Source organism: Pelobates fuscus, chromosome 10 (assembly GCF_036172605.1).
Source record: "Pelobates fuscus isolate aPelFus1 chromosome 10, aPelFus1.pri, whole genome shotgun sequence".
Taxonomy (NCBI): Eukaryota; Metazoa; Chordata; class Amphibia; order Anura; family Pelobatidae; genus Pelobates; species Pelobates fuscus.
This window is the reverse complement of record NC_086326.1, coordinates 10,227,728-10,293,515: the sequence shown is the minus strand read 5'-3', so window position 1 is coordinate 10,293,515 and position 65,788 is coordinate 10,227,728. Positions and strand designations below refer to the sequence as shown.

At 38.3% G+C, this 65,788-nt stretch overlaps 1 protein-coding gene across 4 annotated transcripts; it reads right to left on the bottom strand.

Moving 5' to 3' along the window:
- Positions 1-5,047: 5,047 nt before the first annotated feature.
- FAM131B (family with sequence similarity 131 member B) lies at positions 5,048-62,336 on the bottom strand. Of its 4 annotated transcripts, XM_063434114.1 has the most exons (7): positions 61,984-62,336; positions 34,313-34,419; positions 26,808-26,840; positions 20,989-21,082; positions 20,700-20,885; positions 10,294-10,425; positions 5,048-7,135 (listed from the first exon to the last, which is right to left on the bottom strand). In XM_063434114.1, exons 1-7 carry the CDS (start codon positions 62,009-62,011, stop codon positions 6,756-6,758), a joined length of 960 nt encoding a protein of 319 aa, XP_063290184.1. In that variant the 5' UTR covers positions 62,012-62,336; the 3' UTR covers positions 5,048-6,755. The 4 variants fall into 4 exon arrangements, with proteins under 4 accessions (XP_063290184.1, XP_063290185.1, XP_063290187.1 ...); XM_063434115.1 differs by lacking the exon at positions 26,808-26,840 and having other exon boundaries at positions 61,984-62,335; XM_063434117.1 differs by lacking the exons at positions 20,989-21,082; positions 61,984-62,336 and having other exon boundaries at positions 34,313-34,363.
- Between the last annotated feature and the right edge of the window lie 3,452 nt (positions 62,337-65,788).

Below are 65,788 nucleotides of genomic sequence, written 5' to 3'. Positions count from 1 at the left end.
ATTACACGTTATCTACCAAACAGGCTCTATTTATTGCCTCTTATCCAGGGCCCTCACTAAATCGAGCAATTATTCATGAATTGGGTTACAGACAGATTGAAATATAATTACACATACTGAATTATAATGCATTAGAGAGCCCTGCAGACTGACAATATATTACTAAAAGAACACAGCATGGTTATTATACAGCAATGTGATATTACACAACACTTAGTACTTTATTCACTACTTTGGGATACACCGAGAAAAGACTGAAAATCTCTGGAAAATTGGCCAACAAGGAGCTTTATGATGGACAATTGTCAGTTTAGTGAATATAATTTAGTTCTAATTATAAATCATTAATGTAATACACAGATTAATTTATATATCACAGAAGTATGAAAAATTGATGATATAATACAGGGATCTTATTGCATAGCATTATTCAATATTACTGCTCATACACAGCTCTACAATACTGTATTGTCTTGTAGCAAAGTGAAGCATACCATACTTGTATTATGTAGACAGTGTATGCAGCAAGGTAATTATAATATAACATTATACAGTGATATATACATATAGCATTGATATGAAATCATATCAATACAATAATGATATTAATTCATGATATCATACCCACTTCATACACAATCCATTACAATATTATGTCACAAGTAAATTACAGAATATTCTATTTAACGAAGTATGATATGAAACTGTTTGATTAACCTCTGATGTGAGATGGTTCAGATAGAATATAACGTCCACACACAATACATCACTGATCAATACAGAGCACTATTACACAGTACACAATATTACACAGCATGGTATGATATATCCCATAAGGTGTAATGTTTATGTCTGATGTACACTTATTAATTTAATTCAATTATGACATTATATTTACATTGCATTACAAAATGTAGAAATAAAACACAGTACAGATAGGTGTAGCCTTCATGCATAGCAAACTGTTCAAATTAAATGGAATTTTATAAAGCAACGAGATAATGCAAGTTCAATGTAGCAATTATATACAGAACCTCATATAAATAACTGTTATTACATAGTGCGGATATTCATTCTGTATATCCTACGTCCTCTGCTCATAGCACACACACAGATAGAATAATTCCCTGTTACTATACAGTATGTATAGCATTTAGAACATTACACTCTATTGATAACATGATATTTATATTATCACACAATGCAAATTTAATACAGCTTACACGTACTGATTATATAACCCATTGAAAGCTGCTATATAGACAGCACAGACACACGTATTATATACAGCCATTATAGGATAGATTGTACATGATCAGTGCTGCTATACACAGCTCACATATTACATCCCATGAATTAAATATACACCACTCCTATCATCTTATTATGCACATAGTACTGACGTCATACACAGAACAAATCGAATTTATACAAGTCATATGACACAGCTGATATAAAACCATAACATTTATCCCATTAAACACTAATAAATAAATGTATACACATCCTGCATCTCATGAACAATTCATTCCATACAATGCTGACACATTAATTATATTAGCTGATTTGTGTTAACACACAGCTGATACACACCGCCCTGGTCAATCAGACTACAAATATCCAATATCATATATATCATAAGACCCTCAGTTAACATTGTATATGATAGATATCTAGCCAGTAAGGCATGGATATTTACTGCCCATTATGGAACAACACACAGTATTTAAACTTCGAGATTTCCGTGCTTCCTTATGTCATACAGCCTCTATATGCAGTACTGATAGAGGTATCTATATAGTACTGATATACCATACAACCCATTTATACAGCACTGATATAAACACCCATGCCATAACACTTACTCAAGTAAAACTCTTAGCAATAAACATCCAGGATTAAGAATTATATAAATCTTTTTTAAACCACAATCCCTTTTTTAGTTGATTGAAGTCCATATTTAACATACACAAGCAGACTAAACCTGGAGGTTACGGAGAGGGAAGGAACGACACAGGATTTACTGCCAAATGAAAAGACTTGGTACATTCAATATGTAGGTATAAATAAATCACTTATATTCAGTGTAGATTGATATGTTAAAATAGAGCATCTGTGATATAAAAAAATTTACTATGCACCAAGCAAAGAAGTATCAATATGCCCAAAATAATGTGTCAATAACCCCATAATAACAATGTATCATTATGCCCAAAACAAGGTATCAATAAACCCATAATAACAATGTATCAATAAACCCCAAACAATGTATCGATAAACCCCAAACAATGTATCGATAAACCCCAAACAATGTATCAATATGCCCAAAACAATGTATCAATAAACCCATAATAACAATATTTCAATAAACCCATAATAACAATGTATCAATAAACCCAAAACAATGTATCAATAAACCCAAAACAATATATCAGTAAACCCATAATAACAATATAGCAATGAACCCAAAACAATGTATCAATAAACCCAAAACAATGTATCAATATGACCAAAACAATGTATCAATAAACCCATAATAACAATGTATCAATGTATCAATATGCCAAAACCAATGTATCAAAAACCCAAAACAATATATTAATAAACCCAAAACAAAGTATCAATAAACCCATAATAAGTTATCAATATGACTATCACAATGTATTACTATATACAAATAATATATCAATGCCCCCACAACAATATAAGAACATGCCTGAAACAATGTATCAACACCACATTAATATGCCCATAACAATGTATCAATGTTACCATAGTAACGTACCCATAACAATGTATCAACGTTACCATAGTAACGTGCCCATAACAATGTAACAATATAACAAAACAAGGTATCAACACCACATTAATATGCCCATAACAATGTATCAACGTGCCCATAGTAACGTGCCCATGTATCGACATAACAAAACAATGTATCAACACCACATTAATGTGACATAACAATATATCGATATAACCGAAACAATGTATAAACATGACCATAATAATGTCCCAGCACAATATATCGATATAACAGAAACAATGTATAAACATGACCATAATAATGTCCCAGAACAATATATCGATATAACCGAAACAATGTATAAACATGACCATAATAATGTCCCAGAACAATGTATCGATATAACCGAACCAATGTATAAACATGACCATAGACCATAATAATGTCCCATAATGATGTATTGATAGAACCGAACCAATGTATAAACATGACCATAATAATGTCCCAGAACAATGTATCGATATAACAGAAACAATGTATAAACATGACCATAATAATGTCCCAGAACAATGTATCGATATAACCGAACCAATGTATAAACATGACCATAGACCATAATAATGTCCCATAATGATGTATTGATAGAACCGAACCAATGTATAAACATGACCATAATAATGTCCCAGAACAATGTATCGATATAACAGAAACAATGTATAAACATGACCATAATAATGTCCCAGAACAATGTATCGATATATAAATTGAAAATCCCTTGTAATTTGTGTTATTTTTTCATGTACTGTTCTGTTTTTTTACATTTATGTTAAAGATTTAGCAGATGTTTTCTATATGCCAGGGGTAAAGGGTGTTGCTATTGGCAATGATTGACAGGGAGCTCCAAGTTGCACAGAATAGAGAGATGTGGCTTTCTACACGTCATTTTATTTCTCACATTCCAAAATACACGCTAGTTAAATAGAGGGATCCCAACAGTCACTTCCCTGGATTTGGAAACACATTAAGTCCTCCAATCCCAACCTGATGTCTATATGGATATATTGTGTGTATATTGGGCAAACTGTGCTCTGCATTGACAATCAAACCTCCATTCCTGCAAATGGCATCAGACTACTCACCGACGTCATAGCAGGATTAGACAGATCCATTGTTTGTCTCACTTACTGGTCCTTTTTTTGTTGTTGAAGGAATGTAATGAATAAATAAAAGATAACTCAAACTTATGTTCAGTTATATAACCAACACTTAAACATCCCTGAATAGAAATCGAGACAATTTAATGGAAAACAACTTGGTAGTGAAGGGGTTCAATGGAGAGACGTCCACATTTAGACATGTTTGAATATACTTTGGTTTTGCTTTTTGTTTTGTTACAGCAGGATAGAAGCTGCCATTAATTCATTTTCGCATTTTCTGATTGTTTTTTATAATTCCAGCAGCATTCTGATTGGCTGATTATTATTGAGCCCAACCAGAATAAAGTTTGGATTTATGTTTCTGTCTCGTCCCACAGCTGCCATCATTGTGTGCCTCCTTTCTCACTGAAATGTATTGGAGGACCCACCAATTACACATGCTCGTACGGAAGCTGAGAATGCTTCCTTCTTTATTGTGTGCGAATATCAAAGCTTGGCGAATGGGCAGCAACTGAGCTAAAGCCAGTCTGCTTCAATCATTATTATTATTATTGCCATTTATATAGCGCCAACATATTCTGTAGCGCTTTACAATATTAAAAGAGGGGGGGATTTAACTATAAGTAGGACAATTACAAAAAACTTACAGGAACGATAGGTCGAAGAGGACGCTGCTCAAACAAGCTTCCATTTTATAGGATGAGCTCACAGTCTATAGGACGAGATTACAGTCTATAGGACGAGATTACAGTCTATAGGAGGAGCTCACAGTCTATGGGACGAGCTCACAGTCTATAGGACGAGCTCACAGTCTATAGGACGAGATTACAGTCTATAGGACGAGCTCACAGTCTATAGGACGAGATTACAGTCTATAGGACGAGATTACAGTCTATAGGAGGAGCTCACAGTCTATGGGACGAGCTCACAGTCTATAGGACGAGCTCACAGTCTATAGGACGAGATTACAGTCTATAGGACGAGCTCACAGTCTATAGGACGAGATTACAGTCTATAGGACGAGCTCACAGTCTATAGGACGAGATTACAGTCTATAGGATGAGCTCACAGTCTATAGGACGAGATTCCAGTCTATAGGACGAGCTCACAGTCTATAGGACGAGATTACAGTCTATAGGAGGAGCTCACAGTCTATTGGACAAGCTCACAGTCTATTGGATGAGCTCACAATCTATAGGACGAGCTCACAGTCTATGGGACGAGCTTACAGTCTATGGGGTTTTAAACTGTTATGGAGAACTGTCTTGACATTTATGCTTTTGATTTTTTTTGTAACATGCAGACAGGACCTTCTCAATAAACTCAATAAGCAGGAAATAACATTATCCTCAATATTTCTAGTGGTGAAGAATAAATGCTCTGAATTTGGATGAAGGGGGGGATTAATGTTGCAATGCTCTGCAGCCGATCACCACGATAAATGAATAGAAAAATAAACAATATTATCGCTAATCAATGCTCTGTGGGCCGTTAAAAGGGGCCGTGGCGCAATGCTTTTCAGGCAGAAGTATAAATTGATGCATGTATACATTAGACAGAGAACGCATGCTTGGAGCAATGCTCTGCATCCACCTGGGGAGTACATCTTTGGCAGGGAGGGGGTTAATAAAGTGATGCTCTGTGGGTCTTTGGCAGGAATGTAGTTTCTGGGGTATTGGCAATGGTTTAGGCAGTTTTGGGGTGGTCACTTTAAGGCATGCGAGAACCCCCCAAATATCAGTCTTCTCTTTTATTCTGTGTGGCTGATGAAACAGCTCACTCTGTACAGGTAGAGACAGGCGTGAGAGTGGAAGCTTGACATGCCAAGAGACAGCAAGAGAAGACAGCAAGAGAGACAACCTGCATGTGTGAAGGAACTGACATTCACGGTCTCACAAAATGGGTATCATTTATCAAACTGTCAATACAGCGGTGTAAAGAGCCCCTCAGGGGGTTTGTCAATGCTTCCAAAGGTCTTTAGCCCAAGGCCTGTGTACATGTAGAGCCACAGTCAGTGTGCTTGGCACTGTACTGCATATCGGGTTGCATGGCACAGCCACTAGACAGCAGAAACCATGGAAACCGTGCTGTGAATACCTGTAAGGGTTTGCTTTATCCTTTGAGACCTTGTGAAATATATCTCACAGTGTATTACATGGACTTTCTCATGTCATCAAATTAAAGTCCTACAAACCGGAATGAAGAACGGCCAGATTATGCAGACAGACTCATACCAAAAGCAAAACAACAGCGCCCTTTGTCGAGAAGGAATCCCGTTGAAAGCAAATGGAGTTTTTCCTTCGTTGTGTTTTGAGGTCGTGTTGCTTTGCTTGGGATTATGGCCTAGTTTTGAAACTAAGGGTCTTCTCTTAACACACCCCTATGGGTAGAGAAGACTAATGTCCCACAGGGGACTAGGTAGGCCAATGGTTTGGGCCACCTACCTTCATTGTCCTCACATTAAAAAAGTTTCACATATTGCAGTGCACTCTCTAGCCAACAGTACCAAAACGGCAGTGTGTTGTGTAGCCCTATTATGTGCAGTGCTCTGCCTAACACCAGTACTGACACTGCAGTGTGTTAGGTAAATTCTGGAATGGACACTGCAGTGCATTGGTACCGATATCACAGTGCCATGAAGAAATGCTGGAGCTAACTTCGCAGTGTGACAGCTGTGCTGACACTGCAGAGCACTCTGCTAGCCCCACACCGACATAACCTACTGTATGTTTTTATAATTCTGCCGCCATTCATTCTGCTGAGACAGTTTGAGAAATGATGCCCAGAGCTCACACTTGTCTTCTCTTTCTTTCCCTTCCTCCTGGTCCTCTCTCTCTTTCTCACACAGTGAGTCAGTTCTCCATTTCTCTCTCCTCTTCCTCCTCTCCAGACTGCACTCCGGATGTGGCAACATCGGAAACTTTTCGGCTTTGTGGGGGGCTGTCGCACTCACGTGTTGGAGAAAGAGACTGCAGATCATGGCAGAGAGCATCGTCATCTTCAGATGGGGAGATCTTAGACTGTATCAACTTGTGGGAAATTTCACAGATATCCTCCAGCTGCTTTTCCTCACCCTCAGGCCCAGGGTTTGTTATTACCCCACCTGTCGGTGCCGGAGACACGGTCAGAGACTGCTCACTGCTGGCCCAAGCTTCAGAGGAGCCGAGACAGTAGAGTCCTTGGGACACATAGGAGTGAGGCCAGCAGTCAGAGTGTGTCTGTGCAAGATTATCTGGGAGAGAGCAGGAGAGATCAATGAGAGGGGATAGAACAGTAAGAAAGACTGGAGAGACTAATGAGAGAGGAGGAGAGTTCCATAAAAAAGATGGGAGAGACTAATGAGAGAGCACAGAATAGTAAGAAGGACTGGAGAAATCAATGAGAGAGGATGAGCGTACAGCAAGAAGGACTGGAGAAACCAATGAGAGAGGATGATAGGACAGTAAGAGGGACTGGAGAAACCAATGAGAGAGGATGATAGTACAGTAAGAGGGACTGGAGAAATCAATGAGAGAGGATGATAGTACAGTAAGAGGGACTGGAGAAACCAATGAGAGAGGATGATAGTACAGTAAGAGGGACTGGAGAAACCAATGAGAGAGGATGATAGTACAGTAAGAGGGACTGGAGAAACCAATGAGAGAGGATGATAGTACAGTAAGAGGGACTGGAGAAACCAATGAGACAGGATGATAGTACAGTAAGAAGGACTGGAGAAACCAATGAGATAGGATGATAGTACAGTAAGAGGGACTGGAGAAACCAATGAGACAGGATGATAGTACAGTAAGAGGGACTGGAGAAATCAATGAGAGAGAGGATGATAGTACAGTAAGATGGACTGGAGAAACCAATGAGAGAGGATGATAGTACAGTAAGAGGGACTGGAGAAACCAATGAGAGAGGATGATAGTACAGTAAGAGGGACTGGAGAAACCAATGAGACAGGATGATGTTACAGTAAGAGGGACTGGAGAAATCAATGAGAGAGAGGATGATAGTACAGTAAGATGGACTGGAGAAACCAATGAGGGAGGATGATAGTACAGTAAGAAGGACTGGAGAAATCAATGAGAGAGGTTGATAGTACAGTAAGAGGGACTGGAGAAACCAATGAGAGAGGATGATAGTACAGTAAGAGGGACCGGAGAAACCAATGAGAGAGGATGATAGTACAGTAAGAGGGACTGGAGAAACCAATGAGAGAGGGTGATAGTACAGTAAGAGGGACCGGAGAAACCAATGAGAGAGGATGATAGTACAGTAAGAGGGACTGGAGAAACCAATGAGAGAGGATGATAGTACAGTAAGAGGGACCGGAGAAACCAATGAGAGAGGATGATAGTACAGTAAGAGGGACTGGAGAAACCAATGAGAGAGGGTGATAGTACAGTAAGAGGGACCGGAGAAACCAATGAGAGAGGGTGATAGTACAGTAAGAGGGACTGGGAAACCAATGAGAGAGGATGATAGTACAGTAAGAAGGACTGGAGAAACCAATGAGAGAGGATGATAGTACAGCAAGAGGGACTGGAGAAACCAATGAGAGAGGATGATAGTACAGTAAGAGGGACTGGAGAAATCAATGAGAGGGGATGATAGTAAAGTAAGAGGGACTGGAGAATCCAATGAGAGAGGATGATAGTACAGTAAGAAGGACTGGATAAACCAATGAGAGAGGATAATAGTACAGTAAGAGGGACTGGAGAAACAAATGAGAGGGGATGATAGTACAGTAAGAGGGACTGGAGAAACAAATGAGAGAGAATGATAGTACAGCAAGAGGGACTGGAGAAACCAATGAGAGTGGATGATAGTACAGTAAGAAGGACTGGAGAAACCAATGAGAGAGGATGATAGTACAGCAAGAGGGACTGGAGAAACCAATGAGAGAGGATGATAGTACAGTAAGAGGGACTGGAGAAATCAATGAGAGGGGATGATAGTACAGTAAGAGGGACTGGAGAATCCAATGAGAGAGGATGATAGTACAGTAAGAAGGACTGGATAAACCAATGAGAGAGGATAATAGTACAGTAAGAGGGACTGGAGAAACCAATGAGAGAGGATGATAGTACAGTAAGAGGGACTGGAGAAACCAATGAGAGAGGATGATAGTACAGTAAGAGGGACTGGAGAAATCAATGAGAGAGGATGATAGTACAGTAAGAGGGACTGGAGAAACCAATGAGAGAGGATGATAGTACAGTAAGAGGGACTGGAGAAACCAATGAGAGAGGGTGATAGTACAGTAAGAGGGACTGGAGAAACCAATGAGAGAGGGTGATAGTACAGTAAGAGGGACTGGAGAAACCAATGAGAGAGGAAGATAGTACAGTAAGAAGGACTGGAGAAACCAATGAGAGAGGATGATAGTACAGCAAGAGGGACTGGAAAACCAATGAGAGAGGATGATAGTACAGTAAGAGGGACTGGAGAAATCAATGAGAGAGGATGATAGTACAGTAAGAGGGACTGGAGAAACCAATGAGAGAGGATGATAGTACAGTAAGAGGGACTGGAGAAACCAATGAGAGAGGGTGATAGTACAGTAAGAGGGACTGGAGAAACCAATGAGAGAGGGTGATAGTACAGTAAGAGGGACTGGAGAAACCAATGAGAGAGGAAGATAGTACAGTAAGAAGGACTGGAGAAACCAATGAGAGAGGATGATAGTACAGCAAGAGGGACTGGAAAACCAATGAGAGAGGATGATAGTACAGTAAGAGGGACTGGAGAAATCAATGAGAGAGGATGATAGTACAGTAAGAGGGACTGGAGAAACCAATGAGAGAGGGTGATAGTACAGTAAGAGGGACTGGAGAAACCAATGAGAGAGGGTGATAGTACAGTAAGAGGGACTGGAGAAACCAATGAGAGAGGAAGATAGTACAGTAAGAAGGACTGGAGAAACCAATGAGAGAGGGTGATAGCACAGTAAGAAGGACTGGAGAAACCAATGAGAGAGGATGATAGTACAGTAAGAGGGACTGGAGAAACCAATGAGAGAGGGTGATAGCACAGTAAGAAGGACTGGAGAAACCAATGAGAGAGGATGATAGCACAGTAAGAAGGACTGGAGAAACCAATGAGAGGGGAGAATAAGAATGCTCTAGATCTCTCCAGGGTATACTGGTGTCAAATCACAACTGTAGATTTATTTATGGTATGTTAGTGTCTGATCATGAATCCAGATCTACATCAAATTATCTTTTTGGTGTAAAATATGTCTGTGTTTTCAGTGCTCTATCCACCTGTTTGTGTCTGTTCAAGTCTGTAGTTCATGACATATTTTACACCATATTTTGGGTTGGTTTTTTGTGTGTGTGTGTAATATTAGATAATGTCCTTGTTTTTCATCGCATGTTTAGTTTTGTGATGTTCCCTTACCCTGGTTTTCTAGAAGTTCCTGGTAAGTTTCACTTTGTCTTTCTTGGTTTGAGTTAACACTTTCCTCTTCCCCATCCATCGATGACCAAGCCATGAGCGTTGCCTCTGAAATAGCAAACTGTTGCATTACACCTGTAGAGATAAATGAGGGAAAATGTAAGATTAAAAATGGCTGGAACGTGGTAAATCCAAGCTCTTATCTCTCCTTAATCCACAAATAATATGTAACTGCAGAGAACTCAAAGAATGGACAATGTTCAACATGTTTCCCTAAGGAACCTCCCAGGGGGTATTTCTAGATTTCTAACCCTTATCCTAATGAAGTAATACTTGCCCATCACATTGGCTCTAATGCTAAAATACCTTCCGCTACCTGAAACCCAATGCTCTAAAAGTAGATAGCAGCCAGCACCCTACCCCTTGTGCTATAATCACAGCTTGTACCATAAAAACATTACATGTAACCTGACAAACAACAGAAACACATGATGCTAGCACAGTATAGTGAACAGTATATAGCGGAGCACTAGTTATTCAAAGACTATGCAGTGCGAGTTCATTGGTGCTCGATTAACCTCCCTGGCGGTCTGATTATGTCAGTATTTTTTAATGTTAAAGCAATACATTGTTTTTACTCAGGATTACCGCCAGGGAGGTTAATACATTATAACAATGTCAGATTATAATAAACTGCAAAAAGAGGTTTTAGAATTACCCCAAAGCTTAGGGTATTCATCTGAATGCACTGGCTGCAAGATCACGCCATGACATGACCTGCAATCCAAGCTGAATTTGATTTGGGTACAACATTGCTGATAATTCAAAATATGTAAGAACGAAGAGTCAAAACTATTATGAGATGAGAAATGTCTTAACTTTACCAAATCATCAGGTACGTTTAAATTCACACACATCAAATCATCAGCTGAGGTTTGAATACGCCACAAAGTATATCACCCTATCAGAAGCCTCTGAATATGGTCTATGGAAGCTGAACAGTTAGACACATGTAAGACAACACTTCAAGGTGGAAAGGTGGTTTTATCAGAGTCTATACAGAAGTTTAAACAGCAACTGGATACATACTTGCAAAAACATAATATTCAAGGATAGAATTTTTAATTTGTGGGGTAATAGCTTCTTGACCCAAGGCAGGGGCGGACTGAGCACCCGGGCAAATTGGTCATGGACCGAGGGCCCGAGGCTCTGGGGCGCCCGTCCCTGCTGCAGTAAGTAATGGCTGAGCTGGGAAGTGAAACAATCTCCCCAGCCAGCCGGCACTCAGTAAGGGGCCCGCACAGCCTTTCGCGGCCTCTGCTGCCATACATCTGCTCCCCCAAGCAGGGCACACTGAGGGACAGCTAAGGGGCTTCTCCAAAGACCCCACTAGGCTGCCCCTCAGAGTGGCTGAAAGAAATCGGCAGAGCCTCTGCTAGCAGATCAGCACAGCCACACGGAGTATGCTGCCTGTAACACTGATCAGGGCAGCTCCGTCTGGCTGGTTCTGCAGGAAGTAATATGCTGCAGAGCTGCCATGATCTGTGTTACAGGCAGCACGTCCAGCATCCATCCCAAGGATAAGAAGTCCCCCCTCCGTGGCCAAAGGTAAGACTCGGGGGGGGGTTGCAATTACAAATATTTAGTGTCTAATCCCCCCCCACTGCCCCTTCACAGCTTCCATCTCTCCAACCCATTAACAACAAAAGCCCCTATGAGCCCCTACACTCCCTATATCCCTGCTCTTGATACTACTCCTATTACCCCCAGGCATCAACTACAAGCCCTACCCCCAGGCATCCACTAAAGCACCGAACTACCTGCACCTACTAAAGCCACTATCCCTACTGCACCCACTAAAGCACCTTCCCCACTGCACTCACTAAAGCCAGTATCCCCACGGCACCCACTACAGCCCCTGCCCATTAGCACCCACTAAAGCCCCTAACTACCTGTACCCACTACAGCCCCTGCAGTCCCTACCCCCCGCACCCACAACATCCTCTACCCCTAAGCACCTGCTAAAGCTCTTACGCCCCTGGCACCTATTAAAGGCCCTACCCCCTAGCACCCTGCACCCTCCTACACCCACTACAGTTCCTACCCCCCTGAACCCACAACATCTTCTCCCCCACGGCATTCACCACAGCCACCACAGCTCCTACACACAGTAAAGCCCCTACCCCATAGCAACCGCTAAAGCCTTTAACCCCTGCACCCACAAAACAGACCCTATCCCCCCTGCTCCCACTACAGCCCCTACCCTGCTGCACCCACTAAAGCCACTACCCCCCTGCACCCACTACAGCACCTACCCCTCTTGCACCCACAACTACCCCTTCTGCACCCACTACAGCCCCTCCTCCTCCTGGACCCATTAAAACCCCACTAAAACCCACTAAAATAATAATTTAAGAGTTTAATGAAGCAGGTTCCTGCTGCCCTTGCAATGATTGCTGTGTCTTTTAGAAGTGTTATTTGGGATACAGCCCCTACACACAGGTACCCTGTAGAGCCCCTATAACACCTGGACCCGCTACAGCCTCTACCCCCCTGCAACCACTACAACCCTTATTACCCCGTGCAACCACTCCATTCCCTACCCCCACTACTTGAATTAAAAATAATAAAAACACTACTGCCATAAGCACACACCTCAACAACTGGAAAACAAATGATCATACACCATGGCCTGCTCTGTTGCTGTAACATATCTGCTGAGTGCTGGTGAAGGGTGATAAAAAAAGAGCCTTCCTACCCCAACTCACAAAATTATAAAGTCTCCCAATCACTATACTGCCAAACAAAAATGAAGTCCAAATTCCTATTCCTTATGTTACTTGCCCTCGCAAATGATGTGGAGTCTAACCCTGGTCCCCCAGCTAATTCTAGTCCTAATCTCCCCACTATAAAAGGCCTCTCTTTTGTGCACTGCAACATCTGTAGCTTTCTCCCTAAGCTGGATGCACTGCAAGCCTGGTGTTCCCATTACAAACCAAAAATCATTGTGCTCTCAGAATCATGGTTAACGACTAAAATACCAGACACCGCCATTGCAATACAGGGGTATTCATGTTTTAGAAATGACAGATAAAAGAGAGGAGGAAGCGTTGTTATTTATGTTGAAAATTCCATAAAGTTCGCCCCTTTAAAAAAACTATAACTCCCCTGCTTTGATGTCCTTTCTGGTACAATCGAGATCCAGCTCAGTAAAACTATCATTGTTGCTGGAATCTACCGCCCACCAAGTTCTCCGGTGTACTCCCTTTCTGAAATAGCCCAACTACTAAGTGAAACTGTAGCTCAAAACAGGTTTTTGGGGATTTTAATATTGATTGGCTGAATCCTAGAAATAATAAATCATGTTCGCTGTTTAAGACTTTGCAGCTAACACAATTAGTTTCCTCCCCAACTCGCATTAATATTAAAAGCCATAACCATACTGTAGCGAAAGCCACTTCGCCACTGTGGTTTGGAGGGGGCTGCTTGCCCGCCTCTTACCCTGTGACTACGGTCCCTGGGCGATTTGGCCCTTTATGCACGGTATTTGGGCATACTGTGGGTTATTGGGCTGCCCCAGGATTATGGGCCCTCTCATCAGCCCATACGAAACTTAAACCCCATGGCGTTTGAACTGTGTTTGTGGCATCTAAACGCTGTTTGGATATGTTGAGCGCTCAGATCCAAGCCATCTGGGGATGGGTTGAATGTGGGGGTTCTGTTTAGTATAACAGGAGTTATGTATTTTTATGTCTTTTGGTGGTGGCTGGTAAAATGTGCTTAATGGAGGCTGTGTTTGTCCCTGGATATAATTAAATCAGCTTCTCCATTGTCTCCAGGATAGAGGATTCTGGGGAACTAGTTTGAGCTTCTAAAAACCATGCTTCCAGAAGGTCAAATGCACATTTGTACTAACTTTTGAACCCCTGGTCCAATTCGTATGATTTTTGAGTATGTTGTTCCCCCGAATGGATTGTGGATATGTATTTTTATGCGAATGTGATGTATATTTTGGGAGTTATGAATGTTGTGTAAAAACTGTATTTTCCCTACCTAGGATAATTGTATTTTCCTGTGTGTACAGATAATTAGTTTACAGGTAGAGGGGAGGGCTATGTGTGGGATGTAACTATTGTGTGATTGGTTAATGTACGTTACTGTGTGTGTCCCTCCCCTTCATGGGAGCACCTAATAAAAAGGGCTGCAAGCTAGCAGCCAGAGAGTTCTATTTTTACCCTCAACTTGAGTCCTGTCTCTTATTGGGGGAATCTGCTACAAGGGATTGCTATGCTAGGCATATTCCCTTGCTATAATCACTGAGCTCTTGTAAGAGCTTGTTCCTGCTTCGTTCTGAAGGGAGATAGCTGCAGCCTGCGGTGCTTATGGTGTCTGGTGGAGTGCTTGGAGTCCTCTGGAAGCGCTAGGAGCATCTTTCAACGGAGGTACCCAGTCGGGGTGCCAGGTGATCCGTTACACATACCTTGCTCGATTGGATTCTCTCCACTTCTCCTGATAGAATCCAGGAGGCGGGCGTTCTCCCTAACAGTTGCAGTGACCACTGTCTAGTGTACTGCATACGCAAAATAAAGGCAAAATAAAGGACACTAAATCCCCTCCCGAGATTATAATCAGCAGGTCTTTCAAGAAAGGTAATCTTGAATCCTTTTTAAATGATCTCATATCACAGATTATGTCTGATCCGAGATCTAGACACAGCAATTGAATTTTTTCAGTCCGAGCTCTTGCAAGTATGGAATTTGCATGCCCCTCTGCGTAGAGTGTGAATAAAAGGGACACACCTGCCCTGGATTACAGCTGACCTCATTTAAAGATTTAGAGATTCAGTTTATAGATTCACTGTGGTCAAAGTTCAAGCATACTGGCTCCATGAACGATCACCGTGCCTACAGATACTGGCGAAATGCATGCACAAAACAAACAAAAATGGCAAAAGCCCAATATTTCAGTGAACGTTTGAACAATAACTTATCAAACCCAAGAAACTTTTGGAAAGTCATACGGAATATACAAACCTTCACAATCCACTCCCAACCTTCCACTATCAAAATGGACAACCAAACCCTGCAACACTCCCTAGATGTAGCAAATGTTTTTAATAATTATTTTGCTGGATGTGCCACCACCCTGATTGCTAAGATAACGAATGACACTCGTTCTCAGAATACAAATGCAGATCAGACCATGTTAAATTTGCTAAATCCTCATTTAGAGAAATTCAAATTTTAAACCTGTGCCTATGTCATTAATAAACATCTTACTAATTTAAAAATAAAAAATCAGTGTGGACCAGATCAAATTTTAGAAATCTTGCTGAAGCTCAGTACACAGCTAAACCGGTCACTTTCTAATCAATGAATCCCTGGTCTCTGGATAGATACATGTTGGGAGAACCTAGCCATAAAAGTGGTGGCACTCAGACCATCATCCGATATCATTGGTCCCCGTTTTGTCAAAAATCTTAAATCATGATATTCTTTTGCAAAAACTTAACTCAGCGATCGTGCGATAACATGGTTATGATAATATGCATTGGATCGATCGCAATATATGACCATTTCTGAGAGCACCTCCCTCCCTGTAACATTATAACCCAACACGCAGAATGCAAATCCACCAGAAGAAATAGAGACAGTTTAAAAGGTCAATAAACCGGTCCTTAGAATGGATAGATAGAATACAATACAATACAAGGAACATCAAAACAAGCCAAGGTCAAGGAAAGCCAGAAATCCACAAATACGAGAGACAAAGCCAGGTCATGGAAGCCAGAAAACCGAGTAGCCAAGAGCAAGCCGGGTCAATACTAAAATATACAAAACAGATAAAGAACACGATATTTGGGACACTAGTGACACTAGGAACCACAGCAGGACACTGTGCCTTGGACAGACTGAGATCTTCTATGGTTTTATATTGTATGCTCTAGGGCTCTTCAAGTACCCCCTAACAGTCCAGGATTTAGGGATTACCCCCTACCAGCCCAGGATTTAGGGATTACCAAATCTTGTCTAAGATATTTTTAGAAGAAGAAGAAAAAAAAACCAACACTTTAGACACAGCTGGGTTATCCCTCAATCCTGGGAAACCCCTGCTCTATGGTGTAACCTGGTTTGAGTAGGGCCCTCAACACCCTCTGTTCCTGTGTGTCCAGCTCATCTTGTTGCAAATACATGTCTGTTAGTCCACCTATTGTACAGCGCTATTATAAATAATAATAATAATAATTTAAGAGTTTAATGAAGCAGGTTCCTGCTGTCCTTGCAATGATTGTTGTGTCTTTAAGAAGTGTTATTTGAGGACCTGGCTTTCTAAGAATGAGCTCAGCACACGGAGAGCCAAGCAGGGCCGGGTATTGAATTACTGTGAGCTCCACAGAAAATACAGTAACGTGTGCAAAGTACATCCAAGATAGTCCTGCGTTATAATCAGCCTGGGGTACTAAATAGATTGTTATAGGGAGGGTGTTATATGCAGACTGGGGTATTAAATAGATTGTTATAGGGAGGGTGTTATAATCAGCCTGGGGTATTAAATAGATTGTTATAGGGAGGGTGTTATACACAGACTGGGGTATTAAATAGATTGTTATAGGGAGGGTGTTATACACAGACTGGGGTATTAAATAGATTGTTATAGGGAGGGTGTTATAATCAGCCTGGGGTATTAAATAGATTGTTATAGGGAGGGTGTTATACACAGACTGGGGTATTAAATAGATTGTTATAGGGAGGGTGTTATACACAGACTGGGGTATTAAATAGATTGTTATAGGGAGGGTGTTATATGCAGACTGGGGTATTAAATAGATTGTTATAGGGTGGGTGTTATACACAGACTGGGGTATTAAATAGATTGTTATAGGGAGGGTGTTATACACAGACTGGGGTATTAAATAGATTGTTATAGGGAGGGTGTTATACACAGACAGGGGTATTAAATAGATTGTTATAGGGAGGGTGTTATACACAGACTGGAGTATTAAATAGATTGTTATAGGGAGGGTGTCATACACAGACTGGGGTATTAAATAGATTGTTATAGGGAGGGTGTTATACACAGACTGGGGTATTAAATAGATTGTTATTGGGAGGGTGTTATACGCAGACTGGGGTATTAAATAGATTGTTATTGGGAGGGTGTTATACACAGACTGGGGTAGTAAATAGATTGTTATAGGGAGGGTGTTATACGCAGACAGGGGTATTAAATAGATTGTTATAGGGAGGGTGTTATATGCAGACTGGGGTATTAAATAGATTGTTATAGGGAGGGTGTTATACACAGACTGGGGTATTAAATAGATTGTTATAGGGAGGGTGTTATACACAGACTGGGGTATTAAATAGATTGTTATTGGGAGGGTGTTATACACAGACTGGGGTATTAAATAGATTGTTATAGGGAGGGTGTTATACACAGACTGGGGTATTAAATAGATTGTTATAGGGAGGGTGTTCTACACAGACTGGGGGTACTAAATAGATTGTTATAGGGAGGGTGTTATACACAGACTGGGGTATTAAATAGATTGTTATTGGGAGGGTGTTATACACAGACTGGGGTAGTAAATAGATTGTTATAGGGAGGGTGTTATACGCAGACAGGGGTATTAAATAGATTGTTATAGGGAGGGTGTTATACACAGACTGGGGTATTAAATAGATTGTTATAGGGAGGGTGTTATATGCAGACTGGGGTATTAAATAGATTGTTATAGGGAGGGTGTTATCCGCAGACAGGGGTATTAAATAGATTGTTATAGGGAGGTTGTTATACACAGACTGGGGTATTAAATAGATTGTTATAGGGAGGGTGTTATATGCAGACTGGGGTATTAAATAGATTGTTATAGGGAGGGTGTTATACACAGACTGGGGTATTAAATAGATTGTTATTGGGAGGGTGTTATACACAGACTGGGGTATTAAATAGATTGTTATAGGGAGGGTGTTATACGCAGACAGGGGTATTAAATAGATTGTTATAGGGAGGTTGTTATACACAGACTGGGGGTATTAAATAGATTGTTATAGGGAGGGTGTTATACACATACTGGAGTATTAAATAGATTGTTATAGGGTGGGTGTTATACGCAGACTGGGGTATTAAATAGATTGTTATAGGGAAGGTGTTATACACAGACTGGAGTATTAAATAGATTGTTATAGGGAGGGTGTTATACGCAGACTGGGGTATTAAATAGATTGTTATAGGGAGGGTGCTATACGCAGACTGGGGTATTAAATAGATTGTTATTGGGAGGGTGTTATACACAGACTGGGGTATTAAATAGATTGGTATAGGGAGGGTGTTATACACAGACTGGGGTAGTAAATAGATTGTTATAGGGAGGGTGTTATACACAGACTGGGGGTATTAAATAGATTGTTATAGGGTGGGTGTCATACACAGACTGGGGTATTAAATAGATTGTTATAGGGTGGGTGTCATACACAGACTGGAGTATTAAATAGATTGTTATAGGGAGGGTGTTATACGCAGACTGGGGTATTAAATAGATTGTTATAGGGAGGGTGTTATACGCAGACTGGGGTATTAAATAGATTGTTATAGGGAGGGTGTTATACGCAGACTGGGGTATTAAATAGATTGTTATAGGGTGGGTGTCATACACAGACTGGGGTATTAAATAGATTGTTATAGGGAGGGTGTTATACACAGACTGGGGTATTAAATAGATTGTTATAGGGTGGGTGTCATACACAGACTGGGGTATTAAATAGATTGTTATAGGGAGGGTGTTATATGCAGACTGGAGTATTAAATAGATTGTTATAGGGAGGGTGTTATACACAGACTGGGGTATTAAATAGATTGTTATAGGGAGGGTGTTATACACAGACTGGGGTATTAAATAGATTGTTATAGGGTGGGTGTCATACACAGACTGGGGTATTAAATAGATTGTTATAGGGAGGGTGTTATATGCAGACTGGAGTATTAAATAGATTGTTATAGGGTGGGTGTCATACACAGACTGGAGTATTAAATAGATTGTTATAGGGAGGGTGTTATACGCAGACTGGGGTATTAAATAGATTGTTATAGGGAGGGTGTTATACGCAGACTGGGGTATTAAATAGATTGTTATAGGGAGGGTGTTATACGCAGACTGGGGTATTAAATAGATTGTTATAGGGTGGGTGTCATACACAGACTGGGGTATTAAATAGATTGTTATAGGGAGGGTGTTATACACAGACTGGGGTATTAAATAGATTGTTATAGGGTGGGTGTCATACACAGACTGGGGTATTAAATAGATTGTTATAGGGAGGGTGTTATATGCAGACTGGGGTATTAAATAGATTGTTATAGGGAGGGTGTTATACACAGACTGGGGTATTAAATAGATTGTTATAGGGAGGGTGTTATACGCAGACTGGGGTATTAAATAGATTGTTATATGCAATTTGTAACAAATGCAATGAATGCTATTGGACAGTCATAGAAAGTCTGGGGGATAGAAGGGAAGAGATCTGCAGTGTTTAGATATGTATGCTTAAAGGTATGCATTTTTTCACTTAGTTTTTTACTTTTTTTAATATGTGTGTTTGGGCAATAAAGTGTCTTTTTAACCTAGAGACAGAACAAGCATTTTTCCTAGCTAAATGTTTGTCTTCTGCCACTGGTTTTAAGAGATTACTAAGTTTTGATCTATCTAGCTTTTTAATAACATTAAACAACTAGTAAACTTTCTGACAACTCATAACCTCACATCAAATGCAACCAACAAGAGTACGGATACAATGTCCCTGTAACTGTCCCAGGATACCAAACTGCAAGGAACTAGACCGAGTTCCACCCTTTTGTCCACATACTTTGTCTCTTCAAACATGGGAATCTCAGTCTAGATATATCATTTTTCAGAAGAGAGATTGGATGTTCTACCTTAAACCAGTTCTGCTCTTATGTCACCTCTAGGTTTTATCGTGGTAGATTATAGCCATATATTTTTCTAAAATTGTGATTAATGTGGTATTGATAAAGCTTGCTTATATTAATGGCCATTTACCCCTCCATTTCCTGCCTTCTACCGCCTAATTCGAACCTTGCCCAATATGTGCAATGTTCATGCAAAGTTAAAATAGGTGAATTGGTGACATTTAAACTAATGCTAGATATATTTCCAACCTAGTGACCAGTGTCATAGACAATATTCCAGGAGGAGAAAGCCATAGTCCTGTTTCTTAAAGCCACCATTTGAATTAAAGCAAGGACAATTTCAAGTTTGGGGTGCTTGTCCTGTTACCCTGTGCTGCAAACAGTTATGGATAACATTTTAAGGGAAACCTAACCATCAAACCTGGTCTTTATACCCAACATCTTTTGGGTGGAAGAGGAAATTAAATGAGTTGTGTGCTCACCAGCCAGAAACCGTGCTTCTTTCTCGCCATCACTCAGATCTGAGTATGCATCACTGTCCATCCTGGTGCTTTCGTTAGTTGGTGGTGGTGGTTGGCCCCAGCTTTGCCACTCTATCATGTGAGCTACTCGGCCAGAACCTAAAGCTGTTGGTTTAGTGACGTGATCCTTCATCGTGCGAGAGACACCTTCAAGGGACAGAAAGAGAGAAGAATGGCTTCCTATAAAAAAACTGTATGAAGTGCAGACAGAAGGTAGACTCAACCAATGGGCGAAGTTAGTTCCAAGTACCTTTGACAGAAGATTTGGCGAGAGCACCAATTCCATAGGCATTGGAATGTCTCTTCAGTCGAGGAAGGATCGAGGTGGTATCTTCCATGGACAGCTGACAGACAGATCAAAGAAAGAAAGAGAGGAAAAATAGCTCAGAAAGTGAGATTAGGAGAAATAGAAAGGAAAGACTACCAGCATGATGGCGAGTTCAGGAATGTAGCCAGAGAGTGAATAAATGACTGGGAGGAAGACTGCATTATAGAGTGGGTGGGGAGGAGAGGGGGTATCTAGGAATAAAAGAACCACCATGTTCACTTCCTTCACTGCATGAAGAGTGTTGCCCCGCAGTACATAGTATTCATATGCTGTAGGAGAGACCCCAGCTAATTAATCAAGGTAAGCCCAGTGAGATCAAGAAATTGATTTCTTTTCCACCATATGAATTTGGTATACTGCATGGAAGTACTTTTCATGCCCTGCCCATCAGCATGCAGTGTGTTTTAGATATTCAGAGTGGATCAGGCAGCAGTAATAAAAATACAGGAAGGAGTCACTGGATAGAAAGTTGGGAAGAGAGAGGCAGAACAGCTGATAAGAACAGGAGCGAAAGCAAAACACGTGCAAACAAATAAAATGCTGGTTTCTGAGGCCGTCTATCTACCTGGGGCATCTTATAAAAAATACATAATACAGGACTAAATTAAAAGCACAGCTGCCTTTCATAATGCCTCCTTTAGACACATGGAAACAATGAGTTTTTCACAAACATGTTAAAACCTCCCCTAAATATAGTAAAATATTACCTTTATTCCAGTCTGCTGCTGCTGGCTCTGCCCCTCATCTGCCCACTTGACTGACATTATCAGAAGTGACGATCTGAGCCAATCACAATGCTTTTCAATAGGAAAGAATTGGATGGGCTGAGACTGTCAAGGAGGCAGATTAGGGGCAGAGCCAGCACAAGCCAAACACAGCCCTGGCCAATCAGCATCTCCTCATGGGGATGAATTGAATCAATGCATCTCTATGAGAAAAGTTCAGTGTCTCCATGCAGAGGGTGGAGACACTGAATGTCAGTCATACTATGCAGCCCTGCCCCAGGAAGCACCTCTAGCAGACATCTGAGGAGTGGCCAAATAGAGGTATCCCTACTGGATACACATTGTTTACTGCAAAAAGCCTGAAGGGAATGATTATACTCATCAGAACATCTACAATCAGCTGTAGTTGTTCGGTTGATTGTAGTGTCTGTTTAAAGCCCCAAACCGGTCACTAAAGACTCATGTAAGGAGATTTCGTGTATTAGCCTAAGCCTAATCAATATTGACATTTTTTTTTCAGTAAACTCCAAATTGTAAGAAATTAAAATCTCAATAGTAACAGTGTCATTCATTACATATCCAAAAATAGCTTACATGGAAAAAATATCCTACTGAGCCACAGTCAGAAATTGGCTATTTTTGCCATTCTCATTTAATTAGCATATATTCAGAGTTGGCTGGTAATAGTCATAGCTTGGCTAGTTATAGTCATAGCTTGGCTAGTTATAGTCATAGCTTGGCTAGTTACAGTCACAGCCTGGCTAGTTATAGGCCAGTTTATCCACAATGTGCCTTGCAGATTTCAGTTAGCTATGTTCAGAGTTTATTGAATAACCTTATTATTTGCAAATCTTTCTTTATAGACATATCTTCAAACATTTGCTCATTGGATTTGTAGGGCGTTTCATGTAATTGGGAATGTTTCAGAAATTAAACTTGCAGTAGAAAAGGCCTTTTATTGGGCCACATTCAATGTAAGGGTTTCACTGTTCAATAATTAAAGGACTATGACCTGGCTGTAATGAGATTTAACGACAAGTCACCATTAAAGTCTATTAGAATCTTTGTAGATAAATCATTATCATTAAAAACTAACAGTGTTTAGAATATTTCAATGAGTCCAATGTCTGGGGATGTCACCGTATAACGTTATATACATTGTAAATAAGATATGGTTAATACAAGGTTACTGTATCCATGTGTGGAAAACAATCGAATGACAAGATTGCATGAAGGAGCCAAAATCAGTTCAAAAAGCATTGCTCTTATATATCCCAAATCACATATATTGGCCTTAATTTGGAAATGATTCAATACAGCTACAACATGTTCTAAATAACTTATCTACAGAAGTCATTATGAAAATATCTATAGGAATTTCCGTAGATAAATCATTTGGAACGTTTTTCTTGCAGCATTGAATCATTAGGAAAGTTGACTCAATTAAGGCCATTAGTAGGTACTGCATATCTTGTGAGAGTTTAAATGTGTATTAATAAACAGAAACATACAGTTACATCTCTACCAAATGTTAGTTAGACCTTAAAGATTCATAAAGCTTGTGTTAACACAGAACATACTGTAATATAATAAAGAGATAATGTTTATGATAATGTGCGAGAAATTTATAGTGAATAGAATGATAATGTTTACACCCAGTGGGTGAGTGTGCGAGAAATTTATAGTGAATAGAATGATAATATTTACACCCAGTAGGTGAGCGTGCAAGAGTGTTATAGTGAATCAAAGGATAATGTTTACACCCAGTGGGTGAGTGTGCGAGAAATTTATAGTGAATAGAATGATAATGTTTACACCCAATAGGTGAGTGTGTCGAGAGCATTATAGTGAATCAAAGGATAATGTTTACACCCAGTAGGTGAGTGTGGGAGAGAGTCATAGAGAGTAGAAGGATAATGTTTACACCCAGTGGGTGAGTGTGCAAGAGAGTGTCATAGAGAGTAGAAAGATAATGATTACACCCAGTAGGTGAGTGTGTGAGAGAGTCATAGGGAATAGAATGATAATGTTTACACCCAGTAGGTGAGTGTGCAAGAGCATTATAGTGAATCAAAGGATAATATTTACACCTAGTAGGTGATTGTGTGAGAGAGTTACAGAGAATAGAAGGATAATGTTTACACCCAGTAGGTTAGTGTGCGAGAGAGTCAGGGAGAATAGAAGGATAATGTTTACACCCAGTAGGTGAGTGTGTGAGACAGTTATAGAGAGTAGAAGGATAATGATTACACCCATTGGGTGAGTGTGTGTGAGAGAGTTATAGAGAATAGAAGGATAATGTTTACGCCCTGTGGGTGAGTGTGTGAGAGAGAGTCATAGAGAATGGAAGGATAATGTTTACACCCTGTGGGTGAGTGTGGGAGAGTTATAGTGAATAGAAGATAATGTTTACACCCATTGGGTGAGTGTGCGAGAGAGTCAGGGAAAATGGAAGGATAATGTTTACACCCAGTGGGTGAGTGTGTGAGAGAGTCATAGAGAATAGAAGGATAATGTTTACACCCTGTGGGTGAGTGTGTGAGAGAGAGTCATAGATAATGGAAGGATACTGTTTACACCCTGTGGGTGAGTGTGGGAGAGTTATAGTGAATAGAAGATAATGTTTACACCCATTGGGTGAGTGTGCGAGAGAGTCAGGGAAAATGGAAGGATAATTTTTACACCCAGTGGGTGAGTGTGTGAGAGAGTCATAGAGAATAGAAGGATAATGTTTACACCCTGTGGGTGAGTGTGTGAGAGAGAGTCATAGATAATGGAAGGATAATGTTTACACCCTGTGGGTGAGTGTGGGAGAGTTATAGTGAATAGAAGATAATGTTTACACCCATTGGGTGAGTGTGCGAGAGAGAGTCAGGGAGAATAGAAGACTAATGTTTACACCCAGTGGATGTGTGTGTGAGAGAGTTAGGGAGAATGGAAGGATAATGTTTACACCCAGTAGGTGAGTGTGTGAGACAGTTATAGAGAGTAGAAGGATAATGTTTACACCCATTGGGTGAGTGTGCGAGAGAGAGTCAGGGAGAATGGAAGGATAATGTTTACACCCTGTGGGTGAGTGTGTGAGAGAGAGTCATACAGAATGGAAGGATAATGTTTACACCCTGTGGGTGAGTGTGGGAGAGTTATAGTGAATAGAAGATAATGTTTACACCCATTGGGTGAGTGTGCGAGAGAGTCAGGGAGAATGGAAGGATACTGTTTACACCCAGTGGGTGAGTGTGTGAGAGAGTCATAGAGAATAGAAGGATAATGTTTACACCATGTGGGTGAGTGTGGGAGAGTTATAGTGAATAGAAGATAATGTTTACACCCATTGGGTGAGTGTGCGAGAGAGAGTCACGGAGAATAGAAGACTAATGTTTACACCCAGTGGATGTGTGTGTGAGAGAGTCAGGGAGAATGGAAGGATAATGTTTACACCCTGTGGGTGAGTGTGGGAGAGTTATAGTGAATAGAAGATAATGTTTACACCCATTGGGTGAGTGTGCGAGAGAGAGTCACGGAGAATAGAAGACTAATGTTTACACCCAGTGGATGTGTGTGTGAGAGAGTCAGGGAGAATGGAAGGATAATGTTTACACCCTGTGGGTGAGAGAGAGTCATAGAGAATGGAAGGATAATGTTTACACCCTGTGGGTGAGTGTGGGAGAGTTATAGTGAATAGAAGATAATGTTTACACCCATTGGGTGAGTGTGCGAGAGAGTCAGGGAGAATGGAAGGATAATGTTTACACCCAGTGGGTGAGTGTGTGAGAGAGTCATAGAGAATAGAAGGATAATGTTTACACCCTGTGGGTGAGTGTGTGAGAGAGAGTCATAGAGAATGGAAGGATAATGTTTACACCCTGTGGGTGAGTGTGGGAGAGTTATAGTGAATAGAAGATAATGTTTACACCCATTGGGTGAGTGTGCGAGAGAGAGTCACGGAGAATAGAAGACTAATGTTTACACCCAGTGGATGTGTGTGTGAGAGAGTTAGGGAGAATGGAAGGATAATGTTTACACCCAGTAGGTGAGTGTGTGAGACAGTTATAGAGAGTAGAAGGATAATGATTACACCCATTGGGTGAGTGTGTGAGAGAGTTATAGAGAATAGAAGGATAATGTTTACACCCTGTGGGTGAGTGTGTGAGAGAGAGTCATAGAGAATGGAAGGATAATGTTTACACCCTGTGGGTGAGTGTGGGAGAGTTATAGTGAATAGAAGATAATGTTTACACCCATTGGGTGAGTGTGCGAGAGAGAGTCAGGGAGAATGGAAGGATAATGTTTACACCCTGTGGGTGAGTGTGTGAGAGAGAGTCATAGAGAATGGAAGGATAATGATTACACCATGTGGGTGAGTGTGGGAGAGTTATAGTGAATAGAAGATAATGTTTACACCCATTGGGTGAGTGTGCGAGAGAGAGTAAGGGAGAATAGAAGGATAATGTTTAAACCCTGTGGGTGAGTGTGTGAGAGAGTTAGGGAGAATGGAAGGATAATGTTTACACCCAGTAGGTTAGTGTGCGAGAGAGTCAGGGAGAATAGAAGGATAATGTTTACACCCAGTAGGTGAGTGTGTGAGACAGTTATAGAGAGTAGAAGGATAATGATTACACTCATTGGGTGTGTGTGTGAGAGAGTTATAGAGAATAGAAGATAATGTTTACACCCATTGGGTGAGCGTGCGAGAGAGAGTCAGGGAGAATAGAAGACTAATGTTTACACCCAGTGGATGTGTGTGTGTGAGAGTTAGGGAGAATGGAAGGATAATGTTTACACCCAGTAGGTGAGTGTGCGAGAGAGAGAGTCAGGGAGAATAGAAGAATAATGTTTACACCCTGTGGGTGATTGTGGGAGAGAGTTATAGAGAAAAGAAGGATAATGTTTACACCCAGTAGGTGAGTGTGCGAGAGAGAGTCAGGAAGAATGGAATAGTTTTTACCCTACATGAAACTGTGAGAGAGTTTGGAGAAGAGGAAAAAGAGACATTCAAAGAGACTGTACACTCACATTAATCCCGTCCCAGGAGAAGTCTGTTCGGGTCTGAGAGAGAGGGAGAACGGCAACAAATGAGACATACAGAAGCACAAATAGACACCAATAAGGAAATGTACAGCAATACAGAGGGATCACACTAAGCCAATACAAAAGGCAATCTGTGACACTACAGTGTTAGTGGTCAGTGCTTCATGTTTATTACTGGCAGTTCCAGACACCAAAAGGGGACATATCCTATGAAAATATGGGAGCCTTTGTTTTTTAAAATAAAAACTCTATGGTTTTAAAGAACATCACAATTCTGAACTTGTTCTAAGACAGCAGTTCTAAAGAAGTTCGTTTTCTACATTAGATGTGTTTCTAACCTATATAGAGTACCCCCAGCCCCAGTGCCTTTTCTCTGACACAGCAATGTTTCATCCATTAACATTAAGTGGTTTTGGTGCACAGACTCCATGAACCATGTTGGAGACATACATACCATTACCATATTATTGCTATATTCAGTTTGTCTATACGCTTGGTCCCTACACAATCGCCCATATTTTACTGTACCAGGACAATGCATAACTCTCTGACACTGAGTCTACTCAGTGAGATATTATACATTGTATCTATTATTTATAATATTATCTATTATTACAAATGAAGAATAGGCCATGTAGATAGTTTGGATCCATATACAATAAATAAAAAAATTCATAATTAATGTCCGGGAAAATTACCACAATTCAAGGGATCGGAGTTAAAATGGGCACTTCCTCCCAATCCTATGAACCTTCTACTACCCGGAGGCATTTCCTCCCAATCCCTTTAACCTTCTACTACCCGGGGGGCATTTCCATCCAATCCCATTAACCTTCTACTACCCGGGGGCATTTCCTCCCAATCCCTTTAACCTTCTACTACCCGGAGGCATTTCCTCCCAATCCCTTTAACCTTCTACTACCCGGGGGCATTTCCTCCCAATCCCTTTAACCTTCTACTACCCGGGGGCATTTCCATCCAATCCCATTAACCTTCTACTACCCGGGGGCATTTCCTTCTTATCCAATTAATTTACTACTACCTGGGAGCATTTCTTCCTAATCCAATTAACCTTCTACTACCTGAGGGTAATTCCTCCCAAATCCCATTAACCCATTACTAACTGAGGGCATTTCCTGCCAATCCCACATAATTTCTTAGGTCATCTATCAGTATATAGAATTAATATATTGCTTGTAAAAAACAAGTTACTGCCTCTTGATGGTTTTATGGGAGCATTGCTGATTGTATTTCTGCCAGAAAGCTAGTGAGTTCTACAGAGTGACTGCCGCACAGATAGACTAACGTCCTACACAGGCAGACACATAGAGGCAGAAAAAGAACGACACATTGACCCACTGCACTGACACACAAAATGACACACTGAAAGTGCTTGCAGGTTACTAATATAGTTCAGAAAGGCAGCTTAGTCAGCGGGTCTGGAGCCTCTCTTATCCGGCGGAAAAAAGGAAGAACAAAAGGGTGGTACAGTGCCTGATACGTCCTTGGAGATACGTAAATAATAAAAAGAAGTAACTGATAGTGTAGTATGTAAAATCTAATTTGAAAAAAGGTAATAAGAATTATCACTCACACTTTTCAGGAGCTTTGATGCAGCTCCAACTTTTCTTGCTTGGGCGGAATGATCGCCGCCTAGGGATATAATGTGGTTCCACAGGTCTGTTAGAGGTTCTGGTCTAGGTTGATTTCCTCATAAGCATGTGGGGACAGAAAAAGATATTATCGTGTAGTATGTTAGACCAGGATGGCAGAAAGTAAAATTAGGTATATGAAATGTGCACTCACATATTTTGGAGCCAGAACGTTGGCTCCCCAAATGCAGTGTATAGTGGTATGATCCCCACTGTAGGATATAAGTTGTAGTGGTATTTATGGTGGTATTTATATTTATGTAGACATAAAAGAAAAAAGGGCACAATAGTGTGTAACTGTAAAACTGAGATAAAAAAAAAACCAGTAAAATGAAAACCTACTCACATGTAGTGGAGCAAAGTAAGGTTTGCTCAATCCAATAGTCATAGGTGGTTTTGTGTTCCCACCAAGGATCTAGACGTATATTAATCCAGCAGCAATCAAAATGGGCCAGTAAAAAAGTACTTTTGTTTCTATATCACTCAGAGCTGAAGTCAAACCCCGTCCCGTGGATAGTGATTGGTGTTATTGCCGTTCTTTGAGTGATTGGTGTCACTGCTGCTGTTATATGGAAGAAGTGTTCAGGTAATGATTTTTTACTGGACCATTTTGATTGCTGCTGGATTCATATATGTCTAGATCCTTAGTGGGGACACACAACCACCTACGCCTACTGGATTCAGCAATACTTATTTTGCTCCACTACATGTGAGTAAGTTTTCATTTTACTGTTTTTTTTATCTCAGTTTTACAGTTACACACTATTGTGCTTTTTTGTTGTTTTATGTACACATACAGAGAAATATCATCACTATTTAAATCCTAGAGTGGGGATCATACCACTCTGCATTGCATTTGGGGAGCCAAAATATGTGAGTGCACATTTCATATACCTAATTTATCTTTCTGCCATCCTGGTCTGACATACTACACCATAGTATATTTTTCTGCCCCCACATGCTTATGAGGAAATCGACCTAGAGGAGGACTGCTGACAGACCTGTGGACCACATTATATCCCTAGGCGGGGATCATTCCACCCAAGCGACAAAAGCTGAAGCTGCACCAAAGCTCCTGAAAAATGTGAGTGGATAATTCTTACTACCTTTTTCAAATTGCATTTTAGATACTACACTATCAGTTTCTTCTTTTTACTATTTACGTATCTCCAAGGACATATCAGGCGCTGCACCACCATTTTGTTCTTCCATTGATACCTTAGCCTACAGATTGACGCATTGATAATCAGACAGACAGTCACAGTGATACAAAGACAGAAACACTAATACATTGATACAAAACTTTCAACATAAACACAGAGACAGACACTGATACAAAGGCAAACACATTACTACAGAGACAAACAGATAAAAAATGATACAGGGACACATCGCAAAATATATTGATAGAGCGACAGACATATTGAGACAGAGACACACTTATAAAGACACACAGGGAGATATATTGCTGGAGAGACAGACATGTTGACAAAAAAACACACAGACAGACAATGATAGAGACACACGGGGAGATATATTAAGAGATCCTAACATGTTGACATAAAGACACACCCACAAATGAATAGACACAAACAGGGAGATATATTAATAGAATATCAGCCATGTTGATAAAATGACGCACAGACAGGCACATTAATAGAGACACACAGGGAGACATATTGATAGAGCGATATACATATTGATACAGAGATACAAGGACAGAAATACTGATAGAGACAAACAGAGAGATATATGGGTAGAGCAACAATAATGTTGATAAAAAGAAACACAGACAGACACACTAATAAATACACAGAGAGGCGTATTCCCTAAACTAATTGTAGTGAAGAAAAAAAATGGAATGGCAAAATTGAGGCATAAATACTCAAGCCCTGTTTAAAGCTGAGATTGAAAAAATCTCCAGATCAGATTTAATTTTGCTGTATGGATTTTATTTTTTTATTTTTTACAATTTATAGTTTAGTGAATAACTTTGATAGACAAAAAAACATTGATCCAGGGATCCACAAATAGCCGATCAATGTTTACAGAAAATGACATTGCTATCAGTGAGAGATAAACACACACACACACGTATGTACGTATTAAATTCTAAGGGGTTACTAGACTTAAAAGTGATTTGTATTCAGTTGGAAACCCACTTGTAAATTTTAGCCTAAAATATCCAAGGCCATAATTTTATATTTTTTTCATAAGTATTTTAAATTATTCCAATCAATCAGAAAAACTCTTTAATTGATTTATCTACAAAAGTCGCCATTAAAGTTTATGTTTGTAGATAAATAATAAAACAGATTGCAATCATCTTAAAAGTTTATCAATAAATATTAAATTGAGGCCCATGTTGTAAAATATCTCCAGATTGGGTGATAAACTGCATGGTTTGGGGTATCATTCTTAGCTCCAATACTCTGAGTTAAAGGTCAGATCTGTTATATATTTCACATAGAAAGATTGAAACTCTGTATCTCCGCTCTGCTGGTAATGAGATTTAAACAGTGTAAATGACATAGATAGTATGCTCATTAAAAAGGTCTATTGTTCAGAAGTTAAGAACTCAATCGCAGTCTGAGAAAATGGAATGTTTAATATCTACAAAGGCTACACACTTCTAAATGTATTGCTGTGATTATTGGCTACTTTGAAAGAAAAAAAACTCGTTTTGGGAAGAAACAATTCACGCTTGACTATCTGTCAAAGAAATATTACAAACATACTGTTTTTTGTGTATTTTTTTTAGAAAAACAAACAAACATACTGTTAATATGTCTGGCCTTTTAATATTTAATTAACATATATCTGATTGGTTCTAAAATATATATTTTTGGAGAAGTCTTTAAGTGTGGTCACGCTCAAGAATATAGAAAAAGGCAAATAAATAAGTTTATAAGATAAGAGTGAGCCACAGAATTACAGTAAGACAGTGTGACAGTAACAGACAGTATCAATGAGACAGTGTGACAGTAAGAGAAAGTATCAATGAGACAGTATGACAGTAACAGACAGTATCAGTGACACAGTGTGACAGTAACACAGTGAGACAGTATGACAGTAACAGAATGTATCAGTGACACAGTGTGACAATAACAGACAGTATCAGTGACACAGTGTGACAGTAACACAGTGACACAGTGTGACAATAACAGACAGTATCAGTGACACAGTGTGACAGTAACACAGTGACACAGTGTGACAATAACAGACAGTATCAGTGACACAGTGTGACAATAACAGACAGTATCAGTGACACAGTGTGACGGTAACAGAAAGTAGCAGTGACACAGTGTGACGGTAACAGAAAGTATCAGTGAGACAGTGTGACAGTAACAGAAAGTATCAATGAGACAGTGTGACTGTAACAGAAAGTATCAGTGACACAGTGGGACAACAATAACAGACAGTATCAGTGACACAGTGGGACGGTAACAGAAAGTAGCAGTGACACAGTGTGACAGTAACAGAAAGTATCAGTGACACAGTGTGATGGTAACAGAAAGTATCAGTGAGACCGTGTGACGGTAACAGACAGTATCAGTGACACAGTGTAACAGTAACAGAAAGTATCAGTGACACAGTGTGACAGTAACAGACAGTATCAGTGAGACCGTGTGACAGTAACAGACAGTATCAGTGAGACCGTGTGACGGTAACAGACAGTATCAGTGAGACAGTGAAACACAGTATTACTCTGAGACAGTTAACAGTAACATAAAGTATCAGTGTGACAGTAACATAAAGTATCAGTGTGATAGTGTGACGGTAACAGAAAGTATCAGTGACACAGTGTGACGGTAACAGAAAGTATCAGTGACACAGTGTGACAGTAACACAGTGAGACAGTATGACAGTAACATAATGTATCAGTGACACAGTGTGACAATAACAGACAGTATCAGTGACACAGTGTGACAGTAACACAGTGACACAGTGTGACAATAACAGACAGTATCAGTGACACAGTGTGACGGTAACAGAAAGTAGCAGTGACACAGTGTGACGGTAACAGAAAGTATCAGTGAGACAGTGTGACAGTAACAGCAAGTATCAATGAGACAGTGTGACTGTAACAGAAAGTATCAGTGACACAGTGTGACAACAATAACAGACAGTATCAGTGACACAGTGGGACGGTAACAGAAAGTAGCAGTGACACAGTGTGACAGTAACAGAAAGTATCAGTGACACAGTGTGATGGTAACAGAAAGTATCAGTGAGACCGTGTGACGGTAACAGACAGTATCAGTGAGACCGTGTGACGGTAACAGACAGTATCAGTGAGACAGTGAAACACAGTATTACTCTGAGACAGTTAACAGTAACATAAAGTATCAGTGTGACAGTAACATAAAGTATCAGTGTGACAGTGTGACGGTAACAGAAAGTATCAGTGACACAGTGTGACGGTAACAGAAAGTATCAGTGACACAGTGTGACAGTAACAAAGTGAGACAGTATGACAGTAACAGAATGTATCAGTGACACAGTGTGACAGTAACAGACAGTATCAGTGAGACCGTGTGACAGTAACAGACAGTATCAGTGACAGTGTGACAGTCACAGAAAGTATCAGTGAGACCGTGTGACAGTAACAGAACGTATCAATGAGACAGTGTGACAGTAAGAGAAAGAATCAGTGACACAGTGTCATAATAACAGACAGTATCAGTGAGACAGTGAAACACTATTACTTGGAGACAGTTGGCAGTAACAGACAGTATCAGTGAGTCAGTGTGACAGTAACAGACAGTATCAGTGAGACAGTGTGACAGTAACAGACAGTATCAGTGAGTCAGTGTGACAGTAACAGACAGTATCAGTGAGACAGTGTGACAGTAACAGACAGTATCAGTGAGACAGTGTGGCAGTAACACAGTGAGACAGTATGACAGTAACATACAGTATCAGTGAGTCAGTGTGACAGTAACAGACAGTATCAGTGAGTCAGTGTGACAGTAACAGACAGTATCAGTGAGACAGTAACAGACAGTATCAGTGAGACCGTGTGACAGTAACAGACAGTATCAGTGAGACAGTGTGACAGTAACAGACAGTATCAGTGAGACAGTGTGACAGTAACAGACAGTATCAGTGAGACAGTAACAGACAGTATCAGTGAGACCGTGTGACAGTAACAGACAGTATCAGTGAGTCAGTGTGACAGTAACAGACAGTATCAGTGAGTCAGTGTGACAGTAACAGACAGTATCAGTGAGACAGTAACAGACAGTATCAGTGAGACAGTAACAGACAGTATCAGTGAGACCGTGTGACAGTAACAGACAGTATCAGTGAGACAGTAACAGACAGTATCAGTGAGACAGTGTGACAGTAACAGACAGTATCAGTGAGACAGTAACAGACAGTATCAGTGAGTCAGTGTGACAGTAACAGACAGTATCAGTGAGACAGTAACAGACAGTATCAGTGAGACAGTAACAGACAGTATCAGTGAGACCGTGTGACAGTAACAGACAGTATCAGTGAGACAGTAACAGACAGTATCAGTGAGACAGTGTGACAGTAACAGACAGTATCAGTGAGACAGTAACAGACAGTATCAGTGAGTCAGTGTGACAGTAACAGACAGTATCAGTGAGACAGTAACAGACAGTATCAGTGAGACAGTAACAGACAGTATCAGTGAGACCGTGTAACAGTAACAGACAGTATCAGTGAGACAGTGAAACACAGTATTACTCTGAGACAGTTGACAGTAACAGAAAGTATCAGTGAGACAGTAAGAGACCCTCTTGTTTGGTTCTAGAATACTCCAGAAAAGGCCATTAGACTATCAGTCCTGAAGGGGTAAGAAGTTACCTCATTAGAAGGTCTGTGGGTGCTGCTTCCATGCACTGAGCTGTTCTCAGTAGTCCCTTGATCCGCATCTTTAAAACCCTTCCATTCCAGAGCTGCCCCATCACTGCCTGTGGAAAATAGAGAAATGTAAAATATAGTCCTCACATGTCATAGCTCCACCACAGAGACAATCTGATATCGCCAATAGAGGGGCGAGATGGAGGATTTGCTTTAGGCAAATTTCTATATAAAATAACTGGATCTCAAAAATACCAGATCCTTGTCATTGTTTAATGGGTTCAGACCTCTCAATGGAAATATAATTATATAAAGCTGGACTTTCAGTATAAAGATGTTTAAATCACCGCTCCACCTAGTTTCTATGCAATCCTACACGTAATTCCTGACCTCACCTGTGCAGCTTACCATTCCCCACCATTCCCACACAGTAACTGTGAAGTGGTGTAATCCTCACAGTTCCCAGGGACTAGTTAAAGTAATGGGGTTTCAGTAGCCGTGGCTGGCTGTAGACCTTGCTGAGTTATTTAATTTAAGGATGCTTTAAGACAACATGTATGCAACTTGGCCACAGAGCTTACAGTTATTCAATAAGTTATGCAATGCCCATCCGGAAAGTCTAAAGAATAATCTGTGCTATTGGGCCTGTTTTGGTGGATTCCAAACCAGTCCCAACCCACAGCCATACAAGTAGTTAGATATACAGAGCACATTCTGGAAGTGCTACTTCCCAGACGCCACAAATAAAAAACAATGGCTACAATTATTATTATTTATTGTTTAAAAATCTGTATTTAATTCAATTAAACAACCTCTTTAGGAAGATAATTCCACAATGTAATCGTTATAACTCCAGAGAGTGTTCCTCTGCCCTAGGTAAAGTCTCCTTTCTTACAGAGATATCACAACAAATAGGCTACCAATATAGAATGGAGGCAGCCTTTTATTAAGACCATTCCCTGTATGTCAAATATTTGAAGATTTGGGCCCCATGGAAACATTTTAGAGAGAATAATAATGGTTTATTTTAGATGGAAATTTACACTCCCCTGCCCCCCACCCTCCAGGATGAATGACGAAATGACGAATGAATGTAGGTCATTCGTTGTCTTGTTTTCTTTATTTACTTAATCATTTGTAAATATATTCACTAATACTTACGGTACCATTTGTAGGTACAATCACAAAAATATGTAGAAACGATGAGGTGATACTTAAAAATACACAAGAGGGGAAGAAACTTTTGTCCTGAACTTTGCTATGTAAAAATTGCAATATTAAATGTAATAACTTTTTGTATTCATGTGAATTGTATATAATTACATGTTTCCTTTCTTTTACATGTAATGGAAATAAAAAGTAAATAAATCATTTAACAAAAAAAATCTCTTTTCTTCAAGACTTATGAAATCTTGTTCTTTGCACAGTCCCATTAATGATTTATATACCATAAAACTGTTTGTACTGAATACTGAATACAACTATTTAATGTAACTCTGACAATAAACCTTTTTCTAAAGTCAACAAGTTCAATATTCCTAGCCTTTCTAATTTACTATAATCTGCCAATCTCCTTATATGCGCAGTCTGTCTCTGTACTCTTTCTAGTTCCATAAAATATTTTTTTAAACAGATGCACCAGCTAATTAAGGTGGGATCTTGACTTACAACATTCCAAATAATATTCTTGTCCTGTGAACTAATACCCCTTTTTATGCATGGCAAGGTGGAGTTTGAAACTTTTATAGGGGGGATAAGGGGTGCAAGCCACCTAAATGGTGGGTTAAACGCTATAGGGTCAGGAATACATGTTTGTGCTCCTGCCCCTATAGTGTTCCTTTACGTAAATCTTATCTGCCACTTGGCTTCCTTTAGTTGGGTCTAAATCCCTAGTTGAAATATATGACTAATGAACGAATATTTTATTGGCATCCCTAAATGAAACAACACAATAGCCAAGAGGAGTCATTTAGCCCTCAATTTAATTCTTTTAGATAAGTATTTATAATAATAATAATCACAATCTATACTTAATTTTGAAATGACTCAATACTGTTAGGAAAACCTTCCAAATGATTTACCTAGAGAATTCACCATTAAATTAAAATTAAATGTGGGGATTTTTGAAGATAAATCATTTGAAAACTTTTTCTAAAAACATGAAGTTGAGGTCAATGTACTTTACAAGATTATGGATGATCTGTGTGCATTGCTTCAGTTACACACGTGTGTGCAGGCCACTCTATCATTTCCAATGGACCTTTTATTGGTAAAATAGTTTGCAAACATTTATCCTTTGCCCAGTATCTGACATACAGTGAGAGAAAAAAAGTATTTGATACCCTGATGTTTTTGAACATTTGTCCACTGACAAAGAAATGATCAATCTACAATTTTAATGGTAGGTGTATTTAACAGTGAGAGACAGAATAACCCCCCAAAATCCAGAAAATCGCAAAAGTTATAAATTGATTTCCATGTCAATGAGTGAAATACGTATTTGACCCCTTCGACTTAGTACTTGGTGGCAAAACCCTTGTTGGCAATCACAGAGGTCAGATGTTTCTTGTAGTTGGCCACCAGGTTTGCACACATCTCAGGAGGGATTTTGTCCCACTCCTCTTTGCAGATCCTCTCCAAGTCATTCAGGTTTCGAGGCTGATGTTTGGCAACTCGAAACTTCAGCTCCCTCCACAGATTGTCTATGGGATTATGGTATGGAGACTGGCTAGGCCACTCCAGGACCTTTATGTGCTTCTTCTTAAACCACTCCTTTGTTTCCTTGGCGGTGTGTTTTGGGTCATTGCCATGCTGCAAGACCCATTTTCAATTCCCTGGTTGAGGGAAGGAGGTTCTCACCCAAGATTTGATGGTATTCTGTCTCTCACTGTTAAAATACACCTACCATTAAAATTATAGACTGATAATTTCTTTGTCAGTGAACAAACGTTCAAAATCAGCAGAGGATCAAGTACTTTTTCTCCTCACTGTATAATGTTTTGCCTTGGCTCTGACCCATTTGTATTAGCTAATAACATGATTGCCCACGTGCTGATCAGCCCATTAAATACTGCTTCCATCAGGAGATGAAGAAGGCTCCCATAGGTTTGGACGACATGTCTAGTTAAAGGGAACATGGTTTAAGCGATTATGGTTGATTTTCTTAAAAACTTGAATCTTTCTGCTTCTATTCCTGTATTACTTTAAACTGGAAAATAAACAGTTAAAAGAAAAATAAAAAGAATGCAAGGCCCCAGGTGATGCTCAAACCTTGGGAGGGTGTGGGGGGGACTACAAAGACTGGCGATGAATGATGGGGGGGGGGGGGGAAATAGTCATTGACTAGGAGACAGTCATTAAATGTTGATTTTAATGACTGTTAAATAAATGAGATACAGGGGTGGTAAGGAGGAGCAGTAAAATAAGAACATCTATATTTGTATATGATATTTAAATATACCGGTAGTTGTTTTTCTTATTAAACTGCTCCTTCTCGTTTTCTCTCTGTTGGTTTATTTTTCTCACTTGATCTGTTAACCAAATGGAGGCAAGATGCTCCTATCAGTGTACTGTGCAATATATTCATGTATGATTGGTATATGATTGGCCATCTTGGTTCATCTGATTCGTTTCTCAAATTGTTTTTCGTTACCTAAATTTTGCTGAGCCAAACTATCTATGACTGTAATTCACCGGTCCTGAAAATATTTTATTTCCAGAAACATTGGTACGTCCAAAATGTATTATCTCATCGTACACAAGTCTATTATGTTCTCAGCTGATCTTGCATGAGAGGGGAAATACATGTGGGCGTCCTGAAGACCTCCTGAGAACAAAGAGAACTGATCAATGGTACCCCTCAATGTGCAATGGGATGAATATGACAGCGACTGACAGCGACTACCTCCCTTTCCCAGTCACGTGTGTTGTTCCCTAAGGTTCCATACTCAGCCCCCTACTATTCAAATACTTTTTTTGCCTAATTGACTGATTTGCCTAATGTCTGCAACGTCTTAAATGTACACATGTACGCAGATGACACAGTAATCTATGCAAGCAAACCCAATCTACAACACCTGAGGCTGTTCTCCAAGACCAATTCACAGAGATAGAAAAGTGGATAGCAAAAAAACAAACTCTACTTAAACACTGACAAAACTGTCACAATGATCTTTGGAACAGTACCTAAATTACACAAATTACACAATTACCACCTATCCATCAAAACAAAATTAAATAGCACACTAACCACAGTCCACTCTTTCAAATACTTTGGTATGGTATTAGACCCCAATCTATCTTTTGGCCTCCACATAGAAAAACTTGCATCTAAACTTTATCCAGGGCTAGGTGCCCTAAAGGAAGAGATTGTACAGCAAATGCTGATGCCAATAATTAATTATGGGGATGTAGTATATGCACCTGCAAGGCAAACCCACCTTAATAAACTAAAACACATTGTATAACTCGTTCTGCCGCTTTGTGCTACAATGTTTTTACATGTGCCACCATTGTGACATGCTAAAAGAACTAAACTGGCTGTCGCTGGAATCCAGACGCACCCTTCATCTTTCCAGCCTTTTGTTGTAGAGCATTTCTGGGAAGCTTCCACCCTACCTGAGCAGAATGCTCTCCCCAGCTGTTCCCACCTCCTATAGCCTCCAATCCAGTACCAGCACTTTATTTATTCTACCTCAATACAAAAAGAAAGTAGCTTGATTGTCGTTTTCCTACAGAGCACCGCAATTATGGAACGGCCTCCCGCACACTTTCAAATCTTCCGTAGGCCTAATATCCTTTAAGAGATCCCTCTCTCCCTCTCGAATATACAGCTGTGTAAAAGAATGCAGTGTTAAAGATAATAGTAGGATGGTTAGATGGGGGTTATTGTCAGAGTTAGATTACATTCAGGGTGCTGGAGCAGGGTAATACTCTTTGTGTAAGGTGTGTTTAGAATTTTGGGGTTTAGGGTTAGCGATGAGCAACATGTAATATCTTAGTACATGGAGTGTTTAGGATAACTACATTTACAGTTAGTGCTGTCCTAAAATATACAGTGTATCACTCAGTGCTATCCTATGATATACAGTGTGTCACTCAGTGCTGTCCTATGATATACAGTGTGTATCACTCAGTGCTGTCCTATGATATACAGTGTATCACTCAGTGCTGTCCTATGATATACAGTGTGTATCACTCAGTGCTGTCCTATGATATACAGTGTGTATCACTCAGTGCTATCCTATGATATACAGTGTGTATCACTCAGTGCTGTCCTATGATATACAGTGTGTATCACTCAGTGCTGTCCTATGATATACAGTGTGTATCACTCAGTGCTGTCCTATGATATACAGTGTGTATCACTCAGTGCTGTCCTATGATATACAGTGTGTATCACTCAGTGCTGTCCTATGATATACAGTGTATCACTCAGTGCTGTCCTATGATATACAGTGTGTATCACTCAGTGCTGTCCTATGATATACAGTGTGTGTCACTCAGTGCTGTCCTATGATATACAGTGTGTATCACTCAGTTCTATCCTATGATATACAGTGTGTATCACTCAGTGCTGTCCTATGATATACAGTGTGTATCACTCAGTGCTGTCCTATGATATACAGTGTGTATCACTCAGTGCTGTCCTATGATATACAGTGTGTATCACTCAGTGCTGTCTTATGATATACAATGTGTATCACTCAGTGCTGTCCTATGATATACAGTGTGTATCACTCAGTGCTGTCCTATGATATACAGTGTGTATCACTCAGTGCTGTCCTTTGATATACAGTGTATCACTCAGTGTTGTCCTATTATATACAGTGTGTATCACTCAGTACTGGTCCTATGATATACAGTGTGTATCACTCAGTGCTGTCCTATGATATACAGTGTGTATCACTCAGTACTGTCCTATGATATACAGTGTATCACTCAGTGCTGTCCTATGATATACAGTGTGTATCACTGAGTGCTGTCCTATGATATACAGTGTGTATCACTCAGTGCTGTCCTATGATATACAGTGTGTATCACTCAGTGCTGTCCTATGATATACAGTGTGTATCACTCAGTGCTGTCCTATGATATACAGCGTGTATCGCTCAGTGCTGTCCTATAATATACCGTGTGTATCGCTCAGTGCTGTCCTATGATATACAGTGTGTACCACTAAGTGCTGTCCTATGATATACAGTGTGTATCACTCAGTGCTGTCCTATGGTATACAGTGTATTACTGAGTATTGTCCTATGATATACAGCGTGTATCACTCAGTGCTGTCCTATGATATACAGTGTGTATCACTCAGTGCTGTCCTATGATATACAGTGTATCACTCAGTGCTGTCCTATGATATACTATGTGTATCACTCAGTGCTGTCCTATGATATACAGTGTGTATCACTCAGTGCTGTCCTATGATATACAGTGTGTATCACTCAGTGCTGTCCTATGATATACAGTGTGTATCACTCAGTGCTGTCCTATGATATACAGTGTGTATCACTCAGTGCTGTCCTATGATATACAGCGTGTATCACTCAGTGTTGTCCTATGATATACAGTGTGTATCACTCAGTGCTGTCCTATGATATACAGCGTGTATCACTCAGTGCTGTCTTATGATATACAGTGTGTATCACTCAGTGCTGTCCTATGGTATACAGTGTGTATCACTCAGTGCTGTCCTATGATATACAGTGTGTATCACTCAGTACTGTCCTATGATATACAGTGTATCACTCAGTGTTGTCCTATGATATACAGTGTGTGTCACTCAGTGCTGTCCTATGATATACAGTGTATCACTCAGTGTTGTCCTATTATATACAGTGTGTATCACTCAGTACTGGTCCTATGATATACAGTGTGTATCACTCAGTGCTGTCCTATGATATACAGTGTGTATCACTCAGTACTGTCCTATGATATACAGTGTATCACTCAGTGCTGTCCTATGATATACAGTGTGTATCACTCAGTGCTGTCCTATGATATACAGTGTGTATCACTCAGGCTGTTAGTGGGCACATGGGAAGTGATCCCTTTCACTTCCTGTCCAGCCTCTGTGGAATCCGAGGAGGCCGACATCATCAGTGAAACGCGTCATCGTGCCCCTTACGTCACGACGCACCTTTGTTGAAAGCCCCACTTCCTTGAAGCAGTGAAGCGGTACTCGGTCTGAGCGATCCTCTGAAGCCGGCGATCAATTGCAGGACTTTATCCAGCTTCAAACTCAGGAGAAGGTTATCCAAGGCTTGCAGCAGTATTTCTAACTGTGAATAAAGTTTTATCTGCAGCTTCTAGTCTCATCATCGGAGTGCATACAGTTAGAGCAGGCTCCACTATGTTTGTGAGTTCTCTCTACCTATTTACACACTATCCACATTTGTTTTACACATACTATTCTATTGTATTATTTTATTTTTCTACATTCAAAACTTACTGAAACATTTGGGCATTTTACCTAGAGGAACTCTGTGTAAGTAAAGGGTGTTCTCACTTAACACTGTTTGCACAAGCACTTTGTTGGTAATGTTGAGTGAGCATATTTTATGTTTTATTTGCAAATTGTACTTTGTATACGTATTCAGCTGAGCACGTCCTCAGTGTGGCACAATCATTTTAACCATCAATGTGAGTAATGCCTGAGATCTCACAGTCACTTAGAGATCTGCATGAAGGGTACAGGTTTTAGGACAATCCCAGTCACTCTGTAAGAAAACAAAGGAATCCTATACCAACATTTACCACTGGATGTCACCCTTATCCTACTATCCACAGACTCATTTATTGGATTTATTATGTCAGAAACTGATAAAGATGATACATTTCTAATTTACATCCACGCTGAGAGAGCATCATTTTCCTGTCCTATCACATACAAGGTGAGCAGGAACCGGAGACATATCTCCCGCTGAGACGCTAAACTGCAGCTATCAATCCATGAAAGTTACACAGAGCAATGTCCATTACACAGCAGGGTATCACAATACAGATACATAGAGATACATGACACATACAGACAGATACACACCACATAGATACATGACACATGCAGACAGATACACACCACATAGATACATGACACAGACAGACAGATACACACCACATAGATACATGACACATACAGACAGATACACACCACATAGATACATGACACAGACAGACAGATACACACCACATAGATACATGACACATACAGACAGATACACACCACATAGATACATGACACATACAGACAGATACACACCACATAGATACATGACATATACAGACAGATACACACCACATAGATACATGACACATACAGACAGATACACACCACATAGATACATGACACATGCAGACAGATACACACCACATAGATACATGACACATACAGACAGATACACACCACATAGATACATGACACATGCAGGCAGATACACACCACATAGATACATGACACATACAGACAGATACACACCACATAGATACATGACACAGACAGATACACACCACATAGATACATGACACATACAGACAGATACACACCACATAGATACATGACACAGACAGATACACACCACATAGATACATGACACATACAGACAGATACACACCACATAGATACATGACACATACAGACAGATACACACCACATAGATACATGACACATACAGACAGATACACACCCCATAGATACATGACACATGCAGACAGATACACACCACATAGATACATGACACAGACAGACAGATACACACCACATAGATACATGACACATACAGACAGATACACACCACATAGATACATGACACATACAGACAGATACACACCACATAGATACATGACACATACAGACAGATACACACCACATAGATACATGACACATACAGACATATACACACCACATAGATACATGACACATACAGACAGATACACACCACATAGATACATGACACATATAGATACACAACACATAGATACATGACACATACAGACAGATACACACCACATAGATACATGACACATACAGACAGATACACACCACATAGATACATGACACATGCAGACAGATACACACCACATAGATACATGACACATACAGACAGATACACACCACATAGATACATGACACATACAGACAGATACACACCACATAGATACATGACACATACAGACAGATACACACCACATAGATACATGATACATACAGACAGATACACACCACATAGATACATGATACATACAGACAGATACACACCACATAGATACATGATACATACAGACAGATACACACCACGTAGATACATGACACATACAGACAGATACACACCACATAGATACATGACACATACAGACAGATACACACCACATAGATACATGACACATACAGACAGATACACACCACATAGATACATGACACATACAGACAGATACACACCACATAGATACATGACACATACAGACATATACACACCACATAGATACATGACACAGACAGATACACACCACATAGATACATGACACAGACAGATACACACCACATAGATACATGACACAGACAGATACACACCACATAGATACATGACACAGACAGATACACACCACATAGATACATGACACATACAGACAGATACACACCACATAGATACATGACACATACAGACAGATACACACCACATAGATACATGACACATACAGACAGATACACACCACATAGATACATGACACATGCAGACAGATACACACCACATAGATACATGACACATACAGACAGATACACACCACATAGATACATGACACATACAGACAGATACACACCACATAGATACATGACACATACAGACAGATACACACCACATAGATACATGACACATACAGACAGATACACACCACATAGATACATGACACAGACAGATACACACCACATAGATACATGACACAGACAGATACACACCACATAGATACATGACACAGACAGATACACACCACATAGATACATGACACATGCAGACAGATACACACCACATAGATACATGACACATACAGACAGATACACACCACATAGATACATGACACATACAGACAGATACACACCACATAGATACATGACACATGCAGACAGATACACACCACATAGATACATGACACATACAGACAGATACACACCACATACACACAGATATACAACACATACACACAGATATACAACACATAGATACATGACACATACACAGATATATGACACGTACACACATACATGACAGATACACAGATAAATTAGACATACACACATATACATGGCACGTACACACAAATATAAGATACACACAGATACACAATACATATACACAAATATATGATACACACAGATACACAACACATATACACAAATATAAGATACACACAGATACACAATACATATACACAAATATAAGATACACACAGATACACAATACATATACACAAATATATGATACACACAGATACACAACACATATACACAGATACACAACACTTATAAATACATAGCAGATACACAAAGATTCACACATATTTAAAACACACACAGATACATGAGACATACGTAGATGCATGACAAGCACACAAATACATGACACAGATACACAACACATACAGGTAAATGACACATGTATGTATGCCAGATACATACAGATGCACGACACATGCACACAAATGGACATATGTGACAGACACACAGATACATGACACATAAACATACAAAGATACATGACACACAGAAACATGACAAATACATCACATATACATGACACATACACCAAAATATGTGACAGTTACACACAGGTACTTAATACATACATGACAGATACATTATATGCACAACATTCACTCACACACCTACTAACATACACACATTCCCAATACACATATTTAACACACATATACATAATTTACATCATTTATACACATAAACCTTGCATAAAACCAAATTATACACATCCAAATATTGTACACCTTGATTCACAAAATGTATACATACAGAAACACAGACACATGCACACATTCATACAGTATACACCTATATTATAGATACATACATACTATACATAGCTTATACATATAAATGGTATACACAAATTACATACACACCCATTGTAGAAACATGTACACAAATGATACATATCACAACCAATTAGTAAAACCCCTTCACCAAGCTCTAACACAGAACATTCAGAAACTACTTAGAAGACAATTTTATATCTGGAATATCCCACTGCGCTCTATAGTAAATGCATAAAATATTCCATTTTGTCAGCGGATGATAGTCAGTTGGCTCATATATCTTGACCATTCTGTGTAAAAGCTAAAGCTTAAATCAGACTTCACTTTCTCCTTGCAAAGTAATCTGTCATACCCGAAAGCACGCTTGGCAAAATAAGCTTTATTGCACAGTGTGTGAAATATATCATCATGTAATACATACTGCATATCATTATATAGTGTGTGAAATATATCATGTAATACATACTGTATATCATTATATAGTGTGTGAAATATATCATGTAATATATACTGTATATCATTATATAGTGAGTGAAATATATCATGTAATATATACTGTATATCATTATATAGTGAGTGAAACATATCATCATGTAATATATACTGCATATCATTATATAGTGAGTGAAACATATCATCATGTAATATATACTGTATATCATTATATAGTGAGTGAAATATATCATGTAATATATACTGCATATCATTATATAGTGAGTGAAACATATCATGTAATACATACTGTATATCATTATATAGTGAGTGAAATATATCATGTAATACATACTGTATATCATTATATAGTGAGTGAAATATATCATGTAATATATACTGTATATCATTATATAGTGAGTGAAACATATCATGTAATACATACTGTATATCATTATATAGTGAGTGAAATATATCATGTAATACATACTGTATATCATTATGTAGTGAGTGAAATATATCATGTAATATATACTGTATATCATTATATAGTGTGTGAAATATATCATGTAATATATACTGTATATCATTATATAGTGTGTGAAATATATCATGTAATATATACTGTATATCATTATATAGTGTGTGAAATATATCATGTAATACATACTGTATATCATTATATAGTGAGTGAAATATATCATGTAATACATACTGTATATCATTATGTAGTGAGTGAAATATATCATGTAATATATACTGTATATCATTATATAGTGTGTGAAATATATCATGTAATATATACTGTATATCATTATATAGTGAGTGAAATATATCATGTAATATATACTGTATATCATTATATAGTGTGTGAAATATATCATCATGTAATATATACTGTATATCATTATATAGTGAGTGAAATATATCATCATGTAATATATACTGTATATCATTATATAGTGTGTGAAATATATCATCATGTAATATATACTGTATATCATTATATAGTGAGTGAAATACATCATGTAATACATACTGTATATCATTATATAGTGTGTGAAATATATCATCATGTAATATATACTGTATATCATTATGTAGTGTGTGAAATATATCATCATGTAATATATACTGTATATCATTATATAGTGTGTGAAATATATCATCATGTAATATATACTGTATATCATTATATAGTGTGTGAAATATATCATCATGTAATATATACTGCATATCATTATATAGTGAGTGAAATATATAATGTAATATATACTGCATATCATTATATAGTGAGTGAAATATATCATCATGTAATATATACTGTATATCATTATATAGTGAGTGAAATATATCATGTAATATATACTGCATATCATTATATAGTGAGTGAAATATATCATCATGTAATATATACTGTATATCATTATATAGTGTGTGAAATATATCATGTAATACATACTGTATATCATTATATAGTGTGTGAAATATATCATGTCATATATACTGTATATCATTATATAGTGTGTGAAATATATCATGTAATATATACTGTATATCATTATATAGTGAGTGAAATATATCATCATGCAATATATACTGTATATCATTATATAGTGAGTGAAATATATCATCATGTAATATATACTGTATATCATTATATAGTGAGTGAAGTATATCATCATGTAATATATACTGTATATCATTATATAGTGAGTGAAATATATCATCATGTAATATATACTGTATATCATTATATAGTGAGTGAAATATATCATCATGTAATATATACTGCATATCATTATATAGTGAGTGATATATATCATGTAATATATACTGCATATCATTATATAGTGAGTGATATATATCATCATGTAATATATACTGCATATCATTATATAGTGTGTGAAATATATCATGTAATACATACTGTATATCATTATATAGTGTGTGAAATATATCATCATGTAATATATACTGCATATCATTATATAGTGAGTGAAATATATCATATAATATATACTGTATATCATTATATAGTGAGTGAAATATATCATCATGCAATATATACTGTATATCATTATATAGTGTGTGAAATATATCATGTAATATATACTGTATATCATTATATAGTGAGTGAAATATATCATGTAATATATACTGTATATCATTATATAGTGTGTGAAATATATCATGTAATATATACTGTATATCATTATATAGTGAGTGAAATATATCATGTAATATATACTGTATATCATTATATAGTGAGTGAAATATATCATGTAATACATACTGTATATCATTATATAGTGAGTGAAATATATCATCATGTAATATATACTGTATATCATTATATAGTGAGTGAAATATATCTTGTAATACATACTGTATATCATTATATAGTGAGTGAAATATATCATGTAATACATACTGTATATCATTATATAGTGAGTGAAATATATCATGTAATACATACTGTATATCATTATATAGTGTGTGAAATATATCATGTAATATATACTGTATATCATTATATAGTGAGTGAAATATATCATCATGTAATATATACTGTATATCATTATATAGTGTGTGAAACGTATCATCGTGTAATATATTATTTATTTATAAAATAATTTACCAGGAAGGATACAACATTGAGATTCCTCTTGTTTTCAAATATGTCTGGGGTATACTGTATATCAATATATTGTGTATTAAAAACATCATCTTGTAATAAATATGATATATCATTAGATAGTGTATGAAAAATCATGTGATATATACGGTATATCATTATATAATGTATGAAATATATAATTAGGTAATATATACTGTATATCATTATATAATGTATGGAATATATCATTCTGTAATATATATTGTATATCATAATATAGTGTATGAAACATCATATAATTTAATATATACTGCATATCATGATATATAGACGAGAATGGGAATCTTTAGTTATGAGTAGACATGCTTCCGAATGTCCGAAGTGCCGAAGTGCGGAATTTCTGATGTGTCGAAGTGCTTTGAATTTCTAAAAAGTGGCAAAACAGGAAAGGGTTGGCATTAGGGGTAGGGTTAGTGGTTGAGGTAGAGGTAGGGTTAGGGGTAGGGTTAACGGTTGGGGTAGGGTTAGTGGTTGGGGTAGAGGTAGGGTTGGGGGTAGGGTTAAGGGTTGGGGTAGGGTTAGAGGTTGGGGTAGGGTTAGTGGTTGGGGTAGAGGTAGGGTTAGGGTTAACAGTTGTGGTAGGGTTAGTGGTTGGGGTAGGGTTAGTGGTTGGGATAGGGTTAGTGGTTGGGGTAGAGGTAGGGTTAGGGGTAGGGTTAAGGGTTGGGGTAGGGTTAGTGGTTGAGGTAGAGCTAGGGTTAGGGGTAGGGTTAACAGTTGGGGTAGGGTTAGTGGTTGGGGTAGGGTTAGTGGTTGGGGTTGGGTTAGGGTTAGGTATAGGAATAGGGTTAGGGTTTGGGGTAGGGTTAACCCTAACCCTAAACCAACCCTAACCCTACCTCTAACCCTACCCCTAAACAACCCTACCCTAACCCTACCCCTAACCTAACCCTACATTTACCTGCAATCCCAAAGTCCTGAAGTTCTGAAGTGCCGAACCGAACCTTGGAATGCAGAACTGAATATTTTTCCCATGCACATTTCTAGTTATGAGGAAATACTAGAAAACTTGCTTTGTTTTCTTAAGAAAAAAAGGCTTCTCAGGGGGAATATTATAGCACTGTACAAATATATACAGCGTCAGTACAAACCGCCATTGAGACTGGAAGAAAAGCGTTTTTACTTGCAGCACAGGAGAGGACTCCTTACAGTGAGAACAATAATGATGTGGAATTCTCTGCCTAAAGAGGCTGTGTTTCAGATTCTATAGCTCATTAAAAAAACAAAAACAGAATATTCAAGTTTATATTTGATATGTATGTAAACAGGTTGTTGATCCAAGGAGAAATCTAATTGCCATTATGAAGTCAGGAAGTATTTTTTCACCCTTTTTGTGGCATAATTGGCCCCCACTTTTGGATAAACAGCATAACTCAGCTGGGCTCTCACAATCTTAGCTATGTATTTGCTTTATTTCAGTCAAACTAAGTTTATTTTAAGGCCTTTGCTTGTTGTACGTAGTGCTGCAGAATTTGCTGGAGCTTCATAAATAAATGATGAGAATAATATTTAATGTAGTGTCAATAATATATCCCAATGCAGCATGCCCAGTGTGGAACACGTGTTAGCCTGCAGAGTAAAGAATGTTATCTCAGATCTGCACAAGATTAGTGGAAGTTACCAAACAAGAGTTGCTATTTACGGATGCAATCCTTAATTCATTCCCATTCCCGACCCAAGGGTTTTGGAGACACAGTATTATTGAATTAAAAACAGGGGCACTCCCATCAATAACACCCACACAAAGAACCCTTAGTGGGTTAAAACCTGGCTGGGCTCACTCTTTTGTGGAATAAAAACTCCTGTCTGAAAAAAAGGTTGATGTTGTTCTTGCACTCAAGGCCTAGAGGGATCTGGTAATAATTACACAGTTACAATTACAGTTTTACTACATTCTCTTATTTTGTATGTTGTCCACACTAGGACATGTGTGTCAGAGTACTGTCCTGTGATTAACCCCTTAAGGACACATGACATGTCTGACACGTCATAATTCCCTTTTATTCCAGAAGTTTGGTCCTTAAGGGGTTAAAGGAAACAGCCCTAACTCTAAAACTAACCTTAGCTAAACACTCACTCTACAACTAACCTTAGCCATAACACTAATCCTAACCTTAGCCTTACCACTAATCCTAACTTTAGCAATAACACTAAAACTAACCTTAGCAATAACACTAATCCCAACCTTAGCCCAAGTCTCACTCTACAACTAACCTTAGCCATAACACTAATCCTAACCTTAGCCTTAACACTAAAACTACCCTTAGCCCAACTCTCACTCTACAACTAACCTTAGCCCAACTTTCACTTTACAACTAACCTTAGCCTTACCACTAATCCTAACCTTAACACTAAGCCTAGCCTTAGCGTTACCACTAATCCTAACCTTACCCATACCCTAAACCCTCACTATGCAGCAAACTGTAGCCCAAACACTATATCTAACCTTAGCTCTAACACTAACTCTAACACTAAACCTTAGCCCTAATTCTAAAACTAACCTTAGCCCAAACTTTCACTCTACAACCAACCTTAACCCTAACCCTAACCATAGCTCTAACTATAATCCTAACCTTAGTACTAATGCTAATGCTACCCTTAGCCCCAACCATCTATCTACAGCCAAACATAACCCTGCAGAGTATAATAGATCACCATGCAGTGTATAATATATAACAAGACAGTGTGTAATATATAACCATGCAGTGTGTAATATATAACCATGCAGGTTGTGATATATAACCATGCAGGTTGTGATATATAACCATGCAGTGTGCAATATATAAGCATGCAGTATGTAATAAATAACCATGCAGTGTTTTATATATCACCATGCAGTGTATAACATATAACCATGCAGGGCGTGATATTTAACCACGCAGTGTGCAATATATAACCATGCAGAGTATATTATATAACAATGCAGTGTGCAATATACGATCAGGCAGGGTGTGATATATAACCATGCCGTGTGCAATATATAACCATGCAGAGTATATTATATAACAATGCAGTGTGCAAGATATGACCAGGCAGGGTGTGATATATAACCACACAGTGTGCAATATATAACCATGCAGAGTATATTATATAACAATGCAGTGTGCAATATACGATCAGGCAGGGTGTGATATATAACCATGCCGTGTGCAATATATAACCATGCAGAGTATATTATATAACAATGCAGTGTGCAATATATGACCAGGCAGGGTGTGATATATAACCATGCAGTGTGCAATATATAACATGCAAGGTGTGATATATAACCATGCAGCATTTAATAAATAACCATGCAGTGTATAATATATAACCGTGTAGTGTGTAATATATAACCATGCAGTGTATAATATATAACCCTGCAGTGTGTAATATATAACCATGCAGTGTGTAATATATCATCATTCAGTGTATAATATATAACCTTGCAGTGTATAATATATAACCCTGCAGTGTGTAATATATAACCCTGTAGTGTGTAATATATAACCCTGCATTGTATAATACAAACCCTGCAGTGTGTAATATATACCCTGCAGTGTGTAATATATAACCCTGCAGTGTGTAATATATAATCATTCAGTGTATAATATATAACCCTGCATTGTATTATGTCCCTGCAGTAACCCTGCAGTGTGTAATATATAACCCTGCATTGTATAGTATATAACCCTGCAGTGTATAATATATAACCCTGCAGTATGTAATATATAACCCTGCAGTGTGTAATATATAACCCTGCAGTGTGTAATATATAATCATTCAGTGTATAATATATAACCCTGCATTGTGTAATACATAACCCTGCAGTGTATAATATATAACCCTGCATTGTATAATATATAACCCTGCAGTGTGTAATATATAATCATTCAGTGTATAATACATAACCCTGCATTGTATATTATAACCCTGCATTGTATAGTATATAACCCTGCATTGTATAATATATAACCCTGCAGTGTGTAATATATAACTCTGCAGTGTGTAATATATAATCATTCAGTGTATAATATATAACCCAGTAGTGTATAATACATAACCCTGCAGTGTGTACATCATATTCCCATACATAACAGGGTTTAGACATTTTTCTTTTAAAAATCTATTTTTCCAAAGGACTAAAGTTTGTAGCCCAATCTACTTGTCATAACAGAATAATTTCAAACAAGAAAATGCGGAGACCTTGCTTAGACCTGGACACTGTCAGGCTTATTCACCAAACTCTGAATTCTCTCAAGTAAAATCCAAATGTAAAAACTGATCCAAAAATAGCTAGTCTGATGGAATTGTACAACTCGGCTGTAGACACAACTGGCTTTTTTTGCCTCAGTAGTGCCATTAAGATTTAATTAATGAAGATTTTGAGTTTAGTGCCTTGCCCTCTGTATGTGTGCACATGTAGTGGTTAGGTGTAATGAGTATATGTGTGTGATGTGTGTTGACTGGATGTAACTTGTTTGTTGGTTGTATGTAATGTGCATGTGTGTGTGTGTTTGCTTGTATGCTGTGTGCTGTGTGCTGGGTGTATGCAATGTGTTTTTGGTATGCAATGGGTATATGTAATGTGTGTGCTGACTGTATATTGTGTGTCTGTGGTGTGTGTTGGCTGTATGTAGTGTGTCTGTGTTGTGTCTGGCTGTATGTGATGTGTGCTGCCTATATGTAGTATGTGTCTGTGGTGTGTTCTGGCTGTATGTAGTGAGTTTTGTGTGTGCTGGCTGTATGTAGTGAGTGTGGTATGAGATGCCTGTATGTAATGTGTGTACTGCTTATTTGTAATATGTGTCTGTTGTGTGTTCTGGCTGTATGTATTGAGTTTGGTGTGTGCTGGCTGTGTGTAGTGAGTGTGGTATGAGATGCCTGTATGTAATGTGTGTACTGCTTATATGTAGTACGTGTCTGTGGTGTGTGCTGGCTGTATGTAGTGAGTTTGGTGTGTGCTGGCTTTATGTAGTGAGTTTGGTGTGTACTGGCTGTATGTAGTCTCTGTGGTGTGTACTGGCTGTATGTAGTGAGTTTGGTGTGTCCTGGCTGTATGTAGTGAGTTTGGTGTGTACTGGCTGTATGTAGTCTCTATGGTGTGTACTGGCTGTATGTAGTGAGTTTGGTGTGTGATGGCTGTATGCAGTGCCTGTGTTGTTTACTGGCTGTATATAGTGAGTGTGGTGTGTACTGGCTGTATGTAGTGAGTGTGGTGTGTGCTGGCTGCATGTAGTGTCAGTGGTGTGTACTGGCTGTATGTAGTGAGTGTAGTGTGTGCTGGCTGTATGTAGTGAGTTTGGTGTGTGCTGGCTGTATGTAGTGTCTGTGGTGTGTGCTGGCTGCATGTAGTGAGTTTGGTGTGTACTGGCTATATGTAGTGTATGTGGTGTGTGCTCGCTGTATGTAGTGTATGTGGTGTGTGCTCGCTGTATGTAGTGAGTTTGGTGTGTGCTGGCTGTATGTAGTGTCTGTGGTGTGTGCTGGCTGTATGTAGTGTCTGTGGTGTGTACTGGCTATATGTAGTGTATGTGGTGTGTGCTCGCTGTATGTAGTGAGTTTGGTGTGTGCTGGCTGTATGTAGTGTCTGTGGTGTGTGCTGGCTGTATGTAGTGTCTGTGGTGTGTACTGGCTATATGTAGTGTATGTGGTGTGTGCTCGCTGTATGTAGTGTATGTGGTGTGTGCTCGCTGTATGTAGTGAGTTTGGTGTGTGCTGGCTGTATGTAGTGTCTGTGGTGTGTGCTGGCTGTATGTAGTGTCTGTGGTGTGTACTGGCTATATGTAGTGTATGTGGTGTGTGCTCGCTGTATGTAGTGAGTTTGGTGTGTGCTGGCTGTATGTAGTGTCTGTGGTGTGTGCTGGCTGTATGTAGTGTCTGTGGTGTGTACTGGCTATATGTAGTGTATGTGGTGTGTGCTCGCTGTATGTAGTGTATGTGGTGTGTGCTCGCTGTATGTAGTGAGTGTGGTGTGGGATGCCTGTATGTAATGTGTGTACTGCTTATATGTAGTACGTGTCTGTGGTGTGTGCTGGCTGTATGTAGTGAGTTTGGTGTGTACTGGCTGTATGTAGTCTCTGTGGTGTGTACTGGCTGTATGTAGTGAGTTTGGTGTGTCCTGGCTGTATGTAGTGAGTTTGGTGTGTACTGGCTGTATGTAGTCTCTGTGGTGTGTACTGGCTGTATGTAGTGAGTTTGGTGTGTGATGGCTGTATGCAGTGCCTGTGGTGTTTACTGGCTGTATATAGTGAGTGTGGTGTGTACTGGCTGTATGTAGTGAGTGTGGTGTGTGCTGGCTGCATGTAGTGTCAGTGGTGTGTACTGGCTGTATGTAGTGAGTTTGGTGTGTGCTGGCTGAATGTAGTGTCTGTGGTGTGTGCTGGCTGCATGTAGTGAGTTTGGTGTGTACTGGCTGTATGTAGTGTATGTGGTGTGTGCTCGCTGTATGTAGTGAGTTTGGTGTGTGCTGGCTGTATGTAGTGTCTGTGGTGTGTGCTGGCTGTATGTAGTGTATGTGGTGTGTGCTCGCTGTATGTAGTTAGTTTGGTGTGTGCTGGCTGTATGTAGTGTCTGTGGTGTGTGCTGGCTGTATGTAGTGTCTGTGGTGTGTACTGGCTATATGTAGTGTATGTGGTGTGTGCTCGCTGTATGTTGTGAGTGTGGTGTGTGATGCCTGTATGTAATGTGTGTGTATATGTTGTGTGCTGGCCGTTCGAGGTCTGTCCGGAAAGTATCCAGCCATGTCATATCAAAAATAGAGACATTTAAGATACATAATACAAGAAATATTGTACATAGGACAATGACACCTCAGTCCCCTTCAAAGTAGGCACCTTGGTACCTCACACAGTTCTTTCAGCGCCTTTTCCACTATTCAAACCACTCTGCAAAATCCTTTGTTGGAATCACTGTCAGCTGCCTCGTCATATTTACCTGAATCTCATTGACTGTCTGAAATCCCTTCCCTTTCAAATGTGATTTTAGTTTTGGGAAAAGCCAGAAGTCTGTAGGGGGGTGAGTCACCTTGGAGATTTTATTTGTGTTGCACTCATTGCATCGTCCCCAAAAGCCTTCTGAATCATCCAAATAGTTTCCGCGGAGTAATGCTGAATCCTAACGCAAACTTTGATGCAAATTCTCGCCCAATCATTGTGAATACAATGGCCACACAGTACACATGCTCACTCACACCTACTGGCTAGTACAGTAAAGTAATCAGTGTTCACGCATGTGCATTCCAGTCAACTCTCCTTGGCTGCTAGGTTACATCAACGTTGCGCGAATCGTTCTCGTTACGTTTACATTGGCTCGATATTTTCCGGTTACATTGTGTGTCTGTGTGTATCTTTTGGTTTGTGCTGGATATATACATGTGTGATGTATGCTGACTGTATATAGTGTGTGCTGGCTGTATATAATGTGTATGGTGTGTGCTGGCTGTATGTAATGGATGCGTGGCGTGTGTGTGGTGTCCAAGCTATCTGTAATGTATGGATGGGATATGTGCTGGCTGTATGCAGTGTCTGTGTATAATGTGTGCTGGCTGCGTGGAGTGTGTGTAATGTATACTGGGTTTATCTATAGTGTGTCTGTAATTCATGCTAGCTGTATGCAGTGTCTGTGTATAATGTGTGCTGGCTGCGTGGAGTGTGTGTAATGTATACTGGGTTTACCTATAGTGTGCCTGTAATTCATGCTAGCTGTATGTAGTGTCTGTGTGTGTATTGTGTGCTGGCTGCATGTAAGGCGTGTGTATGTGTAATGCATGTTGGCTGTATGTAGTATATGCTGGCTGTATATAGAGTGTGTATGTGTAATGCATTCTGGCTGTACCTAGTGTGTCTGTAGTATGTGCTGACTGTATTTAATGTCAGTCATTGTCGAACGTTATTCTTCCATTGTCAGCTAACTTTGTGTAACATAACAATGTGATTTATATAATCTCAAACCATGCAGTAATTATAGCGTATGTGATTCATCACAATGTGTGATGCACAGTATACACCCATGCAATATGCATTATATTACATGCTGTATACAGTATGATAAAACTGTATGTGACCAAGCCACAAAATGCAATTGTGTATGTAATATATCACAATGCAGTGATTAACCATTGAGGATAATAGCTACTGAGTATGTAATATTCAGCAATGCAGTGAATAACCATACGAATAACTATATTGTATGTAATCTATCACAATGTAATAATCATGCAGTATGTAAGATTATTATTTTATTTTTTATATATTATTTTACCAGGAAGGATACATTGAGATTTTTCTTGTTTTCAAGTATGTCCTGGGCTAACTAACACAGGTTCATTACAATAGGGTACAATATTATATTAAAACATATCATATAACATATCACAATATAGCAAATAATCAAACTGTATGTAGTATATCACAATATATTAAATAACCCTACAGTATTAAATATATCACAGTATAACAATAGTCGTGCAGTATGTAATATATCACAATTTATTGAATAACCCTATATTATGTTATGTAACACTATATAGCGAAGGATCATGCAGAATGTAATATATCACAATATATCAAATAAACATACAGTATGTAATATATCACAATATAATAATTATGATACAGTATGTAATATATCACAGTATAACGAATAACCATACAGTATGAAATATATCACAATATATTGAATAACCAATATGTAATGTATCACAATATATTGAATAATCAATAAGTATGTAATATTCACAATGCAGTAATATTCATACAGTATGTAAAATATAAAAATATATTGAATAGCCAAGCAGTATGTAACATATCACAATATATTGAATAACCATACAGTATGCAATTTATCACAATATAACAATATCCATACAGTATGTAATATATCACCATATAATAATATTCACACAATATGTAATATATCACAATATAATAATTACCATACAGTATGAAATATATCACAGTATAACAATATCCATATAGAATATAATATATTGACTATCAGTTCAGTAAGAAATATATGACAATATAAGGAAAAACCATGCAGTATGTAATATATTGCAATATAACAATAACCATACAGTGTGTAATATATAGCAATATAACAATATCCATACAGTAATATATCACAATATAACAATATCCATACAGTATGTAATACGTCACAGTATATTAAATAATCATACAGTATGTAGTATATCACAAATACAATATATTGAATGATAATCATATGATGAATAACCATACAATATGTAAATATATCACAATATATTGACTATCACAATATAAGGAAAAAACATGCAGAATTTAATACATTACAATATAATTAATAACCCTACAGTATGTAATGTATCACAATTTATTGAATAACCAATTTGTAATACTCACAATATAATAATATTCTTACAGTATGAAATATACGACAATGTATTGAATAGCAAAGCACTATGTAATATATCACAGTATATTCAAATGATAACCATATAATGAATAGCAATACAATATGTAATATATCACAATATAACAATATCCATATAGTATGTAATATATCACACTAAACTGAATAATCCTACAGTATGTAATAATACACAGTATAATGAATTTCCATTTAGTATCCAATATATCACAATATATTAAAAAAACATACATAATCTAATATATCATAGTATAATAATTACAATACAGTATGTAATATGTCACACTAAACTTAATAACCCTACAGTATGTAATAATACACAGTATAATGAATAACCATTTAGTATGTAATATATTCTCAATATATAAACAAAAACATACATAATCTATTATATCACAGTATAATAATTACCATAGAGCATGTAATATAGCAATATATTGAAGCACCATGCAATATGTAATATAACACTGTATAATGAATAACCATACAGTATGCAATATATCACAATATATTAAACGATAACCATATAATGAATAACAATACAATATGTAATATATCACAATATAACAATATCCATATAGTATGTAATATATCACACTAAACTGAATAACCCTACAGTATGCAATATATCACAATATATTGAATAACCCTACAGTATGTAATATAACACAGTATAATAATAACCATTTAGTATGTATTATATCACACTATATTTAAAAAAAAACATGCATAATCTAATATATCACAGTATAATAATTACCATACAGTATGTAATATATCAGAATATATTAATTAATAGTCTAGTATGTAATATATCACAATATAATAACTACCATACAGTATGTGATATATCACAATATAATAATATTCACATAGTATGGAATATATCACAATGCAGTGAATATACATACAATACATACTATATGAATGAGAACCATGTAATGAATAACCATACAGTTTGTATTACATAATATATCAAATAACCAACATGTATGTAATATTCACAATATAATATTCATACAATATGTAATATCACAGTATAATGATTAACCATACATTATTAAATATACAATTTATAGAATATCCATACAGTATGTAATATATCACAATACATTGATTAACCATACAGTATGTAATATATCACAAAATATTGAATAACCATACAGTATGTAATATATCACAATACATTGATTAACCATACAGTATGTAATATATCACAAAATATTGATTAACCATACAGTATGTAATATATCTCAATACATTGATTAACCATACAGTATGTAATATATCACAATACATTGATTAACCATACAGTCTATAATATATCACAACATATTGAATAACCATACAGTATGTAATATATCACAATACATTGATTAACCATACAGTCTATAATATATCACAACATATTGAATAACCATACAGTATGTAATATATCTCAATACATTGATTAATCATACAGTATGTAATATATCACAATACATTGATTAACCATACAGTATATAATATATCACAACATATTGAATAACCATAGAGTATGTAATAAATCTCAATACATTGATTAACCATACAGTATGTAATATATCACAATACATTGATTAAGCATGCATTATGTAATATATCACAACATATTGAAAAACCATACAGCATGTAATATATCACAGTATATTGATTAGCCATACAGTATGTAATATATCACAACATATTGAATAACCATACAGTATGTAATATATCTCAATACATTGATTAATCATACAGTATGTAATATATCACAATACATTGATTAACCATACAGTATATAATATATCACAACATATTGAATAACCATAGAGTATGTAATAAATCTCAATACATTGATTAACCATACAGTATGTAATATATCACAATACATTGATTAAGCATGCATTATTTAATATATCACAACATATTGAAAAACCATACAGCATGTAATATATCACAGTATATTGATTAGCCATACAGTATGTAATATATCACAACATATTGAATAACCATACAGTATGTAATATATCTCAATACATTGATTAATCATACAGTATGTAATATATCACAATACATTGATTAAGCATGCATTATGTAATATATCACAACATATTACATAACCATACAGTGTGTAATATATCACAATACATTGATAAAGCATACAGTATGTACTATATCACAGTATATTGATTAACCATACAGTATGTAATATATCACAATATATTGATTGATAACCATATAATGAATAACCATACAATATGAAATAAATCACAATATAACAATATCCATATAGTGTGTAATATATCACAATATATTGAATACCCCATACAGTATGTTATATATCAGAATATATTAATTAATAATCTAGTATGTAATATATCACAATATAATAACTACCATACAGTATGTGATATATCACAATATAATAATATTCACATTGTATGAAATATCACAGTATAATGATTAAGCATACAGTAAGTAATATATCACAATATATTGAATAACCATACAATATGTAATAAATCATACTATGATATCCATACAGTATGTAATATATCACAATACATTGATTAACGATACAGTATGTAATATATGACAGTATATTAATTAACGATACAGTATGTAATATATCACAATACATTGATTAACCATACAGTATGTACTATCTCACAGTATAATGATTAACCATACATTATTTAATATACAATATATTGAATATCCATACAGTATGTAATATATGACAGTATATTAATTAACCATACAGTATGTAATATATCACAATACATTGATTAACCATACAGTATGTACTATCTCACAGTATAATGATTAACCATACATTATTTAATATACAATATATTGAATATCCATACAGTATGTAATGTATCACAATAGAATAATAACCACACATTATGTAATATATCACAATGCAGTGAATATCCACAAAGTTTTGATCTATCCATACTGACTATGGGCAGACTACACTTGCATGCAGTATGTAATATTTCACTGTGTAGTTAATTAGTATTTGTATCTCCAGGCTGTGTATAGAGTATAGGGCCATAGAATGTATGGAATGGAGTGTACACAATGCAGAGTATTATGTGTAAGCACATGTTTTATGTGAGCAGACTGTATACCTCAGTCACAATGTATCAATATAAACACCAACGCATCAAATTGCAAAAAGAATATAAATGCAGTCAATAGTCTATAGAAATACTAAATATATATCACCTAAAGAAATAATATGCATTATCTATAGATATAAATAATCTACAGAAATAAATATCGCTTAAATATATACCATGTATTCACTCATAAATTAGATATCACAAAGTATACACATAGAAATACAATGTATCATCTATAGAATATCAATGTATCACTTACAGAATGGAAATATACCACCCATAGGATATCAGTTTATCATGTATAGAATATCAATTAGCTACAAAATGTCAGTGTACCCATATAGAATATCAGTGACTCTGTTATAGCATGTCAATGTACCCCCATTAAATGTCAGTGTATCCCCCATAGAATGTCAGTGACTCTGTTATAGCATGTCAATGTACCCCCATTAAATGTCAGTGTATCCCCCATAGAATGTCAATGTATCAGTCACAGAATGTCCATGTATCCCCTATTAAATGTCAGTGTATCCCCCATAGAATGTCAGTAAATCCCCCATAGAATGTCAATGTATCCCCCATAGAATGTCAGTGAATCCATTATAGCATGTCAATGTATCCCCTATTAAATGTCAGTGTATCCCCCTGTCAGTGTATCCCCCATGGAATGTCAGTGTATCCCCCATAGAATGTCAGTGTATCCCCCATAGAATGTCAGTGTATCAGTCACAGAATGGCAATGTATCAGTCACAGAATGTCAATGTATCAGTCACAGAATGTCAGTGTATCCCCCTGTCAGTGTATCCCCCATAGAATGTCAATGTATCCCCCATAGAATGTCAGTGTATCAGTCACAGAATGGCAATGTATCAGTCACAGAATGTCAATGTATCAGTCACAGAATGTCAATGTATCAGTCACAGAATGGCAATGTATCAGTCACAGAATGGCAATGTATCAATCCCTCATCAGCCCATCCTGATGCATTAAGGCCACTTACCTGTACTGTGGGATCCTATGCAGCCCATGGTGAGGGGGTGCGGAAGGGTGGGGGGCTACAGGCAGCCAGAGATGGGGGTAGGGGGTGACAGTGCGGGGGGGAGGGGGCAGAGGTAAGGATAGAGAGGGGGAGAGAAGGAAAAGAGAGGGGGGAGGAGAGAGGGGGAGACACAGGGAGCAGGGGCCCCTTCACTGGGGGCTCCGAGCTGGGAGCCGGACGATCATGTTGGGGATGTCTCCGGACGTGACGAGAAGACGCAGCCCTCTCTTTTTTGTTTCTCCCTCCCTCTCTCTCTCCCTCCCTCCCTCCTACTGTCTCCTGATCTCAATGCCTTTCAGGTTCTCTCTGCCTCTCTGCCTCCCCAACACTGGGGTCCCCTCAAAACTGGGTCCCGTTCAGTCCCCCCAACACTGGGTCCAGTTCTGTTCCCCCAACACGGTGTGCCTCCCTCTTTAGCCCCCCCCTCCCCGCCTTCTCTGGCCCAACTGTGTGTCCCCCCCTCAGTGCCAACCACCCTTCTGTGTCCCCCCTCAGTGCCCCCCCACCTCTCTGTGTTCCCCCTCACTGCCCCCCACCTCTCCGTGTTCCCCCTTACTGCCCCCCACCGCTGTATTCTCCCTCACTGCCCCCCTCCACTCAGTGCCCCCCACCTACCTCTCAGTGTCCCCCTCTCTCAGTGCCCCCCACCTACCTCTCAGTGTCCCCCCTCTCTCAGTGCCCCCACCTCTCTGTCTTTCCCCTCAGTGCCCCCCACCTCTCTGTGTTCCCCCTAACTGCCCCCCTCTCTGTATTTCCCCTAACTGCCCCCACCTATGTATTCTCCCTCACTGCCCCCCTCCACTCAGTGCCCCCCCACCTACCTCTCAGTGTCCCCCCTCTCTCAGCGCCCCCACCTACCTCTCAGTGTCCCCCCTCTATCAGCGCCCCCCACCTCTCTGTGTTCCCCCTCTCTCAGAGATGCTGAGGGACCAGCAAGTGGGCAGTCTGAAGATGAGACAGACAGAGACCGTCTATAAGGATTGACTCATAGGAGGCAGCAGGCAGGGTCCACGCTCTCTCTCTCTCTGCATGTCCCTCTCTCTCTTATCCCCCTCGCTGTCTCTGTTGCTCATTGCCAACAGGGCAGTCTCTCTAATTGGCCTGGCTGTGTCGCAGTCTGTCTCTCTTGGCAATCTCTGTCTCCTTGGGTCTCTTGCAGTGATTCAGCCTCTCTCTCTCTCCCACACACAGTGTCTCCCTCCCTCTCTCCCTCTGTCCGTCTGTCTCATTAAGCTTTCAGAGCAGGTTCTGTATTCTGCAACAATCACTTCTCACAGCCATAAAAAGAGACACAGAGAGACAGAGAAGAGAGGGATAGACAGAGAGAGAGAGAGGGAGAGAGAGATAGAAAGAGACAGACAGACAGGGAGAGAGAGACAGAGAGAGAGAAAGAGATAGACTTACAGGGAGAGAGAGAGAAAGAGACAGACAGCTAGTGAGAGACAAGAGGATAAAGAGAAAAAGAGAGGAGAACGAAGAGAGAGGGGGTAATGTGAGTGAGATACAGAGAGAGAGAATGTGTGTGAGATACAGAGAGAGAGAATGTGTGTGTAGTAAGACAGAGAGAGAGGGAGAGAAAATGTGTGTGAGAGAGAGAGGGGGGGAATGTTTGTGTGAGACAGACAGAAAGAGAGAGAGGAAATGTGTGTGCTACAGTATACTAACTATATATTACTAACTGAGACAGACATTAGTACTAGTATAGTATAGAGACAGACTAGTACTGTATATTACTAACTGAGACATACATTACTAGTACTGTATATTACTAACTGGGACAGACATTAGTACTAGTATAGTATAGAGACAGACTAGTACTGTATATTACTGACTGACAGACATTACTAGTACTGTATAATACTAACTGAGACAGACATTACTAGTACTGTATATTACTAACTGAGACAGACATTACTAGTACTGTATATTACTAACTGGGGCAGACATTAGTACTAGTATAGTATAGAGACAGACTAGTACTGTATATTACTGACTGACAGACATTACTAGTACTGTATAATACTAACTGAGACAGACATTACTAGTACTGTATATTACTAACTGACATAGACATTACTAGTACTGTATATTACTAAGTGAGGCAGACATTACTAGTACTGTATATTACTAACTGAGACAGACATTACTAGTACTGTATATTACTAACTGACATAGACATTACTAGTACTGTATATTACTAAGTGAGGCAGACATTACTAGTACTGTATAATACTAACTGACATAGACATTACTAGTACTGTATATTACTAAGTGAGGCAGACATTACTAGTACTGTATATTACTAACTGAGACAGACATTACTAGTACTGTATATTACTAACTGACATAGACATTACTAGTACTGTATATTACTAAGTGAGGCAGACATTACTAGTACTGTATATTACTGACTGACACAGACATTACTAGTACTGTATAATACTAACTGAGACAGACATTACTAGTACTGTATATTACTAACAGACACAGACATTACTAGTACTGTATATTACTGACTGAGACAGACATTACTAGTACTGTATATTACTAACTGACACAGACATTACTAGTACTGTATATTACTGACTGAGACAGACATTACTAGTACTGTATAATACTAACTGAGACAGACATTACTAGTACTGTATAATACTAACTGAGACAGACATTACTAGTACTGTATATTACTAACTGGCACAGGCATAACTAGTACTGTATATTACTGACTGACACAGACATTACTAGTACTGTATAATACTAACTGAGACAGACATTACTAGTACTGTATATTACTGACTGAGACAGACATTACTAGTACTGTATAATACTAACTGAGACAGACATTACTAGTACTGTATAATACTAACTGACACAGACATAACTAGTACTGTATATTACTGACTGACACAGACATTACTAGTACTGTATAATACTAACTGAGACAGACATTACTAGTACTGTATATTACTGACTGAGACAGACATTACTAGTACTGTATAATACTAACTGAGACAGACATTACTAGTACTGTATAATACTAACTGACACAGACATAACTAGTACTGTATATTACTGACTGACACAGACATTACTAGTACTGTATAATACTAACTGAGACATACATTACTAGTACTGTATATTACTAACATACACAGACATTACTAGTACTGTATATTACTGACTGACAAAGACATTACTAGTACTGTATATTACTAACTGAGACATACATTACTAGTACTGTATAATACTGTCAGAAACAGGCATAACTAGTACTGTATATTACTGACTGACAAAGACATTACTAGTACTGTATAATACTAACTGAGACAGACATTACTAGTACTGTATAATACTAACTGACACAGACATAACTAGTACTGTATATTACTGACTGACACAGACATTACTAGTACTGTATAATACTAACTGAGACAGACATTACTAGTACTGTATATTACTAACAGACACAGCCATTACTAGTACTGTATAATACTGACAGAAACAGGCATAACTAGTACTGTATATTACTGGCTGAGACAGACATTACTAGTTCTTTATAATACTGACAGAAACAGGCATAACTAGTACTGTATATTACTGACTGACAAATACATTACTAGTACTGTATAAAACTAACTGAGACAGACATTACTAGTACTGTATAATACTGACAGAAACAGGCATAACTAGTACTGTATATTACTGACTGACAAAGACATTACTAGTACTGTATAAAACTAACTGAGACAGACATTACTAGTACTGT

Coding starts and splice junctions, on each gene's coding strand:
- FAM131B (XM_063434114.1), bottom strand. CDS start 62,011: ATGGGCTGCATAGGATCCCACAGTACAG. Junction 34,420..61,983: donor CATAGGATCCCACAGTACAG/GTAAGTGGCCTT, acceptor TATTTTCCACAG/GCAGTGATGGGGCAGCTCTG. Junction 7,136..10,293: donor GGAACTTCTAGAAAACCAGG/GTAAGGGAACAT, acceptor GCTCTCTCCCAG/ATAATCTTGCACAGACACAC.